Source organism: Herpailurus yagouaroundi, unplaced genomic scaffold (genome assembly GCF_014898765.1).
Source record: "Herpailurus yagouaroundi ecotype Mexico unplaced genomic scaffold, PumYag 182, whole genome shotgun sequence".
Taxonomy (NCBI): Eukaryota; Metazoa; Chordata; class Mammalia; order Carnivora; family Felidae; genus Herpailurus; species Herpailurus yagouaroundi.
In genome coordinates this window covers 22,818,291-22,890,379 of record NW_024412413.1, presented here as the reverse complement: position 1 = coordinate 22,890,379, position 72,089 = coordinate 22,818,291, and the positions used below count along the sequence as shown (strand labels likewise).

General features: G+C 38.7%; 1 protein-coding gene and 2 non-coding genes across 8 annotated transcripts; all 3 read left to right on the top strand.

The window, feature by feature from the left end:
* The first annotated feature begins 19,704 nt into the window (after nucleotides 1–19,704).
* TRNAD-GUC (transfer RNA aspartic acid (anticodon GUC)) lies at nucleotides 19,705–19,776 on the top strand. The gene has a single exon. It is a non-coding gene; the product is annotated as a tRNA-Asp (tRNA).
* Nucleotides 19,777–20,368: 592 nt separating this feature from the next.
* On the top strand, nucleotides 20,369–20,440 carry TRNAW-CCA (transfer RNA tryptophan (anticodon CCA)). Its single transcript has one exon. It is a non-coding gene; the product is annotated as a tRNA-Trp (tRNA).
* Nucleotides 20,441–31,958: 11,518 nt separating this feature from the next.
* On the top strand, nucleotides 31,959–63,008 carry TMPO (thymopoietin). Of its 6 annotated transcripts, XM_040491146.1 has the most exons (9): nucleotides 31,966–32,530; nucleotides 41,796–41,922; nucleotides 45,502–45,660; nucleotides 51,143–51,240; nucleotides 58,005–58,124; nucleotides 58,224–58,319; nucleotides 58,734–58,844; nucleotides 59,890–59,978; nucleotides 60,797–63,008. In XM_040491146.1, the coding sequence occupies exons 1-9, from the start codon at nucleotides 32,252–32,254 to the stop codon at nucleotides 61,080–61,082; spliced, it is 1,365 nt and encodes a 454-aa protein (XP_040347080.1). In that variant the 5' UTR covers nucleotides 31,966–32,251; the 3' UTR covers nucleotides 61,083–63,008. The 6 variants fall into 6 exon arrangements, with proteins under 6 accessions (XP_040347079.1, XP_040347082.1, XP_040347084.1 ...); XM_040491148.1 differs by lacking the exon at nucleotides 58,005–58,124 and having other exon boundaries at nucleotides 31,965–32,530; XM_040491147.1 differs by lacking the exon at nucleotides 58,224–58,319.
* Nucleotides 63,009–72,089: the final 9,081 nt, after the last annotated feature.

Here is a 72,089-nt window from a genome sequence, read left to right as displayed (position 1 = left end):
GAGAATGTTCACCATATACCACGCACTAGGTTAAATGCTTATGCTTTACCATGTTCCATATTAATAGCACCTCTACAGTATCTACACTCTTAGAATCTGTAATTTACAGAGGAGGAAACAGGCTGAGTAGCTGACCCAAGTGACTCAGGGAAGCTGTGGAGCTGGTCTTGAACTAAGGCCCATCTGACTCTAAAATCCATGCTCTTAGCCACTTTTGTCCTCTTTCCGTTTGGCATATGCCCTCTTCATGGTGACCCTGCATCTATTGTACATTCTTCCTGTTGGAGAATTTCCCACATGATGAGTCCTACTCTCAAAGACAGAAATCAGAGACACGCTTTCTCAGTCTCTCTTGCAGCTAGGGTGCTGATGTGTCACACAGGCTCTACTAATCAGACACATCCATAGGAAAAGTCAACTTGCACAACAATAGGAGGAAACAGGCTGTGTACTGAGTCCATGCTTCTGGGAAAGGTGCAGGTGGAGTAGCCAACATCTGGAGGCAGCAGTGACATGTTCCAATGGAGGCGTCTACTGTAGAGAGCAGGAGAGAGCACTCTAACAGGGTCTTCAGTGGCTGACACTGTCCTGGAGTCTTCAGTGTAGCCACCACGTCATTTGTTTCTCGTCGTGAGGCCACCACGCCTGACACACCCTCTCAGAGTTTCTCTGAGCTATCAGACCTTAACAAAGAACGTTTCTGCTTAAACTAGCTAGTAAGTTCGGCTACATGGGACTAAGAACCCAACTGGCACAAACCCTTCAGAATTCAACAAATATTTCACAAGGAACTATTCCACAGTCTGTTTTGTTTTTCGCAAGCTGCATTCGATTTTATTATTAACCATTTATTTTGAATGCATACAGCTTTTTCTTTTTTTTTTTTTTAATTTTTTTTTCAACGTTTATTTATTTTTGGGACAGAGAGAGACAGAGCATGAACGGGGGAGGGGCAGAGAGAGAGGGAGACACAGAATCAGAAACAGGCTCCAGGCTCTGAGCCATCAGCCCAGAGCCCGACGCGGGGCTCGAACTCACGGACCGCGAGATCGTGACCTGGCTGAAGTCGGATGCTCAACCGACTGCGCCACCCAGGCGCCCCAACATACAGCTTTTTCTAAAGTGGATGGGTTCTCTAATAATTCATTGAAAGCAGCAGGACTAAACCTCCTCAGCTATGCAAAGCAGTCCACTGACTCTTTCACCAGCTGAGAGCCATTTCTTTCTTGAGTAGAAATCCCAAAAAACTTCAAACATGGTTTCTTTCCATTTGAAAGTATTTTCTCTCTTGGCTTTTTTCCTATTAATATGAATGTGATATATCTGGTTCTAGCTGTGAATTTGATCAACTTCTTATTCCACTGTCTTAGTTTTATTCCTAAAGCCAAGCTCTAAAAACTTTTGCTCATTCTGGCCAGATATTTCATTCTTATAAACTATTATCCTGATCCTCCACCTCTGTTCTACTGATGGATTCATCACTGCACCTTAAATGACATTATATATAAATTGCAATCAAAATACTTTTAATCTGATTTTGCCTACTGGTTGTCACCTAATAAACACTCTTCAGGGTTTACTTGTGGTGTGCTTCTATCAGGAACCTGGCAAACAATATCGGTTGCCTACTGACAGCCAATTTCCCCTTATTTCTTACTCATGGAGCCCCCAGCTTGTGAAGGCAAAAGGAATACATATGCCCCCAAAATGGTGGGTTCTTCCCCCAACCCCAGCTATGAACCCCAATGGTTTCCCTTTCCCTTTGCTGTAATTGATTTAGGGGTGGGCATGTGGTAGGCCCATCAGACTGAGAGGAGGTCTAACTTTGGAACAACTTATTTCCTGATAAAATCTCCTTTCCGGGGAGCCTAGGTGGCTCAGTCAGGCAACCGACTCTTGATTTTGGCTCAGGTCATGATCTCAAAATTCATAGATCAAGCCCTGAGTCAAGCTCTGCACTAACAGTGCAACCTGCTAGGGATTCTCTGTCTCTCTCTCTCTCTCTCTCTCTCTGCCCCTCCCCCACCTGCACTCTCACTCTCACTCTCTCTCTTGAAATAAATAAACTTAAAAAAAAATTTTTTTTTTAATTCAAAAAAACTCCAGGGCGCCTGGATGGCTCAGTCAGTTAAGCATCCGACTTCAGCTCAGGTCACGATCTCATGGTCTGTGAGTTCGAGCCCCAAGTCGGGCTCTGTGCTGACAGCTCAGAGCTTGGAGCCTGCTTCGGATCCTGTGTCTCCCTCTCTCTCTCTGCTCCTCCCCCATTCATGCTCTGTCTCTCTCTGTCTCAAAAATAAATAAACATTTTAAAAATAAATAAATAAATAATAAAAATTAAAAAAATTTAAAAACCTCCTTCCTTCCTGTTTTGGATGTAGTAACGTGTGGACGTGATGTCAGGATTTGCAGCAGCCATTTTGTGACTTAAAAAAAAACACACACACATAAATCCATAAGGTCTTGAAAAACAAAAGAGAAGACAATCACAAGAATGTTGGAAACTAGAAAACTGATGGAGGAGGAGTAACAGCAGACTCAGGGGAGCTGAATTCTAAGCTGGCATCGAGGAAAGCTGAGAACTAACCTGATTAACACTTCAGAATCCTCAAAGGTCTTAGGAACTGGTAGGGTTGTCGAAAACTACCTCTGTGCTTTGAAGCCCAAATATAACACGAAGACAGAGTTTGGGATAAAGAGGAACAGTACCTTATTGCTTTGCAAACAAAGGAGGCAGCAGCAGGCTATGGCCTTCAAAACTTGCAAGCCTGTCCAGAGGAAGGGGCCGGGGGGGTTTTAGGGAAATACAGGTTTGGACAGGAATAGTGTAAGTGCTGCCAACCCCATTAGTCATTTTCAGGGTGGTACCTGAAAGGCTGAGAAGGGAGAGGGTGACGTTTGAGGAAGAGAGCAAAACAGATACGTACTTTAAAATCGAGTTTTGCTGAAGCATTAGTGCAGCCATTTTGATTTTTGTTCAACTGTATGCTTTTAAGTAGTTTCAGTAATACCAGGGATCTCTAGAACTAGTGGTAGGAGAAGATGATAACATAAGGAGGCAGCAGGTAATCCCCAAAACCTTTACTCATATCATATAGCTAGGCCAATGTCCATTTTCCACACCAGCAGAATACTGATGCTTTATTCACTGGAAAAGATAAAATGGTGTTCTCTAGAGTTGAAGACAGTTGACATCATGGATACTATACTGAAATCAGATGTGTTAAATAACTGTGTTCACTGAAGACTGAATGCTGAGACCCTCAGCTCTCTTTCCTTATTTGGCTTCCAAAACATTGGCAACCAGATCTGAGTATCTAAGCAGCTCAAGGGGAAAGAGCTAAAGATAGTCACGAGAATAGAGAATGGTCACTCAGGACACATACACAGTGAGGCTTCCAAAGTGAACAAGATTTACTCATACTCTCAAAAGTGCAAATTGTCTTTTGGGTTCTCTGTCTTTTTTTTTTTTTTTTAACATTAGTTTATTTTTGAGAGACAGAGAAAGACAGAGCATGAACAGGGGAGGGGCAGAGAGAGAGAAACACAGAATCCAAAAGAGGCTCCAGGCTCTGTCAGCACAGAGCCTTACTCAGGGCTTGAAGCCACGACTGTGAGATCATGACTTGATCTGAAGTCAGACACTTAACTGACTGAGCCACCCAGGTGCCCAGTGTTCTCACTCTTAATCAGAAGACAACCCAGGTTTTCCAATCATCTGAGAAAAACCTGTAGCATATACACTGAAAACCAAACAAACAGAAAGGAAGCAACTTTAAAGAAAGAGAACAGAGAGGAAAAGTTCAAAAAGACTCTAAAATTCTGAGACAGGGGTGTCTGGCTACCTCCATCGTAGAGCATATGGCTCTTGATCTCAGAGTTGTGAATTCAAGCCCCACACTGGATGTCGAGATTACTTAAAAAATAAAAAATCTTTTAAAAAAATAAAATAAAATAAAGTAAAATTCTTAGAAAAGAAAATGTTTTGGGGGTACCTGGGTGGGTCAATTGGTTAAGCGTCCAACTCTTGATTTTAGCTCAGGTCATGATCTCCTGGTTCATGGGGTTGAGCTCCACATCAGGCTCTGTGCTGACAGCATGGAGCCTGCTTGGGATTTTCTGTCTCCCTGTCTCTCTGCTCTTCCCCTGTTCTCTCTCTTTATCTCTCTCAAAAAATAAACTTTAAAAAATTAAAAAAACAAAAAAAATATTTTGTTTCCACAAAACAGGAACTAAATGCTACTTTATTTGAAGCTTCCTCAAAAAGTTAAAGATAGAATTACCCTATGATCCAGCAATTGCACTACTGGGTATTTACCCAAAGGATACAAAAATATAGATTCAAAGGGATACATACACCCTGATGGTTATAGCAGCATTATCAACAATAGCCAGACTATGGAAAGAGCCCAAATGTCCATTGACTGATGAATGTAGGAAGAATATGTGGTGTATGTATGTATATATATGTACAATAGCATATATATATATATATATATATATATATATATATATATATATATATACACACATAATGGAATGTTACTCAGCCATCAAAAAGAATGAAATCGTTTGCAATGATGTGGAAGGAGCTTGACTATATTATGCTAAGTGAAATAAGTCAGAGAAAGACAAATATCATATGATTCCACTCACGGTGGAATTTAGGAAACAAAACAGATGAACATATGGGAAGGGGGGAAAAAAACGAGAGAGGGAAGCAAACCATAACGGCTCTTAATGATAGAGAACAAACTGAGGGTTGATGGAGGGCAGGTAGGTGGGGGATGGGCTGAATGGGTGATGGGTATTAAGGAGGGCACTTGTGATGAGCATTGGGTGTTATATGTAAGTGATGAATCTTAAATTCTATTCCTGAAAACCAACATTACTCTGTATGTTAGCTAACTAGAATTTAAATAAAAATTTGAAAAAGAAATAAAAAATAAATGATACTTAAAAAGTATAATCTGGGGCGCCTGGGTGGCGCAGTCGGTTAAGCGTCCGACTTCAGCCAGGTCACGATCTCGCGGTCCGTGAGTTCGAGCCCCGCGTCGGGCTCTGGGCTGATGGCTCAGAGCCTGGAGCCTGTTTCTGATTCTGTGTCTCCCTCTCTCTCTGCCCCTCCCCCATTCATGCTCTGTCTCTCTCTGTCGCAAAAATAAATAAACGTTGAAAAAAAAATTAAAAAAAAAAAAAGTATAATCTGAGAGGTGCCTGGCTGGTTCAGTCAGTAGAGCATCTGACTCTCAATCTCTGGTCCTGAGTCCAAGCTCCTCATTACACATAGAACTTACTTAAATAAATAAATAAACAAACAAACAAACACACACACACAAACTGGAGCACCTAGGTGGCTCTGCTGGTTAAGCGTGCTGACAGCTCGGAGCCTGGAGCCTGCTTCAGATTCTTTGTCTCCCTCTCTCTGCCCCTCCCTTGCTCATGCTCTGCCCCTCTCTCTCTCTCAAAAATAAATAAACATTTAAACATTTTTAATAAATAAGCTAACTAAAACTATAATCTGAGTGTAAAAATGAGCAATTAAAAATTTTTAAATATGCTAACAGAATTAAAAACTCAAAATAGGGGCGCCTGGGTGGCGCAGTCAGTTGAGCGTCCGACTTCAGCCAGGTCACGATCTCACGCTCTGTGAGTTCGAGCCCCGCGTCGGGCTCTGGGCTGATGGCTCAGAGCCTGGAGCCTGTTTCCGATTCTGTGTCTCCCTCTCTCTCTGCCCCTCCCCCGTTCATGCTCTGTCTCTCTCTGTCCCAAAAATAAATTAAAAAAAAAAAAACCCTCAAAATAAAGGTTGGAAGATAAATTTGTAGAAATCTCCCAAAATTAGAACAAAAAGACAAAGCTATGAGAAATTTTTTTTATTGTTTTCTTCATTTATTTTTGAGGGAGTGAGAGAGCCACAGAATGCAAGCGGGGAAGGGGCAGAGAGAGGGAGACACAGAATCTGAAGCAGGCTCCAGGCTCTGAGCCACCAGCAGTGAGCCCAATGCAGGGCTTAAACCCACAAATCATGAGATCATGACCTGAGCCAAAGTCAGATGCTTAACTGACTGAGCCACCCAGGAGCCCCATGAGAAAAATTTTAATGTTTATTTTTGACAGAGAGAGAGAGAGAGAGAGAGACAGAGCATGAGCAGGGGAGGGGCAGATAGAGAGGGAGACACAGAATCTGAGGCAGGATCCAGGCTCTGAGCTGTCACCACAGAGCTTGACACAAGGCCCGAACTCACAAACCATGAGATTGTGACCTGAGTCAAAATCAGATGCTTAACTGACTGAGCCAGCCAGGTGCCCTGAGAAAATTTTAATTAGAGAACTAGCCCAAGAAGTCCAACATCCAGATAACGGGAGTTACAGAAGGCCAAAACAGAGAAAAGAAACAGAAGAAAATAATCAATTCAGAAAAATGTCCTAGAACTACAAGGCACCAATCACCAGATTGAAAGGACTCTCTAGAAGCCATATACCATGGACAAAAACAAAACCACTCATGAAAAAGTCACTGTAGACTTTCAAAACACTGAGGGTCAGAGAGATGATTCTAGCACCCACCTCCCATAGGAAAAAGGGATCACATATAAAATGTGAAGAATCAGGGGCGCCTGGGTGGTGCAGTCGGTTAAGCGTCCGACTTCAGCCAGGTCACGATCTCGCGGTCCGGGAGTTCGAGCCCCGCATCAGGCTCTGGGCTGATGGCTCAGAGCCTGGAGCCTATTTCTGATTCTGTGTCTCCCTCTCTCTCTGCCCCTCCCCCATTCATGCTCTGTCTCTCTCTGTCCCAAAAATAAATAAACGTTGAAAAAAAAATTTTTTTTTAAAAAAAATAATAAAATAAAATGTGAAGAATCAAAATGGCTTCAGATTTCCAACCAGCAATGCTGAAACCAAAACAACTGTAAAAGTCAGGGTTTGCCCAAGAAAACAGAAGCCACTCTTAGTACATAAATTGGAAGGGTTTTAACAGAAGGAATGAGAGGCTTATACAACTAAGGGTTGAGGGTATGAAGGTCAGCAAGAAGCCAGTCGAAGCAAGTGATTCATAGAACTTCACGTGCAAGCCACAGAGCACCTCAGCACTGTAAGGGGAGCCACTGCCTTTGGTCCCAGCTGCTGCGCAAGGATCTGAGGGCCACCTTTAAGAGCTGAGAGCGGTCCCCACTGACAGCCAGCAAGAAAATAGGGACTTCCATCCTACTGCTGCAAGGAAATGAATTCTGCCAACAACCTGAGGTAGTATGGAAACAGAGCTTTCCCCAGTCAAACCTCCAGATGAGATACAACCAATCGACACCTTGATTTCTGCCTTGCAATATCCTGGGCAGAGGAGCCAGTTAAAATGTGCTGAACCCCTGATCTACAGAAACTGTGGCATAAGTAGGTGTTGTTTTAAGCTCCTACGTTTGTCACAGGACAGTAGAAAACATACCCACCAGGGCCTGCTGTCTGGGTGAGATGAAGAACTTAACTTCACCCCACAGAAGGGGTCAGCTTAGATTTCCTCTCAAGAACAGCGGAGAGGCCACAGAGAGCAAGAAAGCATCAGCCAGAGAGCTGCCTATCCCGACTATATTTCTGCGGATGTCCATTACCTGATGCAAACCATACTTCTACCAGGTGTCCCAGCTGTGGCATAGCCTGTGCTTCCCAGAACTCACTCTTGATCCTGACCCCTGACCTCCCAGAAGGAGCTCACTGATTCTCTGAAGAACACTGGGGCTAAACTTGACTCAGAGATCAACTCAGCTTCTCTTTCAAGAGCCTGTGCCTACGGTTGTGCTTGCTACTCAGTCGTCAAGGATCCAAACAATGGTATTATCCAAGGATATATATATATATATAAGTGGTAAAAGCATAAATCAAAGCAAGGAATAATTCCCAAAAAATCAGGATACTGATTACCTCTTGAGGAAGAGAATGGAGAATATGATTAAAATAGAGCCACACGAGGGTGGCTCAGTGGGTTAAGCATTTGGCTCTCAGTTTTGGCTCAGGTCATGATCTCACAATTTGTGAGTTTGTTTCCCACATTGGGCTCTGTGCTGACAGCATGGAGCCTGCTCGGGATTCTCTGTCTCCCTCTCTCTCTGCCCTTCCCCCCTCTCAAAATAAATAAACAAACATTAAAAAAAAGAAAAAACCCATAAACAAACTCAAAAGACATAAAAAACTAGGAACAACAATTTATATTCCTACAAATAAGACTCATAACTTAATCGAAAATGGGCAAAGGAAATGAACAAAAAGTTCCCAGGAAAGGTATTCCGAATGGCTTTTAAACATAGAAAACTGTGCTCAATCTTCTCCATAGTAAGAGAAATGCAAATTAAAACCACCAGATTGTCAGATTAAAATTTTGATAAGACCATGTAGACGAAGGTTAGAAAAACAGATGCTCTCACATACTGCCAGTGGGAGTGTAAACGGGCTCAACCCCAATGGAGAACAATTTGACAATATCTATCAAAATCTAAAATGCATATTTTGGCAGGCACCGTTAGTTGTAGACCCCAAAATCACTCCTCCATATTCCTCGTTGACAGAATCCAGTTGCTCAGGTGGCAATGTGCCAAGCTCCAAGTAATGAGTTTATTTATTGATTCATTCATACTTAAGCACTTACTGTGTACTAGGCACTGTTCTAGGCTCTGGAGATACAACAGTGAAGCAAGGAGACCAAATCCTAGTCTTCGTGGTAATCCTGCACCAACTAATGGAGATTCCAGAGCCAAATGGCAAATGCAATATTTCGACGTATATTTCAAATAAGAGGTGACTGGCTGTGTGATTTTCATCTAAATTGAGGCCGTTTTGAGAGTGAATAGAGTGCTAGTAATAAAAAACACACAGGGATAGCAAGTGTGAACTAGGATTGTTCCAGGAAAACTGAGAAATACGGTCATTCTAGCAATCCTGAGAAAAGGATGATACCACCACTGTCTCATTTGCTGATCTAAACAATGCCCGTCCATTCTAACATGACTGTCCCAGGAGTCCTCCAGTCCACTCTGGAGGAAAATTAGGACCCAAACCAGCTTTAGAGACATACAAATGACAGATAAATATGAAAAGATACTCAACCTCTTTAATAATGAGAAAATTGAAATTAAATCAACAGTAAGAAGCCTTGGCCTTCCAAGGCTCAAGGCTCAAAAAGAGTAAGGATGTGGTCAGAAGGCTTTCAAAACATGTGCCTTTGACTTAAATGCTAATACAATCTATAATTTTCTGGGCATACCTCCAGGCATAAAACTGACTAAAGCATTATTGGTAAGTTAAGGAAAAAAAGTATTATGCTAAAAAATTTCAATTCTTAAAAACAGCACAGAAGACTAGTATACTGAAAACTGATATTGTAATCACTACTCATTTCCTTTTGCCAGACAGTCACTTTCCCGGCCTCCCTGCGATATCCTAGTGGCTAAAGAAACATAGGAAAACAACCTCCAGAGTGCTTCTAGGATGGCTTTCTTCCTGTTAAAAGGGACAAATTCAAAAGGAGCATTTGTTGGAACTGCCTCCTCCCTCATGCCCCAACCTTGAAAGTGGCTATGACACCTGGAGCTGCAACAGCTATCTTGTAACCATGAAGTGACAATCATGAAAACAGAAGTCAACGGGCATAGGGTTGGGGTGCCTGGGTGGCTCAGTCAGGTAAGCAGGTAAGCGTCCAACTTCGACTCAGGTCATGACCTCACAGTTCATGGGTTCAAGCCCCCTGTGGTGACAGCTCAGAACCTGGAGACTGCTTCAAATTCTGTGTCTCCCTCTCTTTCTGCCCCTTCCCCACTCACACTCTGTCTCTGTCTCTCAAAATAAATAAACATTAAAAAAAAATGTGTTTTAATTTGCATAGGCTTGCCAAGAAGGAAGACCAGAGCAAAAAGAAGAATCCAGAGTTCTTGATGACCTTGGTGAGCCACTGAACCAATCTTCACATCACTTGGGATGAAAGAGAGACTTTTCCTCTGTATATCCTTTGGTACTTATTTAATTTCATATTTTGTGCATGAATTGCCTATGAAAGTTACCAGAATATGCTACCCAAAACATGCCACTTTGGCATAAGAATTATTTTGGAAAAATAATTTGGAAAACAGCAGGTTTGAGAAGGGAGCTCTGACCTCCTTTTTCCTTCCTAAAAGCAGGAGATAAAACTCCCCCGTGAAAGATATCCTTCCTACACCAAAAGGAAAGAAATATGTTTGTCACCAGAGATGAAGTGTCAAGGCTGACAGAATTCTGTACAGATTTGTTAAAATAACTCTTATCTTCCTTTAGCCTCCCTATATATTTTGGTTCCTTGTCCACAATCACCTCTCTTTGTTTGGCCTGGTATATAAGCATTTAGGTTTTGCCACTTTTTTGAGCCTTCATTTCCCTATGGCAGGCCCCCATGCACAAGTAAAAGCTGTATGCTTTTCTCCTGTTAATCCGTTTTATGTAAGTTTAATTCTCGGGCCCAGTGGAGATCTTAAGAGAACAGTGGTAAAGTTTTGCCTTCCCAACACCTATTCAAATAAAATGTAAAGAGTAGGATCTTGGGGCGTCTGGGTGGCTCAGTCAGCTAAGTGTCCGACTTTGGCTCAGGTCACGATCTCCCAGTTTGTGGGTTCGAGCCCTGCGTCGGGCTCTGTGCTGATAGCTCAGAGCCTGGAGCCTGTTTCAGATTCTGTGTCTCCCTCTTTCTCTGGCCCACCCCGTTCATGCTCTATCTCTCTCTCTCTCTCAAAAATAAATAAGCGTTAAAAAAAAAAAAAAAAAGACTGGGATCTTATCAATTCATAAATATTTAAACCAAAAATATTATTTGCCTGCATTGGATTGCTTTCTGGGGCTTTTTGTTGTTGTTGTTGTTTTTGTTGTTTTATTTTTTCAGTGGAAATGTAATGTTTAAAAATGCAATGCAAATAAGTAAATTACAGACAAAAAGGACTTTTAGGGGTGTCTGACTGGCTCAGAAGGGCATGCGACTCTTGATCTCAGCGTCATGAGTTGGAGCCCCATGTTGGGTGTAGAGATTACTCACATACATACATACATTCATAAACAAACTTTAAAAGAAAATAAAAGGACTTTCAATATCAACTCTCATAATATACTGATAAAGCTCAAAGTGGCAGAAATGATTATCAGGAGTCAATCTAAAATCTAAGTATCCCGACCTCTTTCACCTAATGTGTTGACAATGAATCCAAAGTATTGACTTGCTATGATTATAGAACAAAGTTTGACTTTCTTAGTTTTAGAAACCAGAAACCTGTCTGAATCCTTTCAGAATTGACTTATTATTTAGATTTCTTTTAAATATGCCGATGCTGATTTTAAGTGTTTTTTAAAAATCAATAGCAACACCTATAGTTTCAAAGACTAAACCTACAAAGCTTGTTGGTGTGTGATTCCTTCCTCTAAAATACCAGACATTCTCGTCTCCAGGCATCACCATTTGGGGAGAGTGTTGCGTGAAAATGGCTGTGATCTTTGTGGGTTCTGTATGGTTATACCTCACTGGGACACCAGAGGGCGCACGGAAGGCCGGCACTTGTTTTTCTTTAAATCCTGAATCAAAATCCTTGCAGCGAACAACAAAAGACTGGGAACACAGGGGCCGGAAGACAAAGGGACAAGGGGAAAAGGCTGCACGCCCTGTTTTACTGACGTTTAAGTTTGCTTCCTCGTCCCTTCACCTCCCTGCCTTAAAAAGGTAAAACAATGTAAAATGAAAAATGAAATCAACTAACAAGGAAAATCAGAGTAGAATAGTCACTATAGTTCTAGGGAAGGCCATCACAGGTGTGCATGTAAGCTATTTGCTTTCCTTGGTATTAGTAACTTGAAAAAGTTACTGTTTCTCTATGTTCAAGAATAATATATGCACATAGTAGAAAACTTGGAAAATATAGAAAAGCCAAAAGAACAGGGATCATCAATATGTTCTAACCCAGATATAACTATTTTTAATATTTTCACGTATTTCTTTCCAGACTTCTTTCAATATTTATAAATGCAGGGCGCCTGGCTGGCTCAGTCTGTGAAGCATGCTCTTGATCTCAGGTTTGTGAGTTTGAGCCCCACGTTGGGTGTAGAGATTACTTAAATAAATAAACTTAAAAAAAAATTTAATATTTATAAATGCACATAAAAATAGTACTCCACATACTATTTTGTGCTAGTTTTCCCCTCATTTATTGTACTATCAACTTCGTTTTTAACAATAAATTCTAATAACCTTCCTAATCACATGAGTCATTCACAAATAAAAATTAGAAATTTCAAAAGTGCTACAGGCAGCTGTTCCTAAGATGGCACTTCAATGCCAGACCTGAGTAGTGCATTTAAAGTAGGAATTTTTCTGTTGCTTTGCTTTTAGAAGAGGTAACAGGTAAAGACTAAAGTAAAGAAGTAGACACTATTTCACCCCACCCCAAATAAGCAGAATGGATTTGTCCTTCCAGCTGCCTGAAAACTGACCCCAAAGGGCTAGGGAAAAGTGTGGGTCAGTGGGGCCCAGGGGTCTTCCCAGTGGGGTCAGTGCTTGCCTTAAGGTCGGACAGATCAATGAGCACAATTACTAACACCGGCAAGCCAGTAGGTGGTCAGCAAGGCAGGAAAAAGTCAGAACAGAAAGGTCAATGACCTCGAGGCTTGAGACAAATGCCAGCAGGTGCTTTCCTCAAAGGAAAAGAAGCTGAGACCAGCCCAGGGAAAGACAGCCACAGGGAAGATGATGCCAAGATCTGGTGCCCTGGATTCCTTTGCATCACTGCAACAAATAAAGGGGAAAGTGGTAACATTCTTGGCCCTAAGAATTAGGGAAATCACTGGAGATCTCTGGGCCTCAGTTTCCTTACCTGTATAAATGAAAGGATTGAAAAGATCTGTAAGGTTCCTGCCAGCTCCTCAAAGTCTGTGATTTTTACCTATCCCCACTGTGCATTATAATGAATGCTGAAAACATTTCCTGCCTCCTGCAATCCTATCCCACCAGCAGCGGCCCCTCTACTTTATGAAACCCCCACATACTCTTCCTTTCTTTTTTTAAAATTCATTTATTTTTAAAGAGAGAGAGAGAGCAAGAGAGAGAATAACTGGGGGGAGGGCAGAGAGAGGAGAGAGAGAATTCCAAGCAGGCTCCACACTGACAACGTAGAGCCCAATGGAGGGGTCAAACTCATGAACAATGAGATGAATGAACCTGAGATGAAACCAAGAGTCAGACACTCAACCAACTGAGCCACCCAGGCGCCCCTTCCCTTCTCTTTCAAACCTCATCATCATCTTTGGAAGGCTGAGCTGAAAGTAGGTTTTCTTTGAAAAACCCAGGCAGAGCCAGTCCTTCCTTCTCTGTAATCCCATAGTATTTTGCACATATTTCCATCTCTTTCTGTGTGACCTTAACTGTTTTGTGACTCAGTCTCATCTGTAAAAGTGGAAGAATTACTGCACCAAACTTACAGGATTGAAACAAACAGTAAATAGTTATCTTATGTAAAACACTTAAAAGAGAGCCTATTTGTAAGCATGGACTATGCCTCCATTATAGCACTTAACAAACTATTAGTAAAAGAGTCCAGCAGTTACCCCACCCCATGAAATCTGAGTTCTTCAAGGGCAGGAAGTGATATTACTCATATCTTTGTCCCCTATGCCTAACTCCATGCCTGGCACAAAGAATAGATCAATACGGTTATCCTTTGTTTGTTGGTTTTTTTGTTTATTTGGTCTTTTTAATGAGAAGGAAAAGACTAAACTTGATTATACTGGAGGGAGAAAGATGCTTGCCTCTCAGCTTTAACTCTGGATTATTTAAGTAAGTCAGGCTGTGAAACAGTGAAGTATGAGCATCCTCAATAGAATTTTTTTTCCCTTAATATTCTCAACTTGCTCCCAGTTACATCTGTCTTCCAGGCCCAAATCATAAACATTCACCTTTGAATTTGAATTTTAATATTTATGGAGGGTTAGTTCAATATTTGCATAGGAACTTTTGCATTTTAATAAATGGAAATCATGTTTCTGTGAATGAATGATTATAGAATCCAAAAACTACCCAGGAGGAATTTAGGCTTTTCTTTAATTACGGAGGAAGAGGAAAGGAAAAAGAGAATGTTGGGTAGTGTGCTGGCCCAAGTTCTTGTTTACATTATGTTCAAAGGTTGAGTTGAGGAAGTGAAAATAATAGAGAAAAAAGGGAAGAAACACAAGAAACCAAGTCATGTATGCTCTGATAAAATCAAAAATTCTTTAAGAGAATAAAATAAAACAAGACACAGCTTAGGAGAAAATGCATCTCCCAAGATATATTATATATGTGTTGATCTATCCCAAGGTATATAACAGATTTTAAAAAACAAGAAATCAAAAAAAAAAAAAAAAGGAATCAGAATACATTTAAAAAACTTTCAAAATTCAATAAGAAAACCACCCAACTGAAAAATAGGCAAAACATTAAGATGCTTAAAATAAACCCATTAAAATATGCTCAACATCATTAATCATTAGGGAAAGTTTTATTAACCACAGAGAGATCCTACTACATTGCTTATAGAATGGCTCAAATAAAAAAATACTTATAATATCAAGTGAGTGCTAGTAAAGATATGGAACAATAAGAATGTTCCTTTGTTGTTAGTGAGAATGTAAAATATTCCAGTTAGGGAAACAGTTTGGCAGTTTCTTATAAAGGCAAACACACATTCACCCTAAGACCCAGTTAGTTATTCACTCCTAGTTTTGACCTAAGAGAAATGAAGATGCAAAAACCTGTATACTGTTAAAAAAAAAAAACAAAAATCACCTGGGTAAATTTGAAGATCTAATTGGCTTTTTTCAACGATTTATAAATTGGTAAGCATCCCATCCAGCAAGTAGAAAGGAGCTGCAAAGAACTGTACCAAATAAATTTTATAGACAGAAACAGGAAGGTTGTTAGCAAAGGAAAGGATTGTTTCAGGCAAGTTCACCTTTCCCTTAAGGGGAAGCAGGCGATCTTAACATGCAGATTACCTCACAAGGGCTGATTAGGCAATTCCAGACTGATTGGTTTAAAATTTCACTCCTGGGAGACACGAAAACTGCAACTAGGTTAAGTCTTTGTGGAGTATAACAAAAGTGACTCCATTTTGGCCTATTGTTTCTTTTTAACAACAGGAATGTTTATAATAGCTATATTTATAATAGTCAAAAACTGGAAACAACTCAAATGTCTATCAACTAGTGATTGGATAAACATCCATACAATGGTACACTAATCAACAATGGAAAAAAAATCCCACTGATAGAAGAAACAATGTGGATGACTCTGAAAAGCATCATGCTAACTCAAAGATGCCATATTTGAAGGGTTACAATCTGTACATTTCCATTAATATGGCATTCAATTCAGCAAACCGGAAATCATATCAGTGGTGCCTGGGGTTGGAGGGAAGGGATTGACTGCAAAGGGGCATAAGAGAAGTTTGTGATGAAAGTGATAGGAGTAATAGAAACAGTCTATAACTTAAAAAAAAAAAAAAAGAAATAGTCTATAATTTGATTATGGTCAAAATTCATAAAACAGTACACCTAAAAAAGAATGAATTTTACTATATGTAAACTATAACTCAATAAACCCTAAAAATAATAAATAAACATTTATTTTTTTATTATTTTTTTAGAGAGAGAGCATGAGTGGGGGGAGAGGGGCAGAGGGAGAGAGAGATAACTGGGGCTCCATGTGGGGCTTGATCACATGACCCTGAGACCAGGACCCGAGTCAAAATCAAGAGTCAGGTGCTCAACCAGCTAAGCCACCCAGGCACGTCCAAACACATTTATTTTAAAAATTATTAAGAGGCCAAGGAAAAGTTAACACAGCTTGAGAGATCCTGTATCACCCACCCTACTCCCATTGGCCTTTCAACCTCATCTCTCCTATGAACCTCCTCATGATCTCTAGCCACTTCCAACTTCTTTCAACCCCTCTACTCACCACATTTCTTCAGTTCCTATAACCTTTGCAGTACCATCTACCAAGAAATCTCTTCCTTCTGCATCTTCTTCTTAGTAACTGTCACAATTGTAATTTCACTTTTTTGTTGTTGTTTAATTATTCTTTGATTAAAGATATGTATCCTCCCCTAAAATAAAAGTTCGTTGAGTTCAGGGTCTTTGTTCATCATAGCACCTCCAGCACCCAGCACAATGACCTCTACAATGAGTATTCAACCATGATGTTCAACTACCTACTCAATGTCTCACCCTTAACACAGCCAAAACTGAAATACTTATTATCCCTAAAAATACTGCTCCATGTGCAGAGCTGACATATTGCACACTTCCAAGGAGTGCCATCCACAGAACATCTGTGTGAATGGTGCCCTGCCTCCTCCTCAGGGTGCCCTTGTTAGGGACCAAGAGCCGGCTGTCCTGAAATGGGCCACTTTGGCATTAAGATTATTTTGAGTTAAAAAAAAGCAATCCAGGGGCACCTGGGTGACTCAGTCAGTTAAGCATCTGATTTCAGCTCAGGTCATGATCTCATGGTTTGTGGGTTTGAGTCCCCTCTCGGGCTCTGTGCTGGAAGCTCAAAAATAAATAAACATTTTTAAAAATAAAAAAAAAAAAAAGCAATACAAACATAGCTGTTTCAGAAAAGACTCTTTAGCTACCCTATAACTGCCTAAAAGAATTGAGATATATGTAACTACATTACAATATGGTAGACAGGGAGGAAACCAGGAAGGCCTGTTTAAGTCTTCTCTTTGTCCCATTGTTTCTGAGTGGCCCAGCGAACATTTGTTTACCAAATGTTTTCTCTTTTTCCAAATATTTCCTGTTTTTCATGCTTCCTGAAGAATGCATCCCTTCTCTTTGAAGTCCAAGACCCTTACCCCCTTCACCTCAGTTCATATGACATATATACCTCATTTTGTCTGTCTTTGGAATTTCTACGTCTGTATGGATTCCCTGTGTGTGCTATTAAATTTTATTTCTTCCTATTAATATGTCTCATGTCAAGTTGATTCTTAGTCTACCTAGAAGAGCCTTAAAAGGGCCAGGAATTCTTGCTTCCTTCACGTGGACTATGAATATGGTGCCCTCTGAAATTGTGCACTATTCTCCACTTCAGTTGATGGCAACTCTGTTCTTCCAATTGCTCAAGCCAAAAAGTTTAGAAGCGTCTTTGATTCATCTTTTACTCTTACACCTCAAATTCATGGTGTCAGGAAGTTCTACAGGCTCCACTTTCAAAATCTATCAGCACCTGTCTCATTCTCCACGACTCCCACACTGGCTTCAACTACCTCACCTCCCACATTGATTATTGCAATAGACCTCATTGGTCTCCCTGCTTCTGCTCTTAGCCCCCTACAGTCTATTCTCAACCCAGTAGGCAAAAACTCTTTAAAACATAAATCAGAACAGGTCACTTCTCTGTTCAAAACCTGACAGCAGCTCATTTCTCCCCAGAATAAAAGCCAAAGTCTTTACAACAAACTTTCAGGTCCTACAATCATTGTAGCTAGCTATATGACTACACCCCTTACTTCAAGTCTGTTCGAATGCTACCTTATTAAAAGGAGGCCTGTTTGACCATTGTATTTAATTTGCCCCTCTCTAGACCCCCTAATAATGCTATTTTTTTTCTATTTACACTCTTGTCACCATCTAGCATATTCATTTATTACATTCATTGTTTATTGTCTTCCTTCTATTAGGATATAAGCTCCCCAAGAACAACATTTATCCATTAAAACCTGCCCATATGTCTAAAACAATGTCTGGCACATTTTAGGTTCAATAGTAAATGAGTAACCTCAGTGCCTAAGCAATTAGAGATTAGTGAATATTAATACAGGAACAAGCATGACACATATGTTGACACTAGTGGTAAGATTTTCTCTCCATAACACTTATTTATTAACATACACCTATGTGGAACTATACAGCAGGATGAGTTTTGCACAAGATTTGCTGTCAAGGCTTGGGTGATTCCTAGCCTATTACCACTTCCTATCTGTGTGACTCTACAAAATTCTCTTTATCCACCTGTAAAATAGGGATAAAACACCTGCCTTATTGACCTCACAGGACTGTTGAAGATATGAATACAAATGGTTCTACAAGCTGTGATAAGCTAGACAACCAGTTATTTAGGTGGATCAAGATTTGAAACGTTCAAGAACATTGATTGTCATCATACTATTCACCTCCTGAGAGTTCTATGCTCTCTCTACTGCCAGTCAGATTTTAACCTTTACTTTCACCAGTGCTGACAGTGAGGAATCTCTGAGCTCCCTTACTCTGTTCAGGTTAATTATCCTCTCTTCCTTTCCATTTTAGGGAAATGGACAGCAGGTGCTGAGTTTCCTGCTCCATGATTTCTGCTGACTCAGGCTGCTTCTTCATTTCCCTAGGGAGGAAAAAAAAAGTAAGAACACAATGTGTGAACACTGGCATAGCTTTATCACAGCTTAGATGGAGAGGATGATGTCTCTTCTGAAGGGACAGGATTAAGCCTCTTCTACCAGGTGGGGGAGGGGTGAAGACAGGCGGTTTTGCCAACTGAGAGACCTGGGACAAATCCCTTCAATCTTACAAGGAAAAAGCCGTCAGCATAGTTATCACAGTGCCCTTTGGACTTCACAAAAGTTATTTGAAAATCAGAAGTAGGAGGAGGCCACAGACCGTGGAAGTTTTTTGAGGCCTTTGGTGTATTTAAAAGTGGAAAAAATATGCCAAAACAGGCCTCAGAAATTGCTATTTTTCAAAAGTCTGGATTAAGTAATCCCTTTCATCAGATGGAAAACACCCTGTAACCTATGACCAAAAAAAAAAAAAAAAAAAGTAGTAATTCATAGTACACTACAAGGAATGGATTCCTTAAGACATGTAAGCTTAAGTTCTACAATGAAAACTTTCAGTCATGTCTGCGACTCTGTGAATTTGCATTAAAGATAATGTCAAAAGTTTATGTGTAAGGTCCTCCTCAGAACAGGTTTGATCCTGTTTATGAAAAAGCTAAAGACGGTACAAATTAGCACACCTTCCTAACCCTATGTTTAATTAATGGCACATCCTTGTTTTGAGTTACTTAAATGTATTATTATTTTACCACTTACGTGTTTGTCATTTTCGAGTAAACTGTAGACGCCTCAGGAAAGAGACCGAAATACAGGAAAAAAAAATCAGCTAACAGGATTTCATCTGGCCTCAGCTGGTCCAATGCATGAGCCCTTTGGTGTAACAAAAGCTTACAAATTGTTTGAGGAGGCACTGTACTGTGGGACAACCCTGGCAGCCCTGGACATCTGGCAACCATATGATATCCTTGGACTTCGACTTCTGAATGAAAATATAAGTAAGTGAAGGTAAAGTTCTGCTTCAACTCACATCCTCTTGGTCACTATTAAATAAAAAACTCCAACAAGAAACCTAAGTCATCAGGAAAGTATAAAGAGCTCCGGAAAATTATTTTCAACAATTCACCACCACTAAAACTGGAAGCGCATTTTGTTTCACTTATTCTAAATAATTTACTCTTTCCACGGACGAAGAGTCCAAGGTGCCCAAAGGGGATAGCGAGCAGGCAGAGGTCCAGGTGTCCGGATTGTCACACTTCCGGGTGGCAAGCGGAAAGGAAAGTAGCCTAGGGAGGGAATCTTTTCTACTTTTGAAGAGATATTTGGGAAGAGTAAAAACGACAGCTCCTCGTTAGTATAGTGGTTAGTATCCCCGCCTGTCACGCGGGAGACCGGGGTTCAATTCCCCGACGGGGAGGCCGTTAAGTTTTATTAATCCAACTGCTCAACTATGAGGTGCAAACCTGCTGACATATGCAATACATAATATCCTCTGTAAGCGCATCTTTTAAAAATGGTACTTTCAAGCTTAACACTCACGGTGAAATAAAACCATACCCTGAGAGCAATGCTTTATACAACTGGCGCTAGCTACCACGGGCTAGCTGGCAAAGACGTGCGCTTGCGCAGAAACGCCCGACAAATTCCAACTGGAGGTCACGAACTCCGCGCGCGCAACCCGGGGGGGAGGGGAGAGGGAAGGCGGAGTTCCGCGCCTAAAGGGGCGGGTAAGAACGGAAATTGCTTGCTATAGAAGAGGAAGGAACAGTTTCCCTTGACCCTGGGGACTCGACTGAAAGGGAAACTCCGTTCTCCCGCTTCCTTTGGTTCCTCCCCAAGTTAGGTAGAGGATTAGCGGTCAGTAAAATTTGGGTGCCAAAAGGATCAGTCTCCAGTTCCAATCTGTACTGGGTGCAGGGGCAAGGAGAGACGTGAAGAAAAAAAATGCGTCCGGGAGAAGCGCCATGATACTTGAGTCCTAAGAAACTGCGCGAGCCACAGCCCAGCAGGACCTCGTGGCGCAACGGTAGCGCGTCTGACTCCAGATCAGAAGGCTGCGTGTTCGAATCACGTCGGGGTCATGAGGCTTTTACTCTTTTAAGCCACTAACCTCTAGAGACCTAGGATTATTCCCGCCATTTTTTAAAAATGCCTTTAATTTTAAGATTAAATCTTCCTCCTTCAAATGTTACCCTAGTAATCCTTAGTCTGCGAAAAGACAAATCTCTTTATATTATAGAGCCTTAAGGCTAGTGGCTTTGTACTGTTTTGCTTTGTGAAGTGAGTTTTCTGTCATTTAATGTGCATGATACATAGAAATATATGTATGGACCATTACTACTGTGCATTAGTGGGTGTATCAGCCCAACGGCCTTCACAAGAAATGAACAAGCCATTTTTCCCAAAACGGTATTAGACCCTTTGCCTTTCGAAAGCAAGTACAATAAAATTTTCTAACTTTGAATATCATGGCAGTTTATGTCTTAGCCTGTGTGCCAATAAACAATCTTACGACGTGTGATTAGTATCCTACTATTACAAACTGGCACACGCAGGAATAGGGACCTGCCAAGGGTCACCAAAGTTTCCAGACAAGACTGGCTGCATATCCTTGTCTTTACTAAATGTTTTACAATGAAGGTGGAAAAAATGTCCAGAGAATGTGCTAGAAACCATTGGACTTAAGTGACGTATTGATGCCCCCTTAATATTTTCACTAATTCAGGTGAGTGGGGACAAAAGTCAGATATTCAACTTTCAACTATTAATCTTTTTAATAAGGAGCAAAGCTTACTTATTCACCTTTGTAAGTTCCAGCACTCTTAGTACTGAATAGTGCCTTACAGGCATATGTCAAACATTTGTTGTACAAAAAAAATGAATAGCAAGATGAGAAATATTTTTAGATTTTTATTGGCTATGTTCCATAAAAGTCCCGGAGTTTTTCTGTTCAGTGTTTTGAAAACATCAAATACTAATTTCTTATGATTTAACCTAATGTAGCCAGTATAGCTGGACATTATATTTTCACTTTGTGTAATTTGTTCTTTCTCCTATTTGGATGGATTAAGATTAGACCATCCATTTCAACAGATATGGCCCACCAACTATGATGAGCCTAATACTGTGCTCAGCACTGAGGAAAAGGATACACTGAGTAAAGTACCCAAATACTATAATATATTGGGCTAAGTACCCTGAAAATAAGAACAGAGTAGTATGGAGTTGCTAAAATAGGGACATTAACTCTGCCTTGGTTAGTAGCTCAAGAAAGCCTCATAAAGGAGGATCTTGAAAAATAAAATTTTCCTATGTGACTTTAAGACATTTATCCAGTAGACATATTTGAATGCCTTCTATAAGTTGAGCACTGTCCATAATGTCCCTCAGATCTGGTTTTTTCAACCTGAGGTTTATATGAGTTTGCTAGGACTGCCTAGGAGTTCAAGATCAAAGTGACAGCAGGGCTGTTTTCTTCTGAGATCTGTTCTTGGCTTATAGATGGCCACTTTCTCACTGTGTCCTCAATGATCATACCTCTGCATGTGCACACCTCTGATGATGTCTATGTGTTCAAGTTTTCTTTTATAAGTAAACTAGTCAGTTTGGATTAGGGCCTGCTCTAATGGCCTCGTTTTAACTTAATTACCTGTTAACAGTCCTTGTCTCCAAATATCGTCACATTTTGAGGTACTGGGGGTTAGGGCTTCAACATATGAATTTTGAGGGTATACAATTCAGTCCATAATAGAAGTTATGTTCCCTCTCCCCCAGCAACCTTTGCATACATATCATATATCTGTAACAATACTTGCTTGATCTTAGCTTGGAACAAGCATGTTATCTTATTTGTACAAAATCATACTCTTGAAAGGTGAATGTGTAATGTTACCTGCTAATCATTTTGTTATGGCAGCCCTAGCAAACTGATACAGCTTCTTTGGAGTACTGCTAGTTCTCTAGTATGGCTGGAGAGAAAGAGACAGAAAGCTATAGAGGTAAACAGGAGTCAGATCACTCAGAACCTTCTAATTTAGATTTTATTCTGAGGGCAATGCAAAGCTATTATTCAAGACTGTGACCAGCTCTGGTTTTACAAAGAGTGAAAAAAAAACCAAAAAGGTGGCTTAGAGCTGTTATTTCCAGACAGTTTCCTATGAATAAGTTAGAAATGCAAATATTCTGGCCCCACCCCATACCTACAGATTCAGAAAAATCCGGGGACAGGGCCTAGCATTTAACCACCAGTGTTCACCAGGCCTTCCAGGCCTTCTGATCCCAGCTAAAGTTTAAGAACCACTGGCCTATACAGCAAGGCCAGAATGGAGGTCCCACTTACCTCACAGAGTTGTTAAGAGAATCAAAGCACAGCATAGGGAATATGGTCAGCAATATTACAACAGCATTGTATGGTGACAGATGGTAGCTACATTTGTGGTGAGCATAGCATAAGGTATAAGAGAAGTTGAGTCACTGTGTTGTATGCCTGAAACTAATGTAACACTGTGTGTCACCTATACTCAAAAATATTTTTAAAAATAATCAAATAAGATAAAATACAGAAAAATGTTGTAAAGCAGTACATACACGTCATTATTTATACTGCTACAGCTCTAAAGCTGTCACTTCACAGGTTCCAGCTTCTTTCCAAGTTTGGACGTCTGTACTTTCTTAGAATAGCCCATTTGCTAACTTGCTATAACCTTGAAACAACTTAAAATCCAACATTTTATTTTTTTTAATTTAAATTTTAGTTAGTTAACATACAGTGCAATATTGGTTTCAGGAGTAGAATTTAGTTATTCATCACTTATGACACCCAGTGCTCACCACAAGAAGTGCCCTCCTTAATACCCATCACCCATCTAGCCCATCCCCCACCCACCTCCCTCCATCAACCCTCAGTTTGTTCTCTATCGTTAGTAGTCTCTTGCAGTTTGTTTAGCTTTCTTCTCTTTTCCCCCTCCTTCCCATATACTCATCTGTTTTGTTTCTTAAATTCCACATATGAATGACATCATATGGTATTTGTCTTTCTCTTATTTTGCTTAGCATAATATATTCTAGCTCCACCCACATCATTGCCAATGGCAAGATTTCATTCTTTTTGATCACCGAGTAATATTCCATTGTAAATATATAAACCACCTCTTTGTATATACACCACCGATATTTGGGCTCTCTCCATAGTTTGGCTATTGTTGACAATGCTGCTATAAATATCAGGGTACACATACCCTTCAAATCTGTATTTTTATATCCTTTGGGTATAGAGCGAATAGTGCAATTGCTGGATCATAAGGTAGTTCTATTTTTAGTTTTTTGAGGAACTTCCATACTGTTTTCCAGAGTGGCTGCACCAGTTTGCATTCCCACCAACAGTGCAAGAGGGTTTCCCTTTCTCTGCATCCTCGCCAACACCTGTTGTTTCTTGTGTTAATTTTAGCAATTCTGACAGGTGTGAGGTGGTATCTCATTGTGATTTTGATCTGTATTTCCTTGATGATGAGTGATGTTGAGCATCTTTTATGTGTCCGTTAGCCATCTGGATGTCTTCTTTGGAAAAGTGTTTGTGTCTTCTGCCCATTTCTTAACTGGGTTGTTTGTTTTTTGAGGGTTGAATTTGAGAAGTTCTTTGTAGATTTTGGATACTAATCCTTTATCAGATATGTCATTTGCAAATATCTTCTCCCATTCTGTAGGCTACCTTTTAGTTTTGTTGATTATTTCCTTCAGTGTGCAGATTTTTTTCTTTTTTCTTTTTTCTTTTTTTTTTTTTTTTTTTTTGGCAGAAGCTCTTTATCTTGATGAAGTCCCTGTAGTTCATGTTTGCTTTTGTTTCCCTTGCCTGCAGCAACATGTCTAGTAAGAAACTGCTCCTGCCAAAGTAAAAGAGGTCGCTGCCTGTGTTCTCCTCTAGGATTTTGATGGTTTCCTTTCTCACATTTAGGTCTTTAATCCATTTTACATTTACTTTTGTGTATGGTATAAGAAAGTAGTCCAGTTGCAATCTTCTGCATGTTGTTTCCAGTTTTCCCAACACCATTTGTTGAAGAGACTGTCTTTTTTTCCATTGGAAGTCTTCCCTGCTTTGTCAAAGATTAGTTGACCATGTAGTTGAACACTTCATTTTAATTTCTACAACCATTATATAGGAATGATGTCAGGAAAGAAGCTCTGAAATACGATCCATATTTGAATTCCCACTTAATAGACCTGTGATTTTGTTCTGTTTCACTAGAAATGTTCCAGTCATTTATCCTTCCAAATGAATTTATCCACTGGCATAGAATGCTCTGAGCATTTATTTCACCTGTTTAATAAATTACATTTCTCTTTTGAGATTTCTTTTTTTTTTCCTAGAGAGAATGTGAGCAGGGGAAAGTAGCAGAGGGGGTTGGGGTGAGAATCTCAAGCAGGCTCCACCGTCAGCATGGAGCCTGACACAAGGCTTGATCTCATGACCCTGAGACCATGACCTGAGCTGAAATCAAGAGTCTGATGCTCAACCGACTGAGCCACCCAGGCCCCCCGAGACTGTTTTTAATCAGTTTCCTAAGACTCATGTACTCTAGATGAACTGATAAAATGGAGCCTTTGGAAATACAAAACTGAAAGACTCTGAATTCTGATAAGCCAAGGGATTTTCCAATTTCTCAAACTAATTCAAAAAGAAAAGTAGTTATGTTTATAAAAATCATGTGTTCATTGTGGAAATCTTGAGAAACACAGAAAAAATAAGAAAGAAAATAAAAATCATTTGTGCCCCAACACCTAGATGAAATTACCACAAACATTTTGGTCCAGGGGCGCCTGGGTGGCTCGGTCAGTTAAGCATCTAACTCTTGGTTTCAGCTCAGGTGGCTCAATCAGTTACAAATCTGACTCTTGGTTTTGGCTCAGGTCATGATCTTGTTGCTGGTGAGTTCACACCCTGCATTGGGTGCTGCACTGACAGCGCAGAGCCTGCTTGGGATTCTTTGTCTCTCTGCCCCTCCCCTGTGCGTGTACTCTATCTCTCTCTCTCAAAAATAAATAAACATTAAAAACAATTTTGGTCTAGGGGTGCCTGGGTGGCTCAGTTGATTAAGTGTCTGACTTCAGCTCAGGTCATGATCTCACAGTTTGCAAGTTCGAGCCCTGCATCGGGTTCTGTGCTGACAGCTCAGAGCCTGGAGCCTGCTTCAGATTCTGTGTCTCTCCCTCTCTCTGCCCCGCCCCCATGCGCGCGCGCGCGCTCTCTCTCTCTCTCAAAAATAAATATTAAAAAAATTTTTTTTGGTCTGTGTTCATTTAGGTTTTTTTCTATGTGTATATTTTTAAATATACACATATCCCTACACACTTTAGTTTTTATAGAACTGAGATCTTACTCTGATATGGTTCTCTACTTTTTTCTACTGTGAACATCCTCTTATATATTTTTTTAATGTTTTTATTTTTACTTTTGAGAGAGAGAGAGAGAGACAGAGCATGAGCAGTGAGGCACAGAGAGAGAGGGAGACACAGGATCCAAAGGAGGCTCCAGGCTCTGAGCTGTCAGCACGGAGCCCGATGCAGGACTCAAACTCACAAACCATGAGATTGTGACCTGAACCAAAGTCAGACATTCAACTGACTGAGCCACCCAGGCACCCCATCCTCTCATATTATTAAAAAAAAAGTCAATAATGTTTGTCATCTGCTTTGAGGTGACACTTTTAAATTCAGAACCAAGCAAAATGAGATAATGAAGAACAAAAAAGTCAGCTCTATGTTAATAACATTAAGAAGTTCAAAATGGGAAATGAAGGCAGTTAGTTATGCAAGTGATTTATGAAAAAATCATAAGTTTCAGAACAGTTTTCTGACAAAGTAATTCCATTGACTTATTTTTTAAGCTGTGGCTTCACATAGGAATATATTTCCTGTTTCCATAGGTTTTGGGTATCAATGCTATAATTTTAAAGATTTTTTGTAATCTATACCAAGATAGATAGATAGATAAATAAATAAATAAAACCTAATACCAATTTCAACAGAAAATATAATATAAAAAATTTTTATATTGTATGAATAAAACAAAATAAAATGCCAAGTCTTTTTTTTTTTTTTTCCCCAATTAAGAAATTTCACAGGGCGGTACAGCATGTGACTCTTGATCTCAGAGTTGTGAGTTCAAGCCCCATGTTGGTCATGGAGCCTATTTAAAATTTAAAAAAAAAATAAGAAATTTCACAGATGATGACTCAACAAATCAAGTCCTTGAGCAGGAGAGAAGGATGAGATCCAGAGTACAAGTGATAGAGTTCTCTCTGATAGTTCTCTCTTCCATTGAAACAAGAAAAATGCATTTGTATGGAACCACAAAGACCCCAAATAGCCAAAGCAATCTTGAAAAAGAAAACCAAAGCAGGAGGCATCACAATCCCAGACCTCAAGCTATACTACAAAGCTGTAATCATCAAGACAGTATGGTACTGGTACAAGAACAGACACTCAGATCAATGGAACAGAATAGAGAACCCAGAAATGGACCCACAAATGTATGGCCAACTAATCTTTGACAAAGCAGGAAAGAATATCCAATAGAATGAAGACAGTCTCTTCAGCAAATGGTGCTGGGAAAACTGGACAGCAACATGCAGAAGAATGAACCTGGACCACTTTCTTACACCATTCACAAAAATAAACTCAATGGAAAAGACCTAAATGTAAGACAGGAAGCCATCAAAATCCTAGAGGAGAAAGCAGGCAAAAACCTCTTTGATCTTGGCCACAGCAACTTCTTACTCAACACATCTCCGGAGGCAAGGGAAACAAAAGCAAAAATGAACTACTGGGACCTCATCAAAATAAAAAGCTTCTGCACAACAAAGGAAACAATCAGCAAAACTAAAAGGCAACTGACATAATGGGAGAAGATATTTACAAATGACATATCAGATAAAGGGTTAGCATCCAAAATCTATACACAACTTCTCAAACTCAACACCCAAAAAACAAATAATCCAGTGAAGAAATGGGCAAAAGACATGAATAGACACTTCTCCAAGGAAGACATCCAGATGGCCAACCGACACATGAAAAAATGCTCAACATCACTCATCATCAGGGAAATACAAATCAAAACCACAAGGAGATACCACCTTACACCTGTCAGAATGGCTAACATTAACAACGCAGGCAACAGATGTTGGCGAGGATGTGGAGAAAGAGGATCTCTTTTGCATTGTTGGTGGCAGTACAAGCTGGTGCAGCCACTCTGGAAAACAGTATGGAGGTTCCTCAAAAAACTAAAAATAAACTACCCTACAACCCAGCAATTGCACTACTAGGCATTTATCCATGGGATGCAGGTGTGCTGTTTCGAAGGGACACATATACCCCCATGTTTATAGCAGCACTATGAACAATAGCCAAAGTATGGAAAGAGCCCAGATGTCCATCGATGGATGAATGGATAAAGATGTGGTATATATATACAATGGAGTATTACTCACAATCAAAAAGAATGAAATCTTGCCATTTGCAACTACGTGGATGGAACTGGAGGGTTTTATGCTAAGTGGAATTAGTCAGTCAGAGAAAGACAAAAATCATATGACTTCACTCATATGAGGACTTTAAGAGACAAAAAAGATGAACATAAGGGAAGGGAAACAAAAATAATATAAAAACAGGGAGGGGACAAAACAGAAGAGACTCATATATATAGAGAACAAACTGAGGGTTGCTTGGAGGGGTTGTGGGAGGGGGGATGGGCTAAATGGGTAAGGGGCATTAAGGAATCTACTCCTGAAGTCATTGTTTCACTATAAGCTAACTAATTTGTATGTAAATTTTAAAAAATAAAAAAAGAAAATTAAAAAAAAGAAATAAGAAAAATGCAAGAGCAAATGGGTACAGATGTGACCTTCTGAAGTTGAGGCATTCCCTGTAGATGGTTTCTAGTTTCTCAAATATGATGCAAGTTCTCTGGCTGAAAATGAGGACAGGTGGGGGAAAGGATATGAGAGATGTGAGTAGAGAAGTCAAAGTATGAATGATTCATCCAGAGAATGAATAGTTTTGCCAGCCAGTTGAAGTGCTCCCATGAGGTATAAGGTCATAAATTAAAACCAGTCAGTCCTTTCGTATGATTTTTCTATAGCAATCTTTGCTACTTGGATGCAAGCAACGGAATGGAAAAGTTTGTTTCAGCAGGGCTTAGTCCAAGCAAGACTGGGTTTCTACTTTGAGGTTCCTCCAAGTGAGAAAGATAGAGACATTGGGGTAAGAGAGTTGAAAATGTTTGCAAAAGAGCAATTACAAGGATTGATCAAGGACTCTACGTTGGGTGAGTTGGAAGTATTGATGATGTCAGAAGCATATTAATAGACTTTAGTTTAAGTGTTGGGCTTAATGGATTGAGGGTGTTAATAGGTCAGTGAGAGTATATTAAATGAGCTGAGGGGAAAAGGCTAGTGATTGACAACTGGGATGCTTGAAATGGACAGTTAGAAGGTAAAAGTTATTGATGACACCGTTCAGAATATTACCACTTGGAGTGGATGGATGAAATAGAATAGAGGAACAAATTGTTGGAGATGAAGAGGTCAAAGATCTGAAAGGCCAAGTGCTAGGAGTGCCTGGCTGGCTCAGTTGGAAGAGCATGTGACTCTTGAGCTTGGGGTCATGAGTTTGAGCCCCATGTTGGATATAGAGATTACTTTAATAAATAAGTAAACATAAAATAAAGGCCAAGTGCTGGTTGCATGGTCCATCTGTAAATATGTTAAATTCACAGAGAATATAGACAGGGATGGTGGAGAAACCTAGAGCAAGGAAAAGCAGCCTATAATATCTGAGGGAGAGTGGTCAGGTTGATAAATGATAAAGATGGTAAAGGGTGATTTAGTCAGGTGTATAAACTTCAAATGTTTTTGAAGGAGGAAAGAGGAGAAATAGTTTTGAAGTAGTCATTGGGAACAGAGAGGCCACCCAGGCTCTGTCCTCTTGGTCTTAAGATACATGGAGTATGAAGAAAAAAATAACTTCTACTTAGGAGCCCTACAGCAGAGTAAAAGCAAAAGCTACCTTCATCACTAAAAAATTAATAGTTCTGGGGATATACCTGATGTGTGTAGGACAATTCCAAGTCTGAATTTGACAAGTCATGACTTTGTGATGTAGAAAGGCAATCTCACTGTCTGATAGCTTACGATATCAACCATGTCTACTGACATGGTTGTAGAATCTGCAAGTAACCTCCAATTGATAGTGTCTAGAGATAAGAAAGAAGAGTTAATTAATGAAAGGGAATGAAAATTGTTTTTGCTCAAGGAATATTCATGTCAAGCATCTGGAATGTAGTGGGGTTTTTTTGTTTGTTTGTTTGTTTGTTTGTTTGTTTAAAGATTGTTTCTTAAAGTAATCTCTATACCCAACACTGGGCTTGAATTTACAGCCCTGAGATCAAGAGTCACATGCCCCCTAGAATGCAGTTCTTTGAGAATTACATTCTTTAATGTTGGCCTGTAAGGCATAGTATTGTGTCTATTTAAAACAACTTGATAACACAAACACCTTGCAGACTCAACAGGTGATTTTTTGGGGGTTTTTTTTTGGTTTGTGGTTGCAAAGCAGGAAAAATTATTGTTTCCAAGGATTAAACTGCGTAGAAAATGGAAAAATACCTGGTGCAAGGACCCTATGAAAAAAGCCATTGCCCCATTCTCAGGTGGTTCTGTGACTTCAGCATTGTATTCTACTCACATAAAAATTTAGGTAGAATATTATCTTCAGGGATCAGTGATGCCTCCTTCTCTAAGGATCTATTTCAGGGACCAAGCTGCTCAGGTATCCTCAGACGACAGGGCAGCAGTCAGAGCCCAGAACTCTTCTATGTCCCACCCTGGTCACATCCTATATAGCCCTGGTAACTCTGACCCTTTTCAGGTACAGCAGCAAAACCTACCTCTTAAAAACTATTAGTACAGTCAGGCCAGAGCCAAATTTTTCCCCTAGCAAGTTAACAATATAGCAGGATAATTTGCTAATTCAATTAGGGTAGAATAGACCCATCATTGCTGAGATTATGCAGACTGGGACTGTCCCACGTGCATTAATTAATTTGTGGGGTTACCAGTCAGTGCAAACTCATGGTCCTTTGCCTCTCAGTTCAGTTCCGCCTATGAAGATAAATGCAATTGCTTATGTGCCCAGGGAAGCCATGGGGAGAAAAATGGATAACTTTCACAAAACATCCTAAAAATGTACAAAATAAATTGCTAGTTAAAATGTTTTAATCTGTATTACTGAGCTTATTACTATTGCTTAAATATCTGTAAAAACTGAGTTTTAGAAAATAAATATAAAATTGCCCCTAGCTAAAGAATCCATCATTAAACAATGTCTCCTCAATTTGAGCAAAATAAAATGACTTAACTCACAGGGAACATTTTTAGTGAAGGCATTTTTAAAAAACTTACCCAAATTTAAACAACCATGCAGAAATCAGATAAACATTTAAAAAATTTTTTTTAAGCAGCTTATAAAGCAGTCTGGAGGTCAGAATTCTAGGGAAATGATTCAGGTCAGTTTCTTTCTTGGAAGAAAGCATCTTGGAACATCTATATTCGTAAGAAACACAAGTATTTGTCATCAGTGGCATTTGCTTTCAGGAAGACATTTTAACTTCATGAAATTTGAGACTTTTTATATGGATCAGTAATATGGGTTTGATTAGGATTCCCGTCCTGATTATAGCTCACCAGGGTCCTCTGTGATTAAAATCTAGGTATGCACCATTTCCGTTATCTTAAGTTGCCCATTAAAATATTCCTAGATGTTTCGCTTCGTCTTGCTGTATTATTTAACATTAGGTTTAAGTTATGGTAAGATACTTATGGGTGTAAGGATCTAATCCAGAGATGCTCTCCACAAAAATGCAGTTGTGCCCCATCTGTTCAAAATTAAATAATTTATAAACGTCCCAACCTGTAGGCTAAGAAGCAAATAGAATATCTGACGATACAATTTTGTCACAAATTCGGGGGCATTTTAAAGTGCCCAGGAGTCAAGCTTTTGCTTTTCCTGGATTTCAGGAACAAAAGAAGCCTTCGCAAGCAGAGAGAGGGATTTAACTGCTTGCTCTCTCCTTCGCTCCCCACAGGTAAAACAGATCAAGGAAGAGGAGTGCCGAAGAGCACGCGTCGCTCCTTTTCTTTCCCTTCAGGGCGAGTGTATGGGGAAGGAAAGGCTGCGGTCATTCTTCTGTAAATCAGTGTCCTACGATTGAGAAAGGCCCAGCCCCTGGTCCTCGCAGCTGGCGTGAAACTCGGCCCCTTCGAAGGCGATCGACCCTAGAGAGGAAAGGTTCTTCTCAAGCAGGGCGGGGGAAGGAAACCGCACACAGAAGAGTACTACTTGTCCCTTATCAGCGTCTTAGGGGAAGGGTGGAGAAAAGGGAAACAGAAACGGGCCAAGCCTCCAGGGCTCCCGCCCGAGCGGCTTTTAAACTGCGTTTCTACCACCTCTCGCACCGTGCCTTGGCTAATGGAACCCGCGCGAGGGCTCCCACCAATCACCGCTCGGCTTCCTCCCACCGCGGGCCAATGGCGGCGCGCGTTCTTGGGGCGTGGGCGAAACAAGCTGCTCTCTCCTCGCTTGTGTAGTGTGTGGGCTGGGGTTAGTGGGGGCTCTTATCTTAGCCGCACTTGGTCCGCACTTAGGCTCGGTGGGCTTTTGTGTCCGGCTTTTGCTTTGCTTTGTGTGTGGGAGTTTTTGCTTTGCTCTGCGGCGCTCCTCCCGGGCGGGAGCCGTGAGGCTCAGAGGCGACAGCGCGGTCCCCCCCGCCCCCGGGCAAGGAGCGAGCGCGCCGGCGTGAGCGGCGGGTGTGAAGGCTGCGGGGAAAGGGATTCGTCGCGGAGATGCCGGAGTTCCTGGAGGACCCCTCGGTCCTGACGAAAGAGAAGTTGAAGAGTGAGTTGGTCGCCAACAATGTGACGCTCCCGGTCGGGGAGCAGCGCAAAGACGTATACGTGCAGCTCTACCTGCAGCACCTCACGGCGCGCAACCGGCCGCCGCTCGCCGCGGGCGCCAACAGCAAGGGGCCTCCGGACTTCTCCAGCGACGAGGAGCGCGAGCCCACCCCAGTCCTCGGCTCCGGAGCCGCGGTCGCAGGCCGCAGCCGAGCCGCCGTCGGCAGGGTAAGGACGCCCGGCCGGGGCCACAAAGGCGGGCGATTGGCGGTTGTCGCCCTCCTCCCCCCACCTCCGCCGCCCGCGCGCGCTCGCCGCCCTCCCTCCTTGGCGCCCCCTCGGGCCTCCTCGGCGGCGGGGCTGCCCCAGCGCCCAACCGGGAGGCTGGCCTTTGGGTCTGCGGACGCAGGGTTCGGCTCCTCTGCCTCCTTCGCCGCAGGCTTGCAAGCTCTGGAAGGGGAGGTCGCTGGAGGGGAGAGTCGCGAAGTTGGGGTCGCGGGGCTCGCGGCTGTGTGTCTGGAAGGTGTGAAGTTGGCGTTTGCTCTTCTGTGACGGGGGTGATTGGTGCGCGCGGGTACCTTGGTGTTCCTTGACCGCCAACAAGAGTGGTATTTCGACGGCGACTTCTGTGCCGGGTTCGAAAGCCCTTGAGGGTCAGCCTGAAACTGCTGTAGGTTACGTTCGAACGTTTTCCCGCTTTATTAACTGAAATGACTGGTAACCGAGGCCCAGAGCGCTCCCTGGAGGGCAATTTGTGACATATTCATTTCTAACCAAAATTTGAAATAATGAGATTCCCGCCTTTTTATGGTTTTGCATATGGAGGGCTTTTTGAACGGTTTTTGTTTTTCTTGTTTGTTACTGTTTGTCCAGCAACAGGCCGTCTTTTGGCGGGGCAGTGTTACTCTAAATTGAACACTTAACATCTTTAAGCAGTTATAAACACTCAGATGTTTGGAAATTCTAGTTTCTAAGGGCTTGGATTTTGTATTTTTTTCCCTTTTTGGTAAATTTTGCATGAGAAAAGGAGAGATTGCAGAACCAGGAGATACTTATTTCTTGGCATTCTGATATGTCAGTAACTGCAGTTTGGAATATCTAAATCTAGGTAAATCTCAGATTGGTTCTGGCAGACTCATGTTTTGTTTCAGAATTGCTTTTCTGTGAGTTTTTATATGCTGCTTTGTGTGAACTGCCTACTTCTCACATTTCAAATCATGGTGAGAGTGTAGTTGAAACTAGTGATTGGATGTAACTTTGTAAGACATTGTGGAGTTTAGAGTTGTTGAGTTTTGATAACTCAAAAGTACTGCTTCTTTCGAAGTTGTGTTGTTTAACTTTAGTTTTTAAAACTCTGATGTGTTTTTCTGGACTGCCCAGGTGGGAATGAGAAAGATGTAATAGATGTAGGTTTAACTGAAAATCTTAGCCTGGGCTCTAGAGAAATTGAAAATCTTATGTCTTAAGTCAGTGCCTAGCACGCAGTAGTGTCAAATATTTATTCATTAAATAAAAGACCAACTGCATCTTACTGCTTCAGATGTCTGTTTTTGTGGATTTGAAGAAAGCCAACTTCTCCATAATAAAGAGAAATTTACTTTCAGAGTAAAGCATATCCATTGTCTCGTTTTTCTCCAACCCCTCTGGAAAAGATATTCAAATGACTTTAGTCAAGATTTTGTTGGAAGTGCAATCTTTTCCATTTAAATCAGCACACTTAAAAAAGTCTTCTGTAGAACTCTATAGTGTCTCTGTGCAGACGTATTCTTGAGCCATGGAAGTACTTGGTTGTGTTTATGATAGGATTATTCATTCTTTTTTTTTTAATGTTTATTTTAGAGAAAAAGAGAGCGGGGTAGGGAGAGAGAGGCTCCAAGCGGGCTCTGTGCTGACAACAGAGAGCCCGATGTGGGGCTGAACCCACAAACTGAGATCCTGACCCAATCTGAAGTTGGATGCCCAACTGACCCAGCCACCCAGGCACCCCTGTTCTTATTTTTAGGATTCATTTTAAACAGAAAACATCATCTTGGTTTTGATGTTTAGAGAATATTTCCCAACTAATATAATACCACGTTAGTTATACTTCAGTTTTTTAAAAAAGCATGTCCCGCCTGGGTGGCTCAGTCATGATCTCATGGTTCGTGGGTTCAAGCCCCACATTGGGATCTGTGCTGACAGCTCAGAGCCTGGAGCCTGCTTCAGATTCTGTCTCTCCCTCTCTCTCTCTGCCCCTCCCTGCTTGCACTGTGCCTCTTTCTCTCTCCAAAATAAATAATCCTTAAAAAAAATTTTTTTTAAAGTATGTCCCAATCTACCCTGTTTTCTTGGGGGTGTAAAAATTTCAGTTATCCAACACTTTTGAGTTCCTACCAAGTGCTCTAACAACCAGAGATTGATTTCTGCAGACCCTGCCAACCATAACCATATAATTATTTAAATTTGTTGGGTTTTTTTTTTTTTTGGTATTTTATTAATCGATGTCATGTTTGTTATTTACACATTTTATCTCAACGAATTTCTCATGTTATCAGAGTTGATCAGCACCATGCAAATAAATTCTGGGTGAAAGGAATTAACATTTTAATAGAATCTACAATGTCCAGTGGCATGCTAAGCCCTTTATATTTCATTTAATGTTTTAGTCTGTATAGAGGAAAACTATTTCATAGGCATAGAAGCCATAGTCTTCTCTGCCTTGGGTATTTGAAGCTCAAATACCCAAGCCTTGGCCAGGCTTAATGGCATGAACAAATTGAAAAAGTTAATAGTGATTATTTGGTCAGTAGCATCGTTTTCTGCTTTAAAGCACATTAAGTAAAAGTGACTTATACTTTAACTTAGGAATCTGATGGACTTTACCAGGCATAGGAAAAATATCTTGAGTTGAGAGGAAAAGAATCTTAGGGTATCTATAATAATAGATGAAATTATTCTCCATGGCACATTCCTCTTATATGTACAAAATTTTATATCATGGCAATTGTTAGCCTTATATGTAATAACAATATAGTTACATTTTTTAAAGAGTATAACCTAGGAGAAAGTCAAATTATGTTGGAGAGTTGTAGATTAGGCAGATTTTTTAAGTGCTAAATTTTTTTTAGTTTATTTAGTTTTTGAGAGAGAGAATGGGAGAAGCAGAAAGAGGATCCCAAGCCCACTCCTCAGTCAGCGCAGAGCCTGGTGCGAGGCTCGAACCCATGAACTGCAAGATCAGAACCTGAGCTGAAACCAAGAGTTGGATGCTTAACCGATTGAGCCACCCAGGTGCCCCTAAGTGGTAAATTTTTAACTTTTTTTTTTTTTTAAGTAGGCTCCCGCCCCATGTGGAGCTTGAACTCATGACCCTGAGATTGAATCATGTGCTCCACTGGCTGAGCCAGCCAGGTGCCCCAGCTTTTAACATTTTATTTATTTATTTATTTATTTTTTTAAACGTTTATTTATTTTTTTGGGACAGAGAGAGACAGAGCATGAACGGGGGAGGGGCAGAGAGAGAGGGAGACACAGAATCGGAAACAGGCTCCAGGCTCTGAGCCATCAGCCCAGAGCCCGACGCGGGGCTCGAACTCACGGACCGCGAGATCGTGACCTGGCTGAAGTCGGACGCTCAACCGACTGCGCCACCCAGGCGCCCCTTAACATTTTAAAAATAAATCAAACATTACTGTGGATTTGACCAAAGATGTAGCAGTTGCCTTCCATTTAAACATGGGTTTATGAGGAGTTTTTTTTTTTCTTTCTTTCTTAATGTTCATTTCTTTTAAGAGACAGAATGCTAGTGGGGGAGAGGGGCAGAGGGAGAGAGAATTCCAGGCAGGCTCCATGCCCAGAGTGGAGCCCTACATGGTTCTCCATCCCACGACTGTGAGCGCACACACAAGTGGGGGAAGAACAGCGAGAGGCAGAGAGAGAGAATCCCAAACAGGTTCTGCAGTGTCAGCACAGAACTCAACACAGGGCTCAAACTCACCGAACTGAGAGATCATGACCTGAGCCAAAGTCAAGAGTCAGATGCCTGACTGACTGAGCCACCCAGGGGCCCCAGAATATTTTTAATTAAAGGAAAACCCCTTTCCATTTCAGCCATAGCCATGGTTTCTTAGATTCATTTGGTGTGATATGACAAAAATATTTGCATATTCAAAATTTGGTTTTTGGTTTTAGTTTTCTTTTAAACTTTTTACTTTATGCATCTTAATGACACCAGCATTTTTAGGTGTTAAAATTACCTGGATTGCCGACAGAAAAATAAACATTCAAAAAGTTGGCAATCTGCCTTTTTGTTCTAAGGTGCAAAGCAGTTGTAGCTATTTAGAATCTAATGGAGCATAGCATTCTTGAATAGTCTGATCAAGTGGATCATGAATTCTTAAGAAATATTTAAAGACATGGAGGACAACAGTAAAAAGTATGTTAATTAAATCATAAATTGACTACCATAGTCTACAATAAGGTGTTAAGTGTGGACTTCTGAATCAGTTATATAGTACATTAAATTTCCAGCTCTGACACTTATTCAGAGGACCTTCTTGAAAGATGAACATTACCTATCAGATCAATTTTCACCTGGAAAATAGGAATAATCTAGTAACTACTAGTAGCTACTTAATTGAGGATTACAAGAGATAATTTGTTAAGGTGTCTAGTGCTCAGCAGTTGATCCCTATTAAAACATGTGATTTCTGAATTTTTTTGTGTTTACTTAGCGCCAGAGCAATACAATGTTACCATAATATTTTTTTTTAGAATTGGATGAGGTAACTTTGTGAAAGTGATGTATGCATACTTTGTTCAAATGTTACTATATTGCTAGAGTTAGCTGTTCATCTTTGAACTTCAGTGTCCTCTCGTAAAATGGGGGTGTTAGTATCTATTTCATAGGATCTTTAGGATTCTATAATACATGTAAGGAAGGTACTCAGAACACAATTTGGTACATACTAAGTGCTCAGTAGAATCTATTTTATAAAAATAATTATTGTTATACTAATCTTGCTACTAATGGTAGAAATTTAAAAATAGGAGTAGCTGGGGGCTCCAGGCTGGGTCAGTCAGTAGGGCATGCAACTTTTATTAATCTCAGGGTCATGTGTTCAAGCCCTTCGTTGCTCATAGAGCCTACTTAAAACTTAAAAAAATGAAAATAATAGTAGCTCATAGGTGATATCAAAGAACTGTTGGATTTTAAAGTTGAAAAAGATGTTAGAGATCATCTGGTAGTTGGGAAGAAACTGGAGAACAGTGCCTGGCACATACTTGGTACCTAGTATTTTTAACTGAATGAAACTAAGAGTATGTGATTTTACTTAAAGGAATAAAATTCTCATAGTCTCATGGTTTGTGAGTTCGAGCCCCGCATCTGGCTCTGTGCTGACAGCTCAGAGCCTGGAGCCTGCTTTGGATTCTGTGTCTCCCTCTCTCTCTGCCCTCCCCTGCTTGCACTCAGTCTCTCAAAAATGAATAAATGTTTAAAAAAATTTTTTTTTCTAAATGGCATTACATTTCTGGAACTTTTCTCCCTACAAATTAAAAATAAAAATCAGGTAGCCTGTTATGAACTCCTGCTTTGCTTGACTTTGCATAAGCTGGTTTGTTGGCCTCAAGATTTCTTTGTACAGCTGTAATCTTTCATTATGTTTTAAGAAAAATTTTTTTTTTTAATTTTTTTTTCAACATTTTTTATTTATTTTTGGGACAGAGAGAGACAGAGCATGAATGGGGGAGGGGCAGAGAGAGAGGGAGACACAGAATCGGAAACAGGCTCCAGGCTCCGAGCCATCAGCCCAGAGCCTGACGCGGGGCTCGAACTCACGGACCGCAAGATCGTGACCTGGCTGAAGTCGGACGCTTAACCGACTGCGCCACACAGGCGCCCCTGTTTTAAGAAAATATTAAGAGTTGGTTTTCTGCTTGATTTGATAAGCCCTTGTTATTCTTAAAATTTTTTTAATGTTTATTTATTTTTGAGAGAGAGCACAAGCAAGGGAGAGACAGAGAGGGAGACACAGAATGCAAAGCAGGCTGTAGGCTCTGAGCTGTCAGCGCAGAGCCCAACACGGGGCCCGAACCCATAAATTGTGAGATCATGACCTGAGCCCAAGTTGGACACTTAACTGAGCCACCCAGGTGCCCAACCGACTGAGCCACCCAAGCACCCCAAGTCTTTGTTATTTCTTAATAAGAAATGGGTTTTTAAGAATGACCTATTTTTCCCTCCCCAGATGACACTCATTAATTCATTCAAGAAAACAGCTCAACTACCTACTCCTTTGTCAGTCCTTTTTAAATTTTAGATGCTTGGGATACATTATGAATATGACAGTGCCTCTTCTTTCTGCTACCCTCTTAAATGCTGCATCCAGAACACCTGAGATACACATTAAAATACAGATTCTCAGGCCCAAGATTAGATCTCAGAATGGGGTTAAGACTTTTTAAAATAGGGGTAACTTCCAGAAGTTTTGAGGTTTTGATAACAAGCCAGATTTAGGGACTATTGCTCAAGGAGTTTTTCTGGAGAAGATAAAGTATGTTTACAAATAGGTGGAACTGGGGCGCCTGGGTGCCTCAGTCGGTTGAGCATCTGACTTCAGCTCAGGTCACGATCTCGCGGTCTGTGAGTTCGAGTCGGGCTCTGGGCTGATGGCTCAGAACCTGGAGCCTGCTTCTGATTCTGTGTCTCCCTCTCTCTCTGCCCCTCTCCCGTTCATGCTCTGTCTCTCTTTGTCTCAAAAATAAATAAACGTTAAAAAAATTAAAAAAAAAAACAAATAGGTGGAACTGGTGAGTGCCAAAGAAAGAGATTTCTTGAAAACCTCAGGCTTCTGTAAGAATTAAAATTTTTGAATGTTTTGTTGATAGTAGAATTTGAACATACTTAGAGTGGGAGGTGATTTTCTTTTATTTAAAAGTACGTTATACAAGGAAGTTTTTCTTCCCAACCTGTCCACACTTTTTTTGAAAATTCAAGTAGTTCACTAACACAAGATTTGGTCTATTTGATTTTTAAAAAGTGTTTAAAGAATGCAAGGCTATGATGTATAAACTCTTAGATTCTTGGCAACTTTTGATATGTGTAAGTTGCTTAAAGATTTGAGCCTGATCCTAAACTAGCACAATATGTGTATTAAAGCTTTCTGAAAGTACCATCAGTTTCACAGCCATTTTTTAGTTAAAAGATTTCTCTTGAATCGGTATCATTATTCTTATTAGCAGTTATCTTTAAAAAATAATTTCTCATAGGGGCGCCTGGGTGGCGCAGTCGGTTAAGCGTCCGACTTCAGCCAGGTCACGATCTCGCGGTTCGTGAGTTCGAGCCCCGCATCAGGCTCTGGGCTGATGGCTCAGGGCCTGGAGCCTGTTTCCGATTCTGTGTCTCCCTCTCTCTCTGCCCCTCCCCCGTTCATGCTCTGTCTCTCTCTGTCCCAAAAATAAATAAAAAACGTTGAAAAACAAAATTAAAAAAAAATAATTTCTCATAATCTTGCTTTATATAAAATATTTCAAATTTTAATTTTGCTACAAAATTACTTTTTGGAAATCCTATAACTTTATTTTTTTATTTTTTTTAAATATAATTTATTGTGAGGTTAGGTAATACACAGTGTGCGCTTGACTTCGGGAGTAGATTCCCATGATTCATCACTTACTACAACACACAGTGCTCCTCCCAACAAGTGCCCTCCTCAATACCCATCACCCATTTTCCTGTCTCCCCTGCCTCTCCTCCATCAACCCTCAGTTCTCTGTATTTAACAGTCTTCTTATGGTTTGCCTCCCTCTCTGTTTGAAATTATTTTTTCCCTTTCCCTTCTCCCATGGTCTTCTGTTAAGTTTCTCAAATTCCACATATGATTGAAAATGTGGGATACTTTTTCTCTGACTGACTTATTTCACTTAGCGTAATACCCTAGTTCCATCCATGTTGTTACAAATGGCAAGATTTCATTCAGAAATTCTTTTATTTTTTAATGTTTATTTTTGAGATAGAGTGCCAGAGCACAAGCGGGGAGGGGTAGAGAGAGGGGGAGAGGAGATCCAAAGCAGTCTCCGTCTTGACAGCGGAGAGCCTGATGTGGGGCTCAAACTCAAAAACCATGAGATCAAGACCTGATCCAAAGTCTGCCACTCAACCAACTGAGCCACCCAGGCACCCCCAAAATAGAAATTCTAATACATGGCCAAATCATGCCTGATTTTTCTTTCTCCCCCTCAGCATCATTGAAAGTAAGCAGTCCATACAACTATGATTTTCACCATTTTGCATAAAATATTTCTAGAATGCAGTATTTATTTTTAGTTTTTTTAATGTTTGTTTTTGAGAGAGAGAGACACAGAGCACAAGCAGGGGAGGGACAAAGAGAGGGAGACACAGAACCCAAAGCAGGCACAGGCTCTGGGCTCTTAGCACAGAGCCTGGTGTGGGGCTCAAACTCATGGACCGTGAGATCACAACCTGAGCTGAAGTCAGACACTTAACTGACAAAGCCACCAAGGCACCCCTAGAATGCATTATTTTTTCTTTTAATTAATCTCTGTACCCACCGTGGGGCTCGAACTCACAATCCCGTGAACAAGAGTCACATACTCTGTCTGAGTCAGGCAGTTGAAAGACACAGTATTGACTCATTTGCCTAAAATAGAAATTTGGGCCTAAACTGACTTTGATACTTGTAGCCATTATTCAAACAGCTATTTTTTTGTTCAATTCTCTGAGGCTTTCTGGGGTTACTGAGGCATTTTGTAGGGCTATTTGCCATAACCCTAGAAGACACCCACACTTCTGCTTTCTTCTCTTGTTTAACCTTGGAATGTTTATATTTTTCCAGCAAATACTGCCATTGCTTAAGTTATGCTGAAAACTTCCTTTGAAATTTCTCTCAAAGTTTGTTCCATGTTCTCTGAACTTTTCTAAGTGAAACAGCCATATAGAACTAAATGTGCTGCCAGAGCTGTACCAAGAGGTGATAGTCAAAAAGTTTGACTTCCTTCGTGGTCAGACACTGGCTACTAAAGCTACTGAATATTCACCTGGGTTTCATAGATTCTGATATGCTTGTTTAAATTAAAGGAAATAATTTTTAAATATAACTAAGAAATATCTTTATGGTAAAGTCGTAAGCTCTTATAGAATAATTTAAATTTTTAAGGATTATTTAAGTGGTCAGTAGTAGTAAATTGTATCTCTGATTATCTGGGTGAAAGTCTTTAAACCCTTGCTGTTTACTCTTGAATTTTTGATGACGCCACCTCCTCTTTAGATAGGTTAGCCAAAACTGTTTTTAATAGTAATGTTTACAAATTTGAGTTGTTACAATTAAACAAAAAATATCTTCAAATAATGAGTTGCTCTTAATAAAATTGCTAAGGCCTAATAAAGCTATAAATTGGAGGGTGAATTTGCATGTTTATATTGTATACAGTGTGACTTATAAAATAGGTGAACACTTTAATTCATGTGGAAATGATAACCGGACTTTGTTTACAGAAAGCCACAAAGAAAACTGATAAACCCAGACTAGAAGATAAAGATGATCTAGATGTAACAGAGCTCACTAATGAAGATCTTTTGGATCAGCTTGTGAAGTATGGAGTGAATCCTGGTCCTATTGTGGGTAAGTTGGTAAAATTTCAAGTTATCTTTTCTGTAAGTGCCCCAAATTGTTTTCCTGTCTTGTCTAGCAGTTAGAGTTTGGGTTCTAAGGACCAGTGTGTCATTAATCATTTATATGACCAGGACACAATTTCTTTAACTATAAATAAGGAAAATAAAATGAGAGAAATGAACTTAGATAATCTCCAAGATTACCTCTGTTGTTGAAATTGTTTCATATTGTGCTCATGTCACAGCTACCTGGTGAGACATAGGAGTCTTACATGACAATTGAGGAAAATTTGAAGTGACACAGCTGGCCAAATTCATCCAAGTTAATAAATTAGTGATGGACTTGTTAATAGAACTCAAGTTAGGGATGCCTGGGTGGTTTAGTTTGGTTAGGCATCCGACTTCAGCTTAGGTCACAGTCTCACCACCGTTCATGAGTTCCAGCCCCACATCGGGCTCTGTGCTGACAGCTCGGAGCCTGGAGCCTGCTTCGGATTCTGTGTCTCCCTCTCTTTGCCTCTCCCCAGTTCCCCAGTTCCCACTGTCTCTCTCTCTCTCTCTCAAAAATAAATAAACATTAAAAAAAAAAAAAAAAAGGAACTCCATCAATTCCTAGCATAGTACCCATTTTCAGTTATCATTAAAATTAACATTTTTAGGGGCGCCTGGGTGGCTCAGTCAGTTAAACGTCCAACTTCAGCTCAGGTCATGAACTCGCTGTCGGTGAGTTCGGGCCCCACGTCGGGCTCTGTGCTGATAGCTCAGAGTCTGGAACCTGTTTCAGATTCTGTGTCTCCCTTTCTCTCTGCCCTTCCCCCTCTCACACTCTGTCTCTGAACAATGAATAAACCTGAAAAAAAAATTTTTTTTTAAATAACATTTTAAAAGTCTTGTTTTGACTGGAATTCAAGAATGATCCCTTAAAGAACAAACTAAAAGAAAACTTGGAACTTAATATAATATACTGGATTTCCATCATTTGGTTACTGTCAGTGATTTTGCAAGGCTGGTTTTGCTTTAATTGTGGAGGGTCTTGACCGTAACCTCAAGATGAGAAAGGTGTATTTTGGTCTTCTAAGTTATGTAAAGTTTTGAACACTGGAAATTTGAATTTTTTTTTTAATTTAATTTTTTTGGAGCAAGCGAGAAAGCATATGTGCAAGCAGGGGAGGGGCAGAAGGAGAGAGAGGAAAGAATCCCAAGCAGGCTCCATGCTGTTAGTGTAGAGCCCAACACAGGCCTCTATCACACAAACCCATGAGATCATGACCTGAGCTGAAATCAAGAGTCTGAGCCACCCAGGTGCCTCTAGATTTGTTTTTTTTTTTTTCTATAGGTAAAGTTGCAAACAAGAATTTAGAATGTTTTTCTTTTGTTTTATTTAACATAGTACTTCCACATAGCTGGTAATAAGCCTGTGAATATAACTACTAACAGATATTTGATATTTAATTTTTTCATTTAAAATTCCAAAAGGGAGATGCTGCAAATATGTGTATTGTGTATCAATGTACGTATTATATATATTGGTATACCAGCTGTTCATTGTTTCCCAGCTTTATTGAGGTATACTTGACAAAAGTTGTATTATATGGTGTGTGTGTTTAACTTGATGTTTTTGTAGACGTATATATTGTGAAATGATCAACATGATCAAGCCAATTAACATCCATCACCTCACTGTTTTATTTCGTGTCTGAATGTGTAGTGAGAGCACTTAAGGTCTACATTTTTCACAAGTTTCAGGTGTATTCTTAACTATAGCCCATTCTGTACATTAGATTTGCAGAACTTAGTCATCTTGCAGAAATTTTGTACCTTTTGACAACATCTTTCCACTTTCCCCTCCCTAGCTGTTCATCTTGCAGCTACTTATGTAACATTTTGAGATCTGTGTTGTTTCTTTAAAGAAAAGTGTATTATTTTAATCATCTTTTTTTTTTTTAAGTTTATTTCTTTGTTTTGAGGGAGAGAGCATGAGTGTGCGCACATGCGTGGGGGAGGGGCAGAGTGGGAGAGAGGGAATTCCAAGCAGGTTCCACACTACCACCAGTGAGGAGCCCGATACAGGGCTCAGTCCCATGAACCATGAGATCATGACCTGAGCTGAAACAGAGCCAGAGGCTCAACCAACTGAGCTACTCAGGCACCCCATCATTTTGTTCATCTTCTAGAAACCACAGAGGGGTGCCTGGGTGGCTCAGTCAGTTAAGTGTCCAGCTTTGGCTCGGGTCATGATCTCATAGTCCGTGGGTTCGAGCCTTGTGTCGGACTCTGCTGACAGCTCAGATTTTAGAGCCTTCTTCGGATTTTGTGTTGCCTTCTCTCTCTGTCCCTCCCCCACTCGCACTCTTTCTCTCTCAAAAATAAACAAACATTAAAAAAGAAAAAGAAACCAGAGGGACATACAGTTAGTGTAAAATAGAAAATAAAAGCTGTTTTTGGCTTTAAATTGTCATTCATGTTGAAATGTGTTAAAAATGTGTTCGTAATCAATTTTACTTTGCTGTCTAATTGGTATACAATTTCTATTTTGTGGCACACATTTTCTATAAAAGGTCATTTGATCACAAAGTACTTATATCTAAATGTGATTTAACACCTTAAATTTACACAATGTTATATGAAAATATATTCGACTAAAAAACTGTAGATGACTTTTCTTTACCCATAACTGAATGGCTCTTTATAGGCATATTAATCTCTGAGATTTGTGGGATTTTTATCATAGTATTGAGAGGAATGAAGTCTGTTTATAAAAATGATTTTTTTCTATAAGGCAAATGCTATTTACATAGTACTGGAAAATGTACAAAGTCTAAAGCTTTTCAATCAAAAATACTCAGTCATACATGGCTCTTTAGTAGGTGATCTATAATAAGATTATACCAGGGATGCCTGGTGGCTCAGTCAGTTAAGTGTCTGACTCTTTATTTTGGCTCAGGTCATGATCTTACTGTTTGTGAGTTTGACAGGCTCTACCATGACAGTGTGGAGTCTGTTGGGGATTCTCTCTCCCCTCTCTCCCCTCCCTCCCTCCCTCCCTCCCTCTCCCTCTCTCTCTCTCTCTCTCACTCTCTCTTTCTCTCTCCCCCCCCCCCCCCCCGCACATGTGTGCTTACTCTCAAACTTAAAAAAAAAAAAAAGATTTATATCAATCTGTGTATTCCATGCTACTAAAACATAATCATGTATGTATTAAAATCTCAGCAAAACACCTATTTTAGAAAAGAATCCTTTATATGGTATTTTTAATCACTTAAGTTTAGAAAAGTAAAGTGTTGGGGCACCTGGGTGGCTCAGTTGGTTGAGCGTCCAACTTCAGCTTGGGTCGTGATTTCACGGTCCCTGGGTTTGAGCCCCACGTCGGGCTCTGCTGGTAGCTCAGAGCCTGAAGCCTGCTTTGGATTTTGTGTCTCCCTCCCTCTCTACCCCTCCCCCACTCGCTCTATCTCTGTCTCTCAAAAGTGAATAAACGTTAAAAAAAAAAGTTAAGCATGAATGCAACATTTTAATGTTGGTAAATACGATAAGCAGGATCTTAAATAAGAAAATACAGATCATTAAAGCAAGTTCTGCCTTCATACAGGAACAACCAGAAAGCTATATGAGAAAAAACTGTTGAAACTGAGGGAACAGGGAACAGAGTCAAGATCGTCAACTCCTCTGCCAGCAATTTCTTCATCAGCAGAAAATATGAGACAGAATGGAAGTAATGACTCGGACAGATACAGTGACAATGAAGAAGGTAAAATTTTAAATGATATTAATCGAATATATGTAATTTTTTTCAGACTCCTAAGATACAGTAACCATGAAGAAGATAAAATTATTTTTTTGCTTATTTCATTTTTCTAAGAATAAAGTATTAAAAATAACGGTGAAGTTTTCCCACTTACCCTTTCCAAGTATTATCAACACAGAAGCAACCGCTATCATTAATTTGGTGTTTATCTTTCCAACCCATTTTTAAATACTTTTTCATATGTATCTGATAACATGATATTATTTTGAACTTTTAAAAATGTATGTAAATATAATGCTGAATCTTATTACTTGCTTTTCTCCATTCTGTTATACTATTGAGATCTCATCTTACTAATTTATTACTTATATGTCCATTTTATTTCTTGCAATTAATATATAGTGGTAGTATTTACAATACAATCTCTGTTTTCTATTGGTAGGCATTTAAATTTATAGTTTTTGCTAGATAATGTGATCTCAGGGCAACTATGAAAAGCAAACATTTTGACATGTTATTAGTAGACTATTTTAAGAAAATTTGACCATAGTAAGTATTTTTTTTAACTAGTACATGAAACAATGACCTTTCTATAATAAGAACAACTTGATATTTATAAAGTTTTAATTCATATGACTTATTCGTCAATTTCATGATTATTTAATTTGACCCAAATTGCTTATATCTCCATAAGCATTGCCTGCCAGGGCACAGAGTGTCAGATTGGTTGTTCAGAATATGAAATATAGTTTTTTCCTTCAACAGCACTATGTTAACAAAGAGGCAAAAAAATCAGCTTAAACACAAGTAATGCTTAAACTTCCTGCCTCTTTTGCCTCTACAGGAAAGAAGAAAGAACACAAGAAAGTGAAGTCCACTAGGGATTTTGTTCCTTTTTCTGAACTTCCAACTGCTCCCTCTGGTGGATTTTTTCAGGGTATTTCTTTTCCTGAAATCTCCACCCGTCCTCCTTTGGGCAGGACTGAACTACAGGCAGCTAAGAAAGTTCATACTTCTAAGGGAGACCCACCTAGGGAACCTCTTATTGCCACAACCTTGCCTGGCAGGGAACAGTTGCAGAAGTTAGCCTCTGGAGGGAATTTGTTTACTTCCTCCAAGTCTAGCCATGATAGATGTTTAGAGAAAAGTTCTTCGGCATCATTTCAGCATGAACTCGCTGCCATGTTGGTCTCTGCTGCAGCTTCTCCTTCACTGATTAAAGAAACCACCACTACTTGCTATAAAGATATAGTAGAAAATATTTACCGTGGAGAGAAAAGTGGAATTCAACCATTGTGTACTGAGAGGTCCCATGTTTCAGATCAGTCAGTTCTCTCCAGTGAAAGGAAAGCACTAGAAGAGTCTGGGAGCTCACAAGTAATTTCTCCACCACTTGCTCAGGCAATCAGAGATTATGTCAATTCTCTGTTGGCCCAGGGTGGGGTAGGGAGTTTGCCTGGGACTTCAAACTCTACACCCCCACTGGATGTAGAAAACAGATGGAAGAGAATTGATCGATCTGATTTTCAAGAAACCGAATCTCTGTCTCCTCCACGAAAATTCCCTAGACTCAGTGAAAAGTCAGTAGACGAAAAGGATTCAGGTTCCTTTGTGGCATTTCAAAATACACCTGGATCTGAAGTTATGTCTTCTTTTGCCAAAACTGTTGTCTCTCACTCACTCACTACTTTAGGCATAGAAATGTCTAAGCAGTCACAACATGAGAAAATAGATGCCCCAGAACTATCTTTTCCCTTCCATGAATCTATTTTAAAAGTAATTGAAGAGGAGTGGCAGCAAATTGACAGGCAACTGCCTTCATTGGCATGCAAGTATCCAATTTCCTCCAGAGAGGCAGCACAGATATTATCAGTTCCAAAAGTAGATGATGAAATACTGGGGCTTATTTCTGAAGCGGCTCCACCCGTAGGTATTCAGGCAGCTTCTACTGAGTCTTGTGATAAACAGTTGGACTTAGTACTTTGTAGAACATATGAAGCTGCCGCATCAGCATTGCAGATTGCAACCCATACTGCCTTTGTAGTTCGGGCTCTGCAGGCAGACATCAGTCAGGCTGCACAAATCCTTAGTTCAGATCCTAGTCATATGCAGCAGGCACTTGGGATTCTGAGCAAAACATATGATGCAGCCTCATTTCTTTGTGAGGCTGCATTTGATGAAGTAAAGATGGCTGCCCATAGCATGGGATCTGCCACTTTAGGTCGCCGATATCTCTGGCTGAAGGACTGTAAAATTAATCCAGCTTCTAAGAATAAGCTGGCTGTTACTCCTTTTAAAGGTGGAACATTATTTGGAGGAGAAGTATACAAAGTAATTAAAAAGCGTGGAAATAAACACTAATAAAGTTAAGAATAAAGACACCTTATTTGATTAATATGGGGAACATAGCAGCTTTTCTAAGAAGTTCAAGTACTTTTAATTGCTTTTTGCCAGGATTTTCTTTAAAGATCTTTTTAGTCTCCACATTGGGCTGTTTTCAAAGTCAAACTTCTGCCTATCAAATTACAGTATAAAATTGCCTACATAGTACTGCCTTTTTTATTTTTTAAGTTGCTGTGATAGAAAAAGCCTGATATAAACAATTTCAAGAATCTTTGCCTCATATAGTTCACTCTCTCCTGTTTTACTTAAGATTTTACAATTCTCCAAAACTAAGGAAATTCCACTAAATAGAATATAAGTGGAGTCTTCACAGATTTAAATATTACTAAATATCTTTTCACTTTCTGGAACTTGTCCACATTTTTTTTTTTATTTCTCACTTTTGTTTTTTTTTACTTCTGTATTCCTTCATAATATTCTAGATCAGTGCAATTCAAAGTGCCAGTCTGCAGACAGTCACTGATCTACAGACAAGATAAGTATGCACCAGAATTTGGATCTAGAGGCGCTTTTTAGATCAATGACAGGGTTTATTTTTGTGGCAAAATTTTATTGATGAAACAGTGTGCCAATTTACATTCCAGTGCAAGTGTCTCATTTCTATGAAGGACTGGTAGTAAACAGTTCATGGACCATGCTTTGCAAAATACTGCTATAAACAGGGTGACTGGGTGGCTCAGTTGGTTAAGTGTCCAACTTTGGGTCAGGTCGTGATTTCACAGTTTGTGAGTTCAAGCCCTGTATCGAGGTCTGTGCTAACAGCTCAGAGCCTGGGAGCCGCTCAGATTCTGTGTCTCCCTCTCTCTGCCCTTCCCCCATTCATGCTTTGTTACTCTCTCCTTCAAAACTAAACATTTTTTAAAAATACTGCTCTAAACAATAAAATTCTAAAAGAGTACATTCTCACTATCACTGTAGTTTGTCAGATGAACTAGACACTGGAAAAGTGGGGTGCTTTTTTTTTTTAAATAACACTTTCAAGTTATGTTGTGGTTCATGGATGATTAGACTTAATCTAAATTTTGAAAGCAAATTTGTTACTAGTTTTTAAAAAATTTTATAAGAAATCATATTATACTTTGTTTGTATAAAGCAGTATATTCTGTTTTCATTTTTATGATTGTAAGATGAGTCTAACTGTAGAGGCATTTGATAATCAAATTTCTTTGTATTCTTATTGAAAATAGTAGTATTAACTATCAGCAAAGTATAGTCCCTTTGGTACTCCTAGCCATTACTATATTCTTATTATACGTGTCCATCTTTGCAGCTTCTTGGGAGTAATTTTGTTTGTTATTTGTCTTCTGGAATGTACATGTATACATGTACCTACTAAGTGCAATGTGATTTTTTTAAATGTATTACTGTAGAATGCTTCTGCAAATTCAATAAAGTTGTAATTTGAACAGTATTGTGTGGTCTCCAGAAACATGTTGTATGTGTGTTTTATTCTCAGAGTTGCAACAAGTTAGGTATTTGTGGATGAACATCCCTTTTCCATTTCTTCATTGAAACTCTCTTGAGATTCCAGTGGTATAGTTGAAAATATTCTAAGTATTGTTTTGTGGTTTTTCTTCTGTTAAACACTATGTTTTTATTGGCTGTTAGAATTTAAATTTGTGAGAAGAATTACTCTGTGACCAGATACCTTCATTGTTTTATCCATTTCTGCTCAACTACTACTGGGTTCGTTACTTTGTGATTTCTAATTTTTAGATTCTGAGTTAATAAAATGTAAGGTATATAATGCTAAGGATTATCCTAAACATAAATATATTAATAAGTCCATTTAATAGAAGTTTGGGGTTGGGGGGTAGTGTTGGTACCTTAATCCTAAGTAAACATTGAACTATTTGAGCTAAGATGGTAAAAATCACTGTTTATTTTTGGGGAGACTTGCAAGTAGACTGTGGACTGACTAGTACCAGACTAGATAATTAGCAAAAACATACCTATCCTGACTACTTTTTTTAGCACCAGTGCATTGGGTTCATGCAAAACTAAGCTTTTTGTTTAAGAATTGACTCCCATTTCTGTTTCTGGTAGGAAAATAATCTAACTTAAATTTTTGGTAATAGAAGTTTTAGTAGTAACAGTGACATTGATTTTGCTATACTTTGATAAATGGCCACAAAATGTGGAAGTTAACTAAAATTTTTACAAGTCTTTAAAAGTCTAGCTCTTCTGAGGCACCTGGCTGGCTCAGTTGGAAGAGCATGCGACTCTTGGGGTCATGAGTTCAAGCCCCATGTTGGGTGTAGACATTATTTAAATAAATAAAACTTTAAAAATCTAGCTCTTCAAATGGTGACAAAAAACGAAGGCTAGGTGAATGGAACATTGAAGACTATAAAAGATATATTTGAGTTGTTGGCATCGTGGTGATATGCTAACTAATATATATGCACTAGCTTCTCTTCAAAGAAATGTTTTTTATTATGGAGAGAAGGAGGAGAAATGACCTGTGAGTTTTATTTTATGTAAGTGGGATTCTTCTAACCTCAGTTGTACCCAGGTTTTTTATAATCACATCAAATCAGAAGGGAGGACTTTTAAACTGCCCTAAAGTATTAATGTCACCACATCTATTTATTATTATTAGAGGCTTGATACCATGCAGGTATTTTCAGCCTTAAAATTCCCTATAGCTTTTGTTCTTCCATATTTCAAATTTTAATAGCTAACCTTTATTCATATAGTAGTTATGCACCGTATGGACAAAAGAATGGTAACAACTGTGTTTTAATGTCCTTTTCCCACATCCAAGCTGTTTTGAGTGAAAAGCCTCCATGGGCAGTTTGAATTCACTTTATGTTTTAGGCTACTAGATCCAGAAAAAGGAGAGGAGAATAAATCGTAAGGAGTGGGGGAGATAAACAAATATGAATAAAATATGAATGGGGAAGTAAACTTTTTAAAGACAGAAATTACAGTTGAACAATTGTAGTCTATTGAGGTAATAACCAGTAGGTAAACTTGTTTTACATAAGAATGTCTAAAACGAAGGTTCCAGAGTAGTGAGGATGACATTGTAGTTTATTGTGTGGTTCCGAGAGTAATGTTTCTCCGATGTTATTTCCAGACTCTAAAATAGAGCTCAAGCTTGAGAAGAGAGAACCACTAAAGGGCAGAGCAAAGACTCCAGTAACACTCAAGCAAAGAAGAGTTGAACACAATCAGGTATCTTTAGTTTTCTGATCGCTGTGTTCAGGTATAAATAATCTGACAGCACTAATTTGTTTATGTCCTCGCCTTTGGTTAATAGTTGACACCCAAATTCCAGCCCTCAATGAGGTGTTCATTCCATTGTTCATTAAATGGCCTTAGAAATCTAAACTTCATGTTTTTTGTCAGTAGCGTAGCCTGTACTTAACTGCAAGAGCCTAGTGTTTAATAAATGTCTCATTTGTGTTTGATTTTGTGCTAAGTGTGATTCAAAGCCAGTCATACTTTCAAGGGAAATATTTTAAAAGGTTGGAAATGCCTAAGCATTTTTTTTTTTTAAAGGAAAGGATGGATTTTATATTGTATCTTTGTCTAGATTTCTAATTTTGCTTCTAGTTTTGCTGGTCTTCTGTGGCTTTTCCCTCAACTCTGAAGCTAGTCTGTTCCTAAAACCATACTTTTCTTTCCTTATTTGAGGTGAAAATTCTTTTTCATTTGTGGGTGAGGCAGGGTACAGTTTTTCAAAAGGAAAATGTAGGAAACTAAAGAGAGAACTAATAAGCACAGGTATAACTGAACTAACAGAGAACAAATTATTGACTCTAATCTTGCATTGATTTGGCTGACCTTTACAAGATAGCTATCCGTACAGTCATTTTCCTTATCCTTAATTTGTCTAGCTGGAAGATTTGTCTAGTTGGTTATTTAACTTTTCCATCTTCTCTTTGGCATTTTAAAGTCACACATCCTCAGAGGAAGTTCTTGATTGCTTAAGCTATGTCTGCCTTGGTTTGATGTACTTGATAAGTTGAATTTCAGAACTATTTGTTAGAAATAAGCTTGGGGATTGCAGAGAATGTATAGATAGAGCACTCAATGAAAGATTTTGTTTAATACAAAACCAGTACTGGAATAAACATATTATTGCCCTTTTATTTAGCAGCAGGACCATGCTGAAGAATAAGGAAATAACATGAAAAGAGAAATTAGGAAGAATCTGGTGACGGACAATGAAATAGACCAGCATGGAGAATTTTGGTTCTCAGTATAAAGGCAGGATGGTATAGTGCCATCAAGAATGCTTGACTGGTCAGATAATAGGTAAAAGGCAGGTTGGAGGATGGTATTAAGTATGGTTTAATTGAGTTGGAGAATCTAAACTGAGGGACAGGATAAATACAGAGTAAATTTAGGAGATGATAGTGGCCTTCTACAAAATTCAAAACATCAAGAAAATTGGAGGGAAGTGTTTAAGGACCCTGTACTCAGAGAGTGTCACTTGTTTTAAGCGTTTTACCAGTTTTGTTCATCTTCCCGTGTACCCTCTAGCTTTTTAAATTCCTTTTGGTTTTATTTTGCTTTTACTGTAATATATTAAAGTGAATCTCTAACATAATTTCATACATTAAAATGTCAGTACTTTCAGTATGTAGTTCGAAAAGATAGCTGTTTCATATATACATATATAACACTGATACTATCACACCTGATAAAGTCATTAATTTTTTCATATCCGTTCAAATTTCTCCAGTTTCAGAAATACCTCTTTTATGATTAAATTACTCAAATCAGGATCCAAGTAAGCTACACATACCATTTGGTGATTTTTGTTTTGTTTTGATCTCACAAGCCTGTAGCTATCTCCACTCCCCTCTATTAATTTGGTGAAGAAACCAAGTCAGTTCTCCAGAATTTCCCATATTCTGGGTTTGGCAGATTGCTTCTTCAGTTGTCATTTAATTTCCTGTTCTGTAACCCTATATGTCCTGTAGACTGGAAGTTAGACCTGTGGTAGGGCTGTGTACTAGGCTTTCTGTGATGATGGAAATATTTTTTATATCTCTTGTCCGTTGGGGTAGCCATTGGCCACATGTGGCTATTGAATACTTGGAATGTGGCTTGTGCAGTTGAGAAACTAAAATTTTAATTTTATTTAACTGAAATTTAAATAGCCACATGTGGCTGGTGGTTACCATATTGCACAGCATCAAACTAGAGGATTGGATAGATTCAGGTTCAGTTTCTTTGACCAGAATACTTCATAAATGGTGTGGCTGTCATACTGCATCATTTCAGAAGGAAAACAATGCTAAATTAGTAATAGGTTCAGATGTTGAAAGCATGACCCATCCATTTTAAAGTTCCACATCACTCTTTCATTTAATGGTTATGATAGCCATTTATGATTATTGCCTAGAACCACTATGTTGTTTGAGGTTATAAGGTAGTGATTTTTCTTATTCTCTTATTCCTTTACATCTATAAACTGGAATTCTTTTATAAAGAACTTTTATGGGGCTCCTGGGTGGCTCAGTCGGTTAAGCGTCTTGACTCTTGGTTTCAGCTCAGGTAATGATCTAGCCTCTTTGTGGGTTCGAGCCCCGTGTTGGGCTGTGTACTGGTAGTGCAGAGCCTGCTTGGGATTCTCTCTCTCCCTCTTTCTCTGCCCCTCCCCCACTCAAGCTGTCTCAAATAAACTTAAAAAAAACAAAAACAAAAAAAACTTCTTTCATGACCTGCGTAGTTACCTTGAAATAAAATTCACACAAGAGAGCCAGCATACTTTGCCAACTTTCAAATTAAAGTGCCCTAGTCACTTTGAGAGGTGATCAATAAAATATTTCTTAACTAGCATGGTTTTCATATATTTCATTTATGAATCAGTTACACTCATCATTCTTTTTCCATGTTCAAATTGTGTCATCCTTATTCAGTGGGAATTACTGAGTTGGTTTCTGTGTCCTTTTATTGACTTTGTTTGTCTTTGATAGTTTCTTGTTTTCTAGCACAGTAAGATGTCCCAGGCTCATGTATATTTCCTGCCTTTTACCAAATCAGACATTTTTTCCAAAGAACCCTAATCTTTTTCATTGAAAACATTTGGAAGCTACCTACAGTGGATGCTAGGTTGTGCATTTCTGCTGGGTTGTCATTGCTTTCAGCCCTTTTTACTAGGAAGAGCTAGGAGTACTTATTTTTTAGGAAAACATAAATCATGAATTCATCAAGTTTGTGAATGCTGTCTAACTTATGGATGTTCTATCTGTATCTCTTTTATGCTGAGTATCTTGGTTCTTAAAACGTGAGTTACTTAGTTTCACTATACAGATGTTTCTAAATAATACAGTACTCTTGATAATAAGGCAGGTAAAACGCAGTTTGGGTTTTTGGTTTGTTTGTTTGTTTTGGCAGTTTTTCTTGTCGTTAGGGCATAAAATCAAAATATTGTGCTTAAAGTCACAAGTGAATTTTTTTTCTTTCATACAGATTTTTAAATGTATATGGTTTTATTTAGGCATAAATAAGAGAGTCAGAAATCTGGACTTTATCTTTGTTCCTTTTATTTATAAGTAGCTATTTCTGTTAACTTTTGCTTAATATTTTCTTTTTGAAAATATTAAGGGAGCGCCTGGGTGGCTAAGTAGGGTAAGCTTCCAACTCTTGATCTCAGCTCAGGTCTTGATTTCAGGGTCGTGAGTTCAAGCCCCGCATAGGGCTCCATGCTAGGCATGAAGCCTACTGTATAGATGTATACATTTATTTTTGCTCCTCTTCTTACATAAAAGGCAGTGAATTTTGCACATTTCTACCTGTTAATCTAAACACATATCCTGAGGATCACTCCATATCAGAATACAGTATGGCCATCCTCCTCATTGCTCTGTACCACTGCATGTTACTGCATTTTATAGATGTACTGGGATTTATTCAGCCACTTTACTTTTGGTGGATATTTGGATTATTTTCAGTTAGGCTGTTTCGATAATACAAAGATGAACTGATGAACAGCCTTACACATATCATTTCATATTTTAGCTAATTTATCTTGGGGAAATCTAGAAGTAAAGTTACTGGGTAATTTTGCTCGATGTTATCAAATCTCCCGCATAAGAGTTAAAACATTTCACACTCCCACCAGCATTGTATGAGAGTACCTTTCTCTAATGGAGGAATAGGATTCTGTGTTTTTTTAAAAATTAATATGAGTAACCATATTACTCATATTTCACCTAAATTAATAGTTATTCAGAGTAAGGTGGCTTTTAATTAATACTATTTCTTTTTATAACTTCGTTTTGTGTAAATTTTTGCTTAGAGCTTGTATTTTTACTGACAGATCTATAGCCTTTGTTTTATAGCCCAGCTCCTGCATCCTTTTGTGCCTCAACTGCCTACTGTCTTCCAAATAACTTTTTGCCTGATAGCATATTGAAAGGCAATGTAAGGTTTTTGTTTCTGTCTCCTGTTTTTCTCCTGATAAATCAGGAGTTGCTGGAGAACATCTTGCTGAAAGTAGATGAAAGTTGCACTTAGTATTTTGGCAACAGTATACAGCAATCACGTTAACTACTAATTTTACATAGGAATGTTTTTCATTCTTTTCAGTCAGTAATCGTCACTTGTTTATAGTGGATTCTGATAGAAAAAATCTTCAGAATATTTTTTCTGGTGTGTGAAGAGTTCTCCATTAGTTTTCTGTGAAGATGATTAATTCTCAATTAGATGATGATAGTCAAAGAACTAATAAAATTAGTTGATAGTCCTCAACCAAAGAATTTAATAAACCTGGACAAAAGGAAGTATATATGATTTATAGTGAGAAGTGTCTTTCCCACCCCTTTCCAGCTATTCCCACCCCTTTCCAGCTATTCCCACAGGCAACCAAGGTGTTTCTTGTGTTTCTTTCCACAGAAGAATATAAAGAATATTTAAATGGAACTTGACCTTTAATTCAAGGATAACTAATAGAAATGTAAACATGTAATTTTTTTTTAATTAACCATAGTAGTTTCAGTAGATGTTGGTAAAATTTTTGATAAATTATTTCAGTTCAAAATATAACAAATGGAAAATTCTGGCATTTGGGAGACAACCAATTTTAAGGAAAGGGGATATTTTTCCACATGCCACCTTCATGGCTGTGGATAAAATATCTGGTCTTTATATTTTATCAGTTTTATTAGCCCTTTCAAGAAATGTAATTTTTAATTCTTTGGGGAGTTTTAAAATAGTTAATATACACTGATAATACCAGATACACTCTCAAACCATAATATTTTTAAAATACTGGTTCTAATTTTATTGGCATTGAGCAATCGACTATTAAAGAGGAAGCATTACTGAAAGTAGTTTTAAGAAAATACTTTGAGATAGCATCATAAGTCAGTTATAGTATCTTAAACCGGGTGTCCTCAACCCTGGCTGCACATTAGAATCCCCTCAGGAGCTGTAAAAATTAACTATGCCCAAGCCCCTTCTAGAAGAGATTCTTACTTAACTAGACTAAGGTGGGGTTGGGGGCATTTGATATCTCTTAGAGCTCCCCACTTGATACTATGCTGCCAGGATTGAGAACCTCAGATTAAAACTATTGTTCCCTTCTATTCAAATAATCAGGAATTTAACTGTTAATAAACATTTATCATATTTGTGTGTAATTTGTTTACGCATTTGTCTTTTGATCAATCTTAAGTTTGCATTCAGCACATATTTTCTGATAGCAGGAAAAGGAACCCAGAGTTTCTAATTATGAGTCAAAGAGAAACTCTTTAATACTAATCCCAAATATAGATAAATAAAAAATTAGATAGGAGACTATGTTTGTACCTTGTGGGGTTTAGGTAGTAATGTTTCCAGCTAAATAAGCATGCTTACTGGATGAGCGCCCTTGTCTCAGGATGAGAGTAAAATACATCTGTCTTTAAAATTAATAGGCACTGAGTTGGATATAAAAACCTCAGTTATCTAGATAAAATATTAGCTTGAAAGCAGAAGTGACAATATAAGCACACTTTAGTATAATACTAACCATTGATAGATGTTCTCTGGTTAATTTAAAAGAATCATCTGGTAATTGTGGCTTCAAAGTTGAGTAAGTTGCTACTTGGAATGCAGAATCTCAGGTCCTGCCCCAGAGCTGCTGAATCAATAATCTGTATTTTAACAAAAGCTCCAGGTGATGGATATGCACATTAGTTTGAGAAGTACTAGTCTAGTGGTTTTCAAACTATTATGTAAGAACTACTAAATTATTTTTTAAATGAGGAAAAATCAATTGGCTTTTCAGGGAGAAAGGAATCTGGGACTGGAAGGTACCAGTGGTCCATCACTACTGCTATCTCTATAGTGAGAAGTGTAGGTTTGGCACTTGACATTATAGGCTTGTGTGTTTGTGAAAGAGGTAACTTACCACCAGGTTCTTCTTGCTCAATTTTAGTATCTGTTTCTAAGAAAAGTTTGACACCTGGGAACTTTTATGTTCAGATAGTTGTGTGTGGATTATAATTTAAACTGAACCTTTAAATAATCCTACTTGAAAAGGACAATGTTTAATTTATGCTAACAATTATAAAATTTTATTTTGTTTTAAAAGGAAATGGGCTTGTTATAATAAATGACTTTATTATAGTCATGATCAGCCTGCTTTTTGTTTAGACAGCCAAAGAGGTGCAGTTATGAAACAAGAACCAAATAGCAAACAGCAAGTCACAGAAGGAGCAGTGATAAAATTATGTGCTTTTCTCCCTCTCACTCATATTACAATTTGTAAGCTCCTGTAGTTGGATGCTTTAATGTATTTTACCATACTTTTTAGCATTTTCCAATGCCTACATATTGGTTTAGTCAGTACGTTTAGAAATATGTTGAGGGCATAGCATTGTTTGCAAATGCTGGCATTTGGAGATTTTTCATGACTTCTCACTGTGCTAGGTAATGTGGCCATTATTAAGGTGTTTGATGTTAGAATATGACTTTTTAATGTGTCGATACTTGAATAGAGCTATTCTCAAGCTGGAATAACTGAGACTGAATGGACAAGTGGATCTTCAAAAGGCGGACCTCTGCAGGCATTAACTAGGGAATCCACAAGAGGGTCAAGAAGAACTCCAAGGAAAAGGGTGATGCAAGGCTTATTGCTTAGAATTGGGTTTTCAGATTGGTAGGGCTTTAGTGATTATTTTATATTTATTGTTTTTGTTTTGTTTTCAAACTAACAGGTGGAAACTTCAGAGCATTTTCGTATAGATGGTGCAATAATTTCAGAGAGTACTCCCATAGCTGAAACTATAATGGCTTCAAGCAACGAAACCTTAGTAAATATGTTTCATAAACTATACAAGTGGTATTCTTTGTAAATTACCCTTTAATTAGAACTGGGGAGGTGGTAAATTTGGCAAATCTCAAATTTGTGTTTTTAAACATTATATTTTAAACTCATTTTCCCCATTCTGAATTTTAGAATTTTTCAATATAGTCAATTTAATTATATCAATTTGTACAAGAATCCTACCTAAGTATTATAAGGAAACTTTTTTGCTAAAATATTTAAAAAGTGCTAAGGCTTCACATGTGAAGCATTGAATATGTTCATTTCTAGGTTCTTTTGCCTAAATTTTTATTAAGAGAAAGTATTGAATATTACAGAAATAGAGTATCTTTTTTTTTCTTTTTACGTGTCTTTGTTATGTTTGGATAATTCTGAGTCTGAATAATTTGAATCTTGGCAGGTTGTCAATAGGGTGACTGGAAATTTCAAGCATGCAGCTCCTATTCTGCCAATCACTGAATTCTCAGACATACCCAGAAGAACACCAAAGAAACCATTGACAAGAGCTGAAGTAAATGCATAAAATTTAGATCGATGCTATCATTGATCTTTTAAAGAGGAAATTTTTTGTATTTGTCTTTTGCAGTGGGAGGGAGCAGAGCTTTCTTAATTGGGTGGGTGTGTGTGTGTATGTGTGTGTGTGTGTATATATATATATATATATATACACATATATATGCATATATTATTTTAAAGACATACTTTTATTAGTGACAGTCGAAAGTAACTAATATAGTATGATATGCTAATACTATCAGCTTGCTACCATGTGCCTCTTAAGTTCTACCTTTCAAGGGAGTATTCATTTTTGTGCTGCTTCTAATGTGTTCTCTTTGTTATGGATGTGGGTTGAAAGTGTTTCTGGGCTGTTGGGGAGGCTATTCTATCTTTTCACTGAAAGGTCAAATAATGGGACTTTTAAGTGACTTTGTATGATGCTTGAATTGATTAACTCCTGTATACTTAAGCTTTGAAGTACTAACTGCATGATGCATTATAATTTTAATGAATTTGTACTGAAGGTGGTTCTGATCTGGGCATAAAGGTAAACAAAATAAGCAGGTAATTTAAAAAATCATTTTGTGTTTTTTAAGTTAGGAAGATTGAATCGACTCACATATACTAAAACTTTTAAGGATCCATGTTAATTTGATATCTTCTGTATTTCATCAGTTATTACAAAATTCTTAACGGAAGAAGAAACAGTGTACTCTTAATATTAATGAAAAGCATGGGAAATCCAGTGGGGGGAACTTAACGCTGCCATATTAACTATACTGGATTTTAGTTTGAGGGTGGTTTGGGGTTGTTGTTTTGTTAGCTTGAATGTGTGGCAGTCCCCTGCCCCCATTACCACATTAACATATCTCCACAGTGAAGAAATTTGAGGAGAGCTTTGGAAGTGTATGGATACTTGAGCAATGATGGATTTAGAAAGGGGAGTGATAAAAGCTGGGGCAGACTTGAATGCATTCTGTTCTCTGAAACTTCTTTTTTAAATTGTGTTTTAATTGCACATTTACACTGTTAACTTGTGGTTGTCTGTTTCTTATTAGGTGGGAGAAAAAACAGAGGAAAGAAGAATAGAAAGGGATATTCTTAAGGAAATGTTTCCCTTTGAAGCATCTACACCAACAGGAATTAGGTATTCAGATACATTAAAACAAGTATTAGTGTATTCTACTAGGGTATTTTTATTTATTTACTTATTTATTCCCACCTTTATTGAGGTGCAATTGACATAAAAGTTATATCTACTTAGGATGTACAACATGATTATTTCATATGCACCTACAGGAATTTTAACCTTTTATTTTTAATTGAAATATGGCTAGCATATAATAGGGAAATTATGATTTTTATTCTTCACAAGGTTATTGTACCCATGTTTTCAGAAGTAAACCGTTCTTTTGAGAGCAGTGTAATTCCACGTCACCAGTTCATATTCTTGAAAGTTGAGTCAGTTTCAGAATTAACTTTGATAAGCTGAAGTATTATAAATAATTTGCCTACTATCTAATTCTCCTTTTTCTAATTCTCAGTTTGTTATATAAACAGAAACCTCAAAGGAAGTAAAAAAGTTTCCCTTTTCTAGTTGAAAAGGCTGTGTTTAGAGAACTCCTGAATTATTTCCTAACTGAACAAATCACACCAAAGTACCTTATTTTTTTCCTCTCATCCTCTAAATATATTGGCTCTGAAAAGCCTTTAAGGAAACAAGTTTAGTGAATATCAGTGTTCTGAATATTTTCTAATAGAATGAACATCCAACATTTTAAATGAAAAATGTACAGAAATTTTAAATAGGCTGACTGACCTCACTGTTTACATGTGACCGTTTTCTACTCTTATCTCAAGAAATGTGTTTGAAATTAGGAAGTGGTAATGAGATTTTATATTACATATCAGAATCATGACTTTTATCTAAATTTATTTTTTTCTTCCTGCTTTTACTCCCAACAGTGCTAGTTGCCGCAGACCAATCAAAGGGGCTGCCGGCCGGCCATTAGAACTCAGTGATTTCAGGATGGAAGAATCTTTTTCATCTAAATATATTCCTAAATATGTTCCCTTGGCAGATGTCAAGTCAGAAAAGACAAAAAAGGGACGCTCTATTCCCATGTGGATAAAAATTTTGCTGTTTGTTATTGTGGCCATTTTTTTGTTTTTGGTCTATCAAGCTATGGAAACCAACCAAGGAAATCCGTTCATTAATTTTCTTTCTAATAGCTCTGGAAAATCCAACTGAATGATATCTCTTTGGCACACTCAATTTGGTCTCCTTATTTTTTCTAATAACTGTATAAAAAAAATTTGTGTATACTTGTTGACTTGAGAACTAAAAATAATGTGATTTCACCTGAATAAATGTAGTATTCCATTGAAAAGCAAAGCAGAATATATAAATGGACTTCATTTAAATGTTTTGGACTTTGGACTAGTAGGAGATCACCTCGTGCCATATAATCTTTTTTAGCTCTGGAACTTTTTTGTAGGCTTTATTTTTTTAATGTGGACATCTTATTTCACTTTTGAGAAAAATGTATATTGTTTTTGTGTATTTGGGAAACAAGAAGGGCAAAACATGATAGTATAATGTGAAGCTACACATTTAAATACTTTGAATTCTTACAGAAAAGATTTTAAGAATTCTCTGCTGTATAAAAACTTTACAGATATGTGAAACATGAAATTTGGTAAGAAAAAACATAACTTGGGTTGTACTTTTTGTAATTGCCATAGGTTTGATGTGTTTATGGGGGAACATACAGCAATAATCTCTTCTGTAACTTTTATTAATAGTAATTATTATAGCCCTATTGTACTCACTTTTTAAAAGATTTCTAGTATCATGAATGTCCTACTTCAGTAAGACCCATTTAAATGCTGTTGATATTTTAGCAGGGATCTTTAGCGCAACATACACGTTTTAGAGAACTGTTAGCTGGCTGTACATGTTTTTAGAAACTGTTTAGCTAGCTCTAAGGCTGTAATTGGAAACCTGTATTTTTTATTTACAGCGAGACATTCTGTCCAAATATTTCTTAGATAAATAAGTGTGTGTCTGTTTAGAAGTTAGAAACTTTAAACACTGGTCTTAGGTTCCATTTGGGTTTATTATTGCATTGTCTTCTGTTAACCAAAAACAAAATTTGCCTGGTTTTTTTTGCCCAATATTTCCCAACAAAATTTGATTTAAGTGCAGAAAGTATTTACTTTGAAATGACATAGTAAACTTTTCTTAGATACAAAGTAGTTAATACATAAATTTGTAAACTTTGAATATGAAGTGGGCATTATGATTTTTGTATACTCTTGAAATGGTTAACTTATCTTTGTGGTTGATTTATTTTATTTTTTAGCTAAAACTTACCTCATGTATAACTTGGTTAAGTAAAATAGTAGGTAATTGAAATTTTAGTAGAATCAAGTAAAACAAAAATTCATTTGAATTTCAACTTCACAGTCATTGACCATAAAGCACACTAAAGATGTAAGTTATTTTAAATATCATCTGGAATAAAAAGATACTTTTAAAGTAAAAAACTTAATATGTATATTTAGACCACACAATTTTGATTTCATTAGCTGTATTCTGATATTTAGCTTCTAAATATCTTGTAGACATTTTTCACTTACTTTACAGTTGATCGGAAACATTTGGTAGGTCTGGTCCCACAGGGGAGTGGAAAACTTACTCCTAGATCAGAAATGCTTGCCTCTTTGAGTAAAAGTGTTTCTTTGAAATGAGCCACAGAGGGGGCACATTTTACTCATCTTTTCTACAGTACAGTAATAGCAGTCTAGTTTTTCTTGTTTCTAAACTTTGCTTCCCATATAGTTTTCAATCTTTTTTTTATTATTAGAAATTGTGAGAAACTACATTTAATGATTAAAAATATGGGAAGATAATCAAACTTATATGTGTGTAAGATCAATTTTCTAATAGGAAAGGTATGGTCCAAAATAGTAAAAAGTAGGACCAGGTAAAATATTTAGTCTTTTTTTTTTTTTTTTTTTTTTTTTTAATGTGTACTTGGTCTTTTGTCTGTGTCTGTTTTATTCCACTAGAATAAATGTGTCCTTGATGTAAATGCAAAGCATTTCTTCCTGATTAAATTGTAGATGTAGACTTTACAATATAATTCAATAATAAAAAAGTAATTAACCTCTAGTTTTGTCATTGTAATAAATGCTTTTTAGATAGCACAAACTATAAGATGCCTGATAACATTTCTTATGTGATGTTTATGGATTGTCGAGTTTTAGTTCTTGTTTCAGTTTGCTCCTTAATGTTTTGCTTCTAATCATTTCATAATCAGCTCCTCGTTTGTTCACGGGTAAGCAGTGTATAGCCATTATACTCACAGAATGATACAGGGAAGCTTCCAGAGGCACCTCCCCAACTCTACAATATAGTGATATAGAACAATATAACATCCTTTTCTAAGTTAGTACTTAATCTCTGACACTCATTGTTAGTCTTGCTTTGAGATGAAGCAAAGATGTTGCCAAGGTGTAGTTAGCATGGAGCTATGATCATAAGATGAAAGTTCTCTCTCCATTCATGTGTTCCCCAAAGGTGATTTTATTTAGTGATTTTTAAAGTAATATACACACATACATATACATACTATAATTAGTACATAGCATTAAAGGCTTACCATGCTTATTAGATGCATACCATGTGCTAGATACTGCTTTATGCACTTGATAGATATTGACTTAATCTTTATGGTAATCCTATGAAGTAGATATTTTCTTACTCTCATTACAAATGAAGAAATTAATGCTCAGAGGGGTTAAGAAATTTGCTGAAGTTTGAACAGCTGGGATGTGATTACATATGATAATTGGTCTGATTACTTATAATATGGCAGAGGGGATATGAAAGACTAACACTCTACATACATACTGTATACCAGTTTTCTTGTTCAGCCTTGCTTCTTCTACAGTTTTGGTGCCTCTAAGTTGCAAACTTCATTAGGGATTCTTTAAGCTTCACTTCTAGTTTTAATCTTCCTCTGCAGCCATTTAAGTTTCATTCCCTTTTACTTTAAAAAAAAAATAAATTTGACATAATACATTGTATAAATTTAATGTGTATGTGTTATTTTTATACATTTATATATTGTAATATGCTTGCTGTTGTAGTGATTTATCACATTATGTAATTATGGTGCAATATGGTTGTTTATACTGAAGACCAAGCATTCTTCATAAATAATAGAATCTCTATTCAAAGTCCAAAGTTTGCTGAAAATTATTTTTAGTTTGGCATCATAATCATAGTACCTTAAAATACATTGATCAGTATCACCTTATCTTATCATGCATTGTATACCAACTTTTAATTGCACTTTCTCCTTAAATTTAAAGCAAAGATCTCAGGGGTGCCTGACTGGCTCAGTTGGAATTGCATGTGACTCGATCTCAGGGGTTGTGAGCTCAAGCTCCACGTTGAATGTACAGATTACTTAAATAAATAAACTTAAGACTTCAAATAAAAGACTTTTTTTAAATAAAAGACTTCAAAATACCTCTTGCGATTAAATTATATTAATTTCCTTACATATTTTCTGATTTATATTTGCGCACCCCATTTTTTAAGTTTCATTTTCTTGTTTTTTGTTTTTTTTAGGTTTTATGTATTTAGTTTGAGAGAGAGAAAGCGAGGATGGGTGGGGTGGAAGGAAAGAGAGACAATCCCAAGCAGGCCCCACACTGATAGTGTGGGCTCAATCACGACCGTGAGACCACAACCTGAGCCAAAGTCTGACACTTAACCAAGACTGAGCCACCCAGACACCCCTTCTATTTTTTTTTTTTAAGTTTATTTATTTATTTTGGAGAGGGAGAGCATGGAAGAGGCAGAGAGAGGGAGATAGAATTCCAAGCAAGCTCTGTACCATCAGTGTGGGTCTCAAACTCATGAACTGAGATCATGACCTGAGCCGAAGTCAGACGCTTAACCACCTGAACCACCCAGGGGCCCACATTTTTTTAAATTAATTGTTTATTATTTTTGAGAGAGAGTGCACAAGTGGGGGAGGAGTAGAGAGAGAAGGAGATGCAGAATTTGAAGCAGGCTCCAGGCTCTGAGCTGTCAGCAGAGTCTGATGGGCTCAAACCCATAAACTGCGAGATCATGATTTCAGCCAAAGTGGGATGCTTAACTGACTGAGTCACCTAGGTGCCCCAATATTTAGTTTTGAAAGAGAGCAGGGGAGGGGCAGAGAAAGAGGGAGACACAGAATCTGAAGAGGCTCCAGGCTCTGAGCCATCAGCACAGAGCCCGACATGGGACTCAAACCCATGAACCATAAGAGCATGACCTGAGCCCAAAGTTGGACACTTAACTGACTGAACCACCCAGGCACCCACATTTTTTTTTTTAATTTTAATTATGGTATAGTTAATAGTTTCAGGTGTACAATATAGTGATTTGATAGTTTTATGCCTTCTCAGTGGTCATCAAGATAAGTTTACTCATGGAGTTCCTAGGTGGCTCAGTTAGGCATCCAACTTGATTTTAGCTTAGGTCATGATCTTGTGCTTTGTAGGGTTGAGCCCCATGTCAGGCTCTGTGCTGACGGCATGGAGCCTGCTTGGGAAATATCAGTGTACTCTTAATTCCTTTCACCTATTTCACCCATCCCCTACCCACCCACTCTGGGAACCATCTGCTTGTTCTCTGTGGTTAAGAGTCTAATTTTTGGTTTATTTTTCCCTTGTTGATTTCCTAAACTCCACATATGAATGAAATCCTATGGTATTTATCTTTGACTTTCATTTAGTATTTTTTGACATTCACTTTTTTCACATTTTTGACTTTGACATAGCATTATACTCTAGATCCATCCATCTGTTGCAAATGTTAAGATTTCATTCTTTTCTATGGTTGAATTAATATTCCAGTGTGTGTGTGTGCGTGTGCACACACTACATATATATACACACCACATCTTCTTTATCCATTTATGTATCAGTGGACACTTGGGCTGCTTCCATAATTTGACTATTGTAAGTCATGTTGTGGGGTGCCTGGGTGCTCAGTTGGTTAAGTGTCCAACTCTTGATTTCAGCTCAGGTCATGATCTCTTGGTCATGACTGAGCCCCACATTGGGCTCTGTGCTGAGCTGAGCGTGGAGCCCGATTAAGATTCTCTCCCTCTACCCTTTATTTTGAGAGAGAGAGCACTAGCAGGGAAGGGGCAAGGAGCGAGAGGTGGAAAGAATGAATCCCAAGCAGACTCTGCACTGTCACTGCAGCCCCACCTGGGGCTCAAACTCATGAACCCACAAACTGTGAGATCATGATCTAAGGTAAAATCAAGAGTCAGACTCTCAACCAACTGAGCCGCTCACGCACCCCACTGAGTTTTTGATTTAGCCATTCGGACAGGTGTGAAGTGCTATCTCATTGTGGTTTGGGATGCATTTCTGTGATGATGAGTGATGATGAACATCCTTCCATGTGTCTGTTGTCTACGTCTTTGAAGAGATATCTGTTCATGTCTTCTGCCCATTTTTAATTAGATTACTTGGGGGTTTTTTTCATAATGAGTTGTATAAGCTCTTTATATATTTTTGATGCTAACCCTTTATCAGGTAATGTCATTTGCAAATATCTTCTATCAGTAGGTTGTCTTTTGTTGATTGTTTCTTCTGTTGTGCAGAAGCTTTTTATTTTGTTGTCCCAATAGTTTATTTTTGCTTTTGTTTCCCTTGCCTCAGGAGACACCTAGAAAAGTGTTTCTGTGGCTGATGTCAGTGAAATTACTGCTTGTGCTCTCTTCTAGGATTTTTATGGCTTCAGGTTTCACAGTTAGGTCCTTAATCCATTTTGAGTCTATGTACAGGGTAAGAAAGTGGTCCAGTTTTATTCTTTTGTATATGACTATCCCGTTTTCCCAGCACTATTTGTTGAGACTTTTTCCCATTGCATATTTTTGCCTTTTTTGTTGAAGATTTTCTATTTCTTAATCTTTACCATTTTCATACTGGGTTTTGAAATATATTGTCTTTGACATCTCACTTCTCCTGGTTTTCATCATTGTAAACATTTTTAAATTCCCTTCAGTAATAGAGTCTCAACAGAAAGTGGCAACTTGATCAGTCTTTCACCTTGAATTAGCAGTCACAGAATGCTTTTCAAAGTTTATATACCATCTTCCTCCCACAAAGATTTGGGAAGGAGGTAGAGAAGGAGACCCCGAGTTTTGAGTGCAGGGTGACTCCCAACAGATCAATTCTGTTTTGTTCTGGTATAGAATCGTGAGTTTAACTGATATTTGATGGCATTTATGCTACATGCACAGTGGGTTTTTTGTTGTTGTTGTTGTTTAATGTTTATTTTTGAGAGAGAGAGGGAGACACAGAATCTGAAGCAGGCTCCAGGCTCTGAGCTGTCAGCACAGGGCCTGATGCAGGGCTGGAACTCATGAACCATGAGATCATGACCTGAGCCGAAGTCAGATGCTTAACCAACTGAGCCACCCAGGCGCCCCAACATTCACAGTGTTTTTAAGTTGATTGTAAAATTTTATCACCTACTTCAGCAAATACTTATTTGATGCCTCTGTGTCGGGTATAATTTTTGGCTTGCAGGATGCAGTTTTAGAAATGTCTTTGAACTTGTCTTAGGCACTCTTATGAGAAGTAGTTTTGTTTTTAATGTTTTAATTTTTTTTTTTTTTTTTTTTGAGAGACAGAGACAGCATGAGCAGGAGAGGGGCAGAGAGAGAGGGAGACAGAATCTTAAGCAGGCTCCAGCCTCTGAGCTGTCAGCACAGAGCCTGATGCGGGGCTCAGACTCACAAACCACAAGATCATGACCTGAGCCAAAGCCAGCTGCTTAACCAACTGAACCACTCTGGCGCCCCGAAAAGTAGTTTTAAAAAAGAAGAAAAAAAACCATTTGACTGTTTCAACTAATAGCAATATAGGTTTATCAGCAGTTTCAATATTGTTGCCTATTTTCTTTACCTAATTGAAGGACATTAGTAATGTTTAACCTTTGTAAGTCAAAGGACCAAAAATTTGTCAGAGCTTATTGGGAATAAATTATGAAAATACAATTCTTTTTTTTTTTTTTTCATTGTTTTTAATGTTTATTTTTTGAGAGAGAGAGTGCAAGAGTGGTAGGGCAGAGAGAGAGGGAGACACAGAATCCAAAGCAGGCTCCAGGCTCTGAGCTGTCGGCACAGAGCCCGACGTGGGGCTTGAACTCACAGACTGCAAGATCATGACCTGAGCCAAAGTTGGAAGCTTAACTCGCTGAGCCACCCAGGTGCCCCTAAGAAAATAGAATTCTAATCAAATGTTTTTATACTAAATCACTATGGACTTTATTGTCCAGGATTTAACATATTGATCTTGTGACTGAATAATTTGAAATTGTGAGGCAGTGTAAAATGTATCTGTTTTGTCTTAGTAACAGAAATTAGCATATCATGGTTATGGCTTAATTAGAAGAAATAAGTTGTCTGTTAGTATGTAACCTCAAGACTTAGCAGCTTAAGACAATTTTTGCCATTTGTATGGGTCAGAAATCAGGCAGTGACTTGGTTGTGTGGTTTCATGACTTTGTAGTTAGAGCTGCAGTATCATCTAAAAGCTTGATTAGGGCAGAATCTTACTCAAGCTCACAGGCTGGTGGGTAGGCCTGAGGTTCCTTACTGAGTTCCTCCAGCTGTTGGGTGGAGACATCAAAGGTTACCTGAGTGCCCTCATGATGTGTCCGCTGACTTCTCCCAGAGCAATCCAAGAGAGACAGTGCACCCATGATTGAAACCACAGTATTTACATAACCTAGTCTTGGAAATGACACACCATCACTTTTTTCTATATATTCTGTTGGTCTTACAGAGAAGTGAAAATACAGAGAAAGTATTAACAAAAGAGTGAGGACCAAGAGGCAGGGGTGATTAGGGTGCATCCTGTGTGGTCTGGCTACCACAACTGTCTTAAACTGATAAGTTATATGAATATTTAACTTGGTCATTTGGAGACTGTTAAATACTGCTTTGGAATTCATATTGATGTTTTCTTTGTTCAGTTTCATATGTTCATCATTCCAAAAATTGATTATAAAATTAAATGAATGAATAGCAATAAGGCTGGAGAGAGAAGTAGATTTATCACTCAGAGGTAAATTCAATAGACTTGATTAATAAGATGGTCAGAGAGGACTAAAATTACCTAGAAATGTTTTACTTGGTTGGCCTAGTGGAAGGTGGTGCCAGTCACTGAAAGAATTCTAAAAGAACACTAAATACAGGAAGAAGATAGATTTTGGGTTTGAATATACTGAATTTGGTAACCCTATGAGAAATACTAGCATCTAACACAATACTTGACACGTAGTAAGCACTCAGATACTATAGGAATAAATCTAGATGAAGATAATCTGTTGGCAGTTAGGATCTGAAGCTTAGAGAAATTAGGAATAGTTGGGGGTCCATAGAAAGTGATAAATTCTGGGGCACCTGGGTGGCTCGGTCGGTTGAGCATCCGACTTTGGCTCAGGTCATGATCTCTTGGTCTGTGAGTTCGAGTCCCGCGTTGGGCTTTGTGCCGACAGCTCAGAGTCTGGAGCCTGCTTCAGATCCTATGTCTGCGTCACCCCTGCTCATGTTCTGTCTCTCTTCGTCTTTCAAAATTGAATAAATGCTAAAAAAATTTTAAGAAGAAAAGAAAGTGATAACTTCCAAGTGGTGGGAATAATATCCACAGATGTGGAAGTGTGAAAGAGCTAAGGATGATTATCCATATTTAAGGAATGGAATGAATGATGAAGGAAGACTAGGAGCATGCAGTTGTCACTGAAAAGAGCATTTTTTAAAATTTTTATTTAAATCCAAGTTAGGTAACATATAGTGTAGTAATCGTTTCAGGAGAATTTAGTGATTCATCACTTACATATAACACCCAGTGTTCACCCCTCCAGCAATGTTCAGTTTGATTTAAGAATCTGAAGAGAGCATTTTAAGAAGAGTAGGTCCATAGTAATGTGGAGTAAATACGGGCAGAGAAATGATGTCTACTAAATTTACCATCAGATGACTTTGGTGAAAATTTCAGTGTTATGGCAGGAGCAGAAGTGTAGATAGTTCTAAGAATAGTGGGCAGTAGCTTGAGACTTGGCAATATGTTAAGGAAGGGCTTTGGTTTGTGCCTAAAATGAGAGACTATACAGCCCCACACAGTTCAAGAAACAGTATTACCAATCCCCCCCCCCCCGACTCCTCTCCCTTCTCGTTTCTATGCCTCCCCAACACCCCACCTAGAGTAACCACTGTGCTAACAACATGGATTTTTTTGTTGTTGCTTTGTAAATAAAGTCATACATTAACTATATGTACTCCTTTGGATTTCACTTAACATTGTGAGATTAATCCATATAATTATATGTAGTGGTAGGTTGTTTATTGTCATTGGTATGTTGCATTTCATTGTATGGATATAGTATAATTTATCCATTTAACTTTTAATGGGTATTTGGGTTGTTCCAAGGTTTTAGCTATTACCAAAAAATGCTGCCATGAACATTTCTTTGTATCCTTTGGTGGATACATATATATGTATTTTTGTCTATTGGGTTATAGAGTCTGCTTATGTGCCAATGACAACTTTCATATTGATTTGTAGTTCTTAAATGTTCCGGATACTAGCCCTTTGTCAGCATACCGGATTCTAGTCAGGAGGCAGAAATGACATCAGTTATTTGAACAGAAATAATTTAAAGAGTGACTAACCAGAGGCACCTGGTTATCTCAGTAGAGTTTGTGACTCTTGATCTCAGGGTTGTGAGTTTGAACCCCACATTGGGGACAGAAATTACTTCTAAAAAAGTTACCAACCAGTCATAAAATTATGAGCTAGGTAACTGAAAAGGTAACAAGAATTTTGAGATAATATGGATATGGCAATTGCAGCAGAAATATATGTATCACTTCATAATTCATTCATGCATTTGTCAGTGAAAGGATGGTTTTTAAAAATAAATATAGAGGGGGCACCTGGTGGCTCAGTCGGTGAAGCATCCAACTCTTGATTTCAGCTCAAGTCATGATATCATGGTTTGTGGGATCGAGCCCCATGTCGGGCTCCATGCTGTCAGTGCAGAGACTGCTTGGGATTCGCTCTCTCCCTATCTGCCCCTCCCCTGCTCAGTCACGTGCTCTCTCTCTCTCTCTCTCTCTCTCTCTCTCTCTCTCAAGATAAACGCTTAAAAAAAATGTTTTTTTAATGTTTATTTTTGAGAGACAGAGAAAGAGAACGAGAAGGGGAGGGGCAGAGAAAGAGGGAGACACAGAATCCGAAGCAGGCTCCAGGCTCCGAGGTGTCAGCATAGAGCCCAACACAGGGCTCGAATGCACGAACGGTGAGATCATGACCTGAGCCAAAGTCTGACGCTCAATCGACTGAGCCACCCAGGCACCCCAATAAACATTTTTTAAAAAATAACAAATATAGGGAATAGTCAGTGACATTGTAATAGTGTTGTATGATGACAGACAGTAGCTACACTTGAGCTAACTTAGCATACATATGGACTTGTGTTGTACACCTAAAACTAATGTAATGCTGTGTCAACTATAAAAAACATGCCTTAGAAGAAAGCTCCCCAGTGGGATCTCAGATACAATAAAATATTCTCTCACCCAAGCATCAACAGAACCACATGGTATTGTGTTCAGCACATCACAAAGCCTTTTAACACTTCTGTTAGAGTCATTGAAAGTATTCACAAATACAGACCCAGACATGCAGTGTAGTTTTATGCTTCTGAAGTTCAGTTGGCTGGTCCTACACGCCCATTATGCTATTTCAGTAAATACAAGCTAATCATTGCCAAGTAAAAAAAAACAAAAACAAAAAAACAGTGTCAGAGAAATAAGGTCTCTACATAGGAAAAACTTAACCCCTAACTCCTATTATGCACAAAAAATTAATTTGAGGTGGATCATTGACCTAAATGTGAAAGTTAAGTCAAGCTCCAAAAAAAAAAAAAAAAAAAAAGGTAACATCTTGACCTTAGAGTTGGCAAACATTTTAAAAATAGGATCCAGGGGCGCCTGGGTGGCGCAGTCGGTTAAGCATCCGACTTCAGCCAGGTCACGATCTCGCGCTCCGTGAGTTCGAGCCCCGCGTCAGGCTCTGGGCTGATGGCTCAGAGCCTGGAGCCTGTTTCCGATTCTGTGTCTCCCTCTCTCTCTGCCCCTCCCCCGTTCACGCTCTGTCTCTCTCT

Bases quoted from the DNA above. Each gene is read 5' to 3' on its own strand.
- TMPO (XM_040491145.1), top strand. From the start codon at position 32,252: ATGCCGGAGTTCCTGGAGGACCCCTCGGTCCTGACGAAAGAGAAGTTG. The intron at 32,531-41,795 runs GTAAGGACGCCC...CTTTGTTTACAG, and splicing joins GCCGAGCCGCCGTCGGCAGG to AAAGCCACAAAGAAAACTGA. The intron at 41,923-45,501 runs GTAAGTTGGTAA...GCCTTCATACAG, and splicing joins GAATCCTGGTCCTATTGTGG to GAACAACCAGAAAGCTATAT.